The following is a 72,089-nucleotide window of genomic DNA, read 5'->3' on the forward strand; positions in this document are numbered from 1 at the left end:
CATAAAGCAGGGACCGTCAAGGACTGTTACACCTTGTTTTAGCAAATTCACCCATCCTTTTCTTGTGGGTCCTGCAAGTCCATTTTATACAGAATATTTTCAAGTAGCCCAGGCAACCGCAGTTTCTTAATCAAACGGTTAACCTTGCCACATTATACAAAATTTTGTCTCTTGTTTTCTCTCTCTCTCTCAAGCCTACATACATATGTAAACATACTGTGACCCAATTAGAGATTTCTGTTTGTCTGAATCTGTCTTCATTGTGTATCTGTAATTCTTTTCTGACCACTGATTTAAACTGCTAAGCAGGCATGGCTAGGACCAATGTGACAGCTTTGGCTGTTGGTTCCACCTAGTTAGGCTTTCCAACATGGTGGAGGTAGCAACGGGTATCATGCCTCCTTTCCAGAGACATCAGCTAAAAGGCTTTCTACAGAGACCCTTTTAGGAGTCTGCAGGAACTCACCATGCAATCTGAAGCTGCCCTCAAGTCCACAGGCAGTGACTGGCTGGGAGCAGCCTCTTTATACAATAGCGATGAGAGACCTCAGGAGTCTGCCATGCTGCAGACAAGGGATATGTTTCTCTACCATGGCCTGTAATGAGAGGCATGAACTATGATTCTGTTGTTGGCTCCAGGATGGAGGGACTAGAAACCCTTTTATTGCTACAAGCTACAGCATTATAAAGTAATTAATTTGTCTCATTTCACAAGGTCAACACAAAGCCAAGGACTTTGTATGGAGAATTAGGCCAAGTTACAAGATGTATTGGAATTATTGCCTTGTGAATAAAGTGACTGTTACTTGCTGTAAATGTCTCACTGTAGTTTGCTCCCATCTGTTAGAAATTTGGGATTTAGCTTCCATAGTTCAGCACTATTTGATCATTTGCTGGGCACAAGTTCATCTATACAAAAGAGTTCACCAACATTTCATCAAGAACTTTGGAGAAGACATGAATGATGAGCACCTCAAGGATCTCTTTGGCAAGTTTGGGACTGCCTTGAGTGTGAAAGGAATGGCTGATGAAAGTGAGTGTGGAGCCATGGATATGTGATGGGATTGCTGGTGACCTATGGGGCCAGAAAAGGAAGTCAGATCCCTTGGAGCGGGATCACAGGGATTTGTGAGCCACCCCAGGTGGATGATGTGAACTGAGCTTCTCTGTAAGATCAATGTGCACTATTCTTGACCCCTGAGGTATCTCTGAGCTGTCCACCTTTTATATTCTACTCTGTGATGACTCTTTAAATGCAATTCCTCTCTTACTTTGCAAATAAATAAACATAATAAAAACCACATGCATTAATTATGACGATAGCCAGTGGAAATATGTTTTTATATTGAGTTACATAAGATATATTCTTTACATTACTATTTAAAAGTCACAAGGGAGAAAAAACAGCATTAAGATGCAAATGTTATGCTTCCTAGCACTCAGGTTCTCATCTTAGTTGCCTTCGAAAAGCTTCTCCTATTTCAGGAAAGTGAAGTTTCACCATGTAATAGTGAATTTTAACTTACTATCACTTTTCTAAAATGTGAATATGTCATTTTACCCAGTATTCTTCAAGAAACCTATGGGACTGAGTAATAAGGAAATGCATGAGTCCCTTCAACTTCTGATTCCACCTTGTTCTCCATAGTGGGAGCCAAAATATGACATTTTACATTAATTTTCTGGAAGACATTTGATCTGTGCTCCTGTACATGTGCATGGAATACAACAATTTAAAAAATGAATTACACTGCTATGTGGAGTTTTCACTTTATTTAATAAGAAATCTTTATGATCAACTTACATTAGTATACAGGAAGCCTGTCTGACACTTGTTTCTTGACTATACAGCAATCAAGGATCAGGACATCTTACAATTTGTTACCAATCTTTCTCAATGATGCTTAAGTAGTTTCCAGATTTACCACCAATGATATCAATGCCTTTTCTTCTAGGTGACAAAACGGTTCAACAAAAGCAACTTAAGAAACACAGGGTTTATTCCGGTTCATGCTTTCAGATGGTACACTTAACATGGCAGGGAAGGCAAGCAGTAAGAAGCAGAGGCTGGCTGATCACATGACGTCCAGTCAGGAAGTAACAAGTGGTACATGTTAGTGTCCAGCTTGCTTTCACCTATTAACTGTGTCTGCAGGACACAGAAATGGTGGTGCCCACATTTGGGATGGGTTTCCTACCATAGTGACTAGAGATGAGTCCCCAAAAGCTAACCTAGTCAAGATGGGTGCAGAAGAGGGTGCAGAAGAGATTGTGTCCTGGGTGATTTTCTATCCAGTCAAGTTGACCAACAGTCATTGTAACAATGTACAATGAGTAATCACATAGCTTCTATAGGAATGGTTAAACATTTGTGCCCTGAAAGAAAGTATTTTCTGTGCAGACATGTATATGTTCTATCTAATGTGGGGCAGGCATCTATGTCCTCTAATTAGCACTTTTAATGCTGAAATTTGCTGAACGAAAATGAAAACATGAAGAGTATAAAACGGGAGAGTATATATTCATGGTCTATCACTTCATCAAAATAAGAGTGAACCCTATTTAAATGCTGAAATAATGCTTTTTATAGCCATCACGGGCAGTAAAAAAGGGGCAGCAAATGTTTTTAGAAGGTGATCTACAAAGGCACCACTGTTTTCTTTCATGTCATTGACAGTAGATCTCAGTCGCTGTATCTCTCCTTTCATTTTCTCAGATTCCTTCATAAATCCTTCTTCACACAAAGTCTTTTGATGCTAAAAATGGTGAACATGAGAGAAAAGAAAATATTGTAAAATCCCAACATTGTACAAGTTATAGTTTCAAACATTTGGCAAGTGGTCCTTTGTATAGCCCTAAATTATTTCCCTTTCCATGAAGAAGGTTCTCTGAGTTAATCCTACACATTGTGAGAAAAAATAGTGGAAACTCCATTGGGGTTGACCCACCATGTCTGTTTGATTGTAATGCTGGCAGAGGTATGAAGACATTCCCGCACTCATGCCCACTGAGATGCAATTGGTCAGATTGTTTGGAGCCTAATCCACTGAGACAGTTTGGAAACCACATCATACAGACAGTGGCAACCAATCAGTTGTTTTACAAACCTGTTACCATTTTGTTTGTAGTTGGACAATGAGAGAATCACTCTCCTGCCATGTTCTGCTTCAAGCAGGCTGTGCACTCTGCAGACAGCTACAGGACCTGCAGAAGAGGCCAATTATCTGCTCTTTGCAGCCCGGATATTTCTTTCAGTTTTTGTCAGCATAGGTCATTCTCAGAGTGGGAGCGTGGGTGTCAGGTGCTGATAATGTGGGCCTTTGTTGGTACCCAGGTCTTTTTCCCTTTTTTTTGTGGCGATTTGCAGGGCCGTTTTACCTTTGGCTCCCTGGCCTTTTTGCTCTTGCACTGGCTTGAGGGTTTAGCTTAGAAATAACTTGGCCCACTCTTGTTATGGTAATTCCACCTGTAAACAAGGTTCCAGCCAAGGGCCCTATACGCCAGCCACGCCTGCCTCCCCCGGCTGCTTATGGCCTGGGGCGCCAGGCACCTGTCATCCTCTTCCACTGCTCCTGATGGGAGGGGGCTTTGCCCTTTTGCCCCCTAAGTCCCTTAGTATTTATACCCGACTTGAGTTTAATAAAGTTGCCATTTACTCTTTGGTGAATGAGCAGGTCTCCTTGTGTCTTTGTGCTTCAACCCTTAGGATATTAATCCATTCTCATGAACTCGGTTCGGGAAAGCACGCACATAAATTCACAGGAAAGTACGGTGCCAACAGGCCTTGATAACCCAGACCCATTGCTGTCCTTATTAAGCTGCCTGGTTGGGAGCTATTCAGTGAGTACCCCTGAGTTTGTTTTTAAATATTCTGAATTTATGTATCGAAATATTGCAGTCATTAAAACCCTAAAAGAGCAACTGAAAACCTGAGGGGAAAACCTCCTTAGCAACAATACCTTTGGGAGGTGCTTCCACTCATGAGCAAGCTACATAATTTCTCCTGATGACCAGGATATGACAAGCACCAGGGGGAGGAGGAGTCCTACCTGCACTGCCTTCTCCAGCATTATTTTATTTTCCTTGATGAGCTGTTCATGCTCCTGGATCAGCTTCGTTCTCAGCTGCTCAAGGTTTTCCTTGTGACTTCTCTCTTGAGCCTTCATCACCTACTGCTGTTCCTCCTGCTTCTGTCTTAGCAGCTCCTGTTCCTTCTCAGCTGCCTCCTTCTGTGCCCGCTCCTCTGCCCCAGGGAGATTCAGGGAGGGAAGAAAGTAATGGGAGAATGAGAATGGATGGTGGGGGAGAGGAATGATGGGTTAAGTAAAATGTCTACATTCCAAAACCCAGAGAGCAATTCAGATCTGAAATGAAACCACAGACTCCACACTGACCCACTCAATGGACAGAGTGTTCCTGGAGGGGATGAGGAGACCCTGCCCATCTGGATGAAACACAGACTCCTGTTGCTTGCAGAGTGAGCTTCCACAGAAAGGTAGACAGCTGCTAATCTGGGAATGGGTTTACTGTGGCCTCTATCAGGAAGCCTTGTGGGAACCTAACCCCTGCTGAAAGCCAAGAGACATGTTCCTGTACCTGCAACGGCCTTCTCTCCAGCAGTTAGGGCTGTATCTGTCTGCAGGATGGAACTCTCAATGGTGGCTTGTGACTGCAGAAAGCTCTGGAAGACTTCACTTGCCTGCAAGACCAAGAAAAAGCAAAGATTTTGAGGCATCTTGGGTTAGAACCTGTGTGAGTTAACACAGTCTCCACTGTGCCTCACTGTCAAATGCTATGGTGAGGCCTGCAGACTGCCCTGCTCTTTGGTGGCACAAGAATATTTCTGGGTTCATGGCTCCCCTTGTCATCCCTGCTAGGGCCACCTGCCATCACCTGTTCCCAGATCACTCCTGTCTACATCATGTGCAGATTTGGGCACTGTAACTTATGATGTTTTCAAATATTTTATCCCCATGCACAATGCTACATAACTGGGGTGGGCTTCACTTTTTCTGTTCTTGTTGGCTCTATTCATGGTCAAGTACTTCTAACTGCCTGGACTTCAAGGTACACATGTGCGAACTCTCCCAGTAGTGGGGAGCATCACCCAAATCATTTTACTTAACTAAAGAAAGGACTGAGGAAAGAACACACCATGGTGGTGTCAATGGCAACAACTGAGTAATATGTTAGCTGTTCTTACATTTATTAGGAGCTCATAGGTAGACCATCCTGACAAACTTGAAACTCTGTTACTCAGAATTTTTATATGAATATTTCTCAGAATTAACAGTAAATAGCAGCCATTTCAGTCAAGCACAATTCAGGGGATGGGGCTTGAGGGTAAAGTACTTTCTTGCACTGCAACGCCCTGTTTTTGTCACCAACTACAACATGAAGCTAGACATGTCATGGTATCCATGTGTTCTTATTCCTCTTAGGAAGTGATGTATGCTTCTGTTTTATGACACCATCCTTCCTCTGCTATGAGCATCCATGTGCCCTGTACCTCATGTCTTCCCCATGTTCCCTTCTCCTCACTCCTTCCCCATGCTCCCTGCTCCTCACCTTCACCCCTTTCCAGGGCACCTGTAAATAGTCATGCTCAATCTTCTCCCTCATTTCCATGTAGAGCTTGTGTCCTCCAGGAACAGAAAATGTTGGAATATTTTCCATAAAAGCCTTTGAAAGCCGATTGAGTTCTTCTTGGCAGTATTGATCTGATGCTTCTTCATTCTTCAACATGAACATCCTTTTCTTCTCATCTATTAATTCCTACAAGGGAAATGGACAGAGATCTGACACGTTGAAGGAACAGAAGGGATAAAGTTCCAAGAACCTTTGTAGAAGAGTCAGCCTATTTCCCTCAAGAAAGTATTCTAGTGTAATAAGACCACAAGTGAACGTGAAACTCTTAAACCTGAATTAAGATTCTAAGAAATCTGTACAAGGCCACAGTAAATGTTCCCGATGTTCCTAGTCCTCAAGACCTTCTATAAAATGAGAGTTCTGCATGCTAAAATCTCTGGTTCCTATTGGGGTCCCATCCTGTATTTCTGTCTTCAATGACACGAAGATATGACAAGGAGCAATAGAAGAACAGTGGCCTGCAGTGGGCCTCTTGTGAGACAAAACTGTTTCGTAGGAACAGAAGAATGTAGCAAGTTCAGGGATGAGCTACAGGTGTTGTGGGCAGGATTGCAATCCACAGACATTAACTGTGTGAAGGATTTAGGAAACTATATACTCATTATTCCAGTCATTAGAGATTTCTATATAAGAAGCACCTGAAGTTTGGGAAGGGGACATGAGTCTTTCACAGTTGTGTTCATGATAACACACAGAGTGCTCATCTTTGAATGAGTCACATAACCAGGGTCAATGAAGGCACAGCAACACTACAGCCATGAATGGACACAGGTATGGCAGTTAATGACACTTACCAGCAGCTTCTTCTGGAATTGCTGGGTTTCGTCCTTGAAGGAGTGCTCCATGAAGACAGCAATGGCTTCCTTCTCACAGGCTGTGTGTACATCCAGCAGCTCCTGGAGCGTGTTTGTGGGGAGCCTCAGGCGCTGGGCCATCTGCTCACTGTAGTGGTCAGCTGCCTTCTGCACAGCTGCTGAGTTCTCACGCTGGGCCAGAGTTGTCACCGCATCATCCAGACAAGGCACAGCTCCACTGTTGATGGCATCCACGTAGGTCGTCACCAGAGTCCCCAGTCCTTCACGTACCAGGAGTTTTAGGGGAAAAGTATAAAGTTATAAGTGAATGTAATCCAGTTTTGAGATTATAGTTCTAATCTTTCATAGCTATATATGCACACTCATAAACAAAAACAAACAATTTCCTACAAGACATTATCTCTTTTTTGATTGTCCCTTTGTTTTATGGTTTTCTAGTTCTAGTTAAAATTAATATCAATCTTCATGCAATAAATTCAATTATCTATAAAAAATTTAATTTTGCACTTAAATCTTGAAATTCATTAAAATAGATAAACTAACATAAACTAACAAGGAAAATCTTAAAAGAATGGATTTACACAGTTTAAACACTAGTACTTATGTTGGAACTATTTCAATTTTCAAATTACATTTCACATTGCCATCCCAAAGAATAATTAGAATACAGATTACTCCCTCTGAAAATAAAATACATCAACTTTAGCAGTTTAAACACTCCATTTTATAGATGATCAAGTATATTTTCACTTGTGATTTTATTATCAGTTGAGAATTGTAACATGAGGGCCGGCTCGTTGGTGTATCTGTCCCTCCCGGTACCCCACAGCCGGCAAGTCCCAAAGAAAATCACACAAAGTCTACATTAGGTTATAAACTCATTGGCCCATTAGCTCAGGCTTCTTGTTAACTCTTATAACTTATATTAACCCATTATTCTTGTCTGTGTTAGCCATATGGCTTGGTACCTTTTTCGGCTGTAAGCTCACATGTTGCTTCTTCAGTGATCTGGGCAGGAATGACGGAGGGAGCTTCCTGCTTCCCAGAATTCTCCTGTTCTCATTGTATCACCTCTACTTCCTGTCTGGTATTCCCACCTATACTTCCTGCCTGGCCAATCATCATTTATTTAAAATATGATTAACAGATTACAGACAATTATCCCGCACCAGAGAATTTCATATACGTGTGCTAGAGCTATAGATACCAGTGATGAAGTCTGCATTTTTAAAGAAGGATATGTAATCTACAGTCAACTATAAAACATATAGGTTTTACATGTTGTGAGGATGGACACAAGCATATTATCATTGTATAGATAAATTTTAAAAATACACATACTAATTTCAACATATACTACTCTATGCAGAAGTGTGTTAAAAAAAATCACTCACGATTCCCAGTGACCTTAATTCCCTCTCTGAGAGTCTTGATCTTTCCATGGGTGAAGATGTGAGACACAAAAGCCCTCATTCATTCCAGGAACAAAGGATTCAGTTGTTCTTCTGAGATAGTATCAAGCTTGGCTAAGAGTGCTTTGTCATATGTTGGTTGGTCAAAGGCAAAACACTTCCGTTTAGGGAAGAAACATCTGATGCACTCCCTGAGCAGATTGGTTGCTTGGATTCCAGGAGTGTCACCTAGTGTTAAGGGAAACACAAAGCCATACGGGTAGTCTCAGAGCAGAGAGCAAATGACGGAGGCCCTTGTCTCTGTGAAGTGTTCTGGACTCACACGTCTCTACCATAAACATGCAACACTTCTTTGTATGTCAAAAGTATACCAAGAGTATACCAAGTTTGTACTTGGTAGACATCTGGTGAAATAGTTCGAGAGACATTTGACTCCACAGGAGAATCATATGGCTGATATCCACAGACCTGAGTATGCCATCAAGCACATTTTCCTTGTGTATCCTGAGCAACAAAAGACTAAGTGTGATTTTTAATCCAATCACCCCTTGTAGAGAAGGACCTGTGGGACTCAAAAAAGAGCCACAAAGGATTTTTTAAAACGTAGTAAAAATGGCAGCATTAGCAATTCTCAAAATGATGCCAAGGTTAGCAAAGGAAAACTACCTTGACTTTAAAAGACTTCATTTCTTGTCAGTGCTAAGTATACACTCATAGAAAATATGTGTTCTTCATAACTGAGGAAGGATGGAGGGTCTACGAAAATATGTAGGATACACAAGTCTAGAGATTTAACGAAAAACATCAAGACAGTATTTATGAAACTCCTGAACTGAGGATTTTCTCCCTTTTGCTCATGTGAACATTTGTGGTGTGTGTATCCATGTTTGCCCATGTCTGGTTATTTGTGAACGAAAGAAAAAAGGAAAGGAACAGAAAGGAAAGGGGAGGGAAGGAAATGGAAGGGAAGGAAATGGAAGGAAAAAAAAGAAAAGAAAATCTGAGTGGTGGCCTTCAAATGGGAGGAAAATACAAAAGAAATAGTGAATTTTAGGCCAGCCTGGTTTGGGATACACAATGAACACCAGGCCAACTAAGGGCCACATTTGATTCCTGGTTTAAAAAATAAACAGTAATAATACATTATAGCGAAGGGACTCTGGCCAGCTTGAGTGTGGTGAGCATGGTTCTGGCAGGCTTTGCCTTTCCCCCATTCCCTCTGCCTTGCTAAAGGTCTTTAGATTACATTTTCAAAACTACCTACCAAGGTCTATTTCCTTATTATGCCATTTCATCCTCCTGAGAGCAAATACCAAGGTCCAGCTTTGGAAGTATCGAAGTTCAACAACACAAAGGCCCCTTGGCTCACCTAATTAACATGCTCAATTAAAATAAAGACCTCATCGTTACATAAAATTTGCTCTTTTATTTTGTAAACTGCCCTTTGTCTAGGTGCCATGATTGTCTCCTCTCTATCCAGAGGCAGTCCTTAGTCCTCTGGAACAATATCTGTGCCCCTCTCCCTTCTCTTCCCCTTCTCATGCATCCTCTATCTCCCATGTTTGTCTCATCCCCTGCCCTTTGTCTCTTCTTTGTGCTGAGAGCTTGGTCTTGGGGTGTCCTGGGCTGGATACTTTCCTTTTCATATCCACTTTTATGACTGTGAGTACAGGTTTCACAGAGAGCTTTCCTAACTACCATGTTTTAATGTTCTGAGAAAGCAAAGGCAGAAAAATAAAAACTTTGAGCAGATCAGAATTGGTAGTCTTCACAAGGCTTCATGGGCTTCAACACTTTGTAAAGTCACGTTATTCATGCGAATAACACCCATGCAAATAGTTTATAGACCATGATATAACTGATCCTGACACTGCAGCATGTTGTGATGAATTATGATGGCATAGACTAAAAATTTACATCCGTCAATATACTTAGAATAGAGCTGATTTGTGGACAACATAACCAATTCAACATTGAAAACCTCTGTTCTTGCAAGAGTGAAACAATGTATAACTCTGTGAAATTGATTTAGAGATGGGCTATGCATGACACATTTATGAATAAGAATTATGTAGCCAGATATTTCTTAAAGGAAGACAGACCCAAAACAGACAAGACAAATGTCTGGACTTGATGAAGGTTAGATGTTTTAGACTCTAGATGCTAAAGTACAAACTGTAAAGACTTGGTTTGGAATAATTTGGCAGTGTTCTAGGTTCTACTTTTCTCAAAAGAAATCAAACTCCAGTTCCCAGGCATTACCAGCCAATGACCTTTCACTGTTTCTGCAGACCACCATCCCACGGCAAATACAGAAGGACCCCACAGTGGATGAGAGCAACTCAACAGATGCCAGCCCTTCCCAGACCCCCACCCCAGCCCTCCCTCTACCTGGGATCAGCTTCAGTGAGTTCTCCAGGTACTTGTCCTCCATGGCGCCCTCTCCATCTAACTTCAGCTCCAGGGTAAAATCCCGAACAGCCCAGACGAAGTCTGGGAAAAAAACTCACAAACTCTGTGGAATTCTCTATTCCATCAGGATTTGGGGAAGACTTTGCCCTGATCAGCTCAGTGAGTTCTGTGACGTAACTGGTACCGGGTTAAGGAAAGGTGAATTCACATGCACATTTTCATGATTCTCTTATTAAAAATAAATCACAATAAAGAGTTTTTGCTGCCCTGGGTCTCCTCTGCCCACCAAAGTGACACAGTGACAGGGCAGGTCAGTGCCTCCATATGCATTTCAGAACACTCAGTGAAACATGGTCACTCAGGTCCTGCAAGGATACTGCAGCTGCTGCAGGGTCAGGTTGTCGATGACCTTCATGCTGTTGTAGACAAAGGTGCTGCTCAGAAGCACAGCCAGGGCAAAGATCCATGAGTCATTCTTAGGGTCTCCCTGGAAGACACATGAAGACAGAATGAAGAACCATTAATAAAAATTCAGAGAGAGAAGTTGGGGTTCAACATGAAGAACTGAAATGCAAAACAGCCAGCCACTGGCTCTTACCTTAAACTCAGTATAAAAATAGTGATCCTGCATCAAGGGATCTCAGAAAGAGATTGTGTCAGAGAGCTGCCTCCCCCCACTTTAGAAGCCTCTCAAGGACTGGGATTAAATGTGTGCACCACTAGGATTAAAGATATGTACTTCCCAGGTTGTATGGAAAACAAGTGACACTACTGGGATTAAAAGTATCTGTTACTACTACTTGGTGTGTAGGACTGCCCAATGGGACTGTTTGACTCTCAGATCTTCAAGTTAGCTTTATTTATTAAAATACAAATAAAGTGTCACTACATTTCCCCTTTTTTGTCTAAAATAAAAAAGTATATAACTAATATATGAAAAATTATATACAATAACTAAAATATATACAGACAGTAAATACATCAACAATGTCTAGTTCATTTGCATTTGACAGTTTCAGAGAAAATATTTTATGTCTATCCTACCTTGAGGAATCCAAATTCTTTTACCTGATTTACTTTCTATCCTAATGTGCTTTCTGAATCTAGTGAACTATAAATATAGTTATCTAATCTTCAACTCCCTCAGAGACTCAAGAAGAAAATAATATTAACTGAGTAAGAAGGAAGTGCAAGCACGTGACTTCCAAAAATGTAGGTAATGACAGAAACATCGGCTGCCTAGACAGTCACACAAAGTTCCTCTGCAATGTTATATCATCCATCTTTGACCTACAGGCCTATTATATCTGATAGACTTTTCTGTGAAGCAGAATAATTTGTGTCCTGCTTGTCTAATTAGGACAGAATACTGTCAGTCGTTGAGGCAGGGACATTTTCTTGCCCAGGGGCTTACTTTTGTCACAAGGAAAGAAAAGTCATGTGGAGTTTCTTGGATGCCCATGATCCTCTATGAAGTAGATTAGTGCTGCCAGGAGGAGACATGTCTCATTGTCATTTAAAAAAAAAAAAGAACTGAGGTTATTAAAACATCTTAAATGACATATTCTATAGATCTCTGAAGTCTTTGATGATACAATCTGTCTATCTAAAATATATATTTTTGACCATGAAAACATATCTAATGTAATTACAAGTTTGATTATACTAAGTGATTAACTACTAACTTACACTTTCTTCTTATGCTAAATAGCTGGTAATAATAATTTTCAAGGACTAGAAATTTTCTTACATTGTTAAATGAGTTACATAGGTACAATACATTGAACAGTATTTGAAATGTATATACAGCATGCTTTAACAATATTAATTTCAAATTTGTATTTATATACAATATTTCTATACAATATGCAAAAGTTCAGTCGAATGTAAAACATTTAAAGCTAGTAGTTGCTTTTTGAAGTAGATTCAATAATCTACCTTTTTATCCAATCCTATCTATATTGCTATACTTTTCCTTCTCTCTATTTTTAAATTTTTATTTATTTATTTATTGGGGATTTGTGGGTTTTTTTTTTTTTTGAGACAGGGTTTCTCAATAGCTATGAAGTTGGTCCTGGGACTTGCTCTGTAGACCAGGATGATCTCAAACTCATAGAGATCTGCTGACTCTGCATCCCCTCCCAAGGGCTGGGATTAAAGGCATGCACCAAACCACATGGCTTTTTTTTTCTTTTCAAAACGAGATTAAATATATACCCTCTCTTTTTTTCTTTTCAATACAATAGTCTTGAATCTAATTTCCTTTGTTTAACTTTTTTCCTGATCATTATCCATAACAACTTGTAAAAAACACATTAAACAATGACAAATATCCATAATCCGTTTTTGGGAATGTAGAAATGTTTTCTGGACTACTTCCTGCAGACTGGGGGGACTGATAATCTCATGGGACAACTGCCCCTACTGAAGACATTTCAGAGAATGTTTTTTGATAAAACATTCTTTTTCTTAACCTAGAAAGAATCCACAATAAATTAAACCTTATTTTTCTTAACCGAAAATGAATCCATGGGCTATCATTTCCTGTGGAAACAAAAGCAAAACCTCTTCTCCAAAGTAGCATACCTTTTGACTTAAAATTTAAAATCAAGATGTTTAAAAATATATAAGTTGGATTAGTCCAGCAGCATTTATAATCAATTGTCTTTTAGCAGCTGTTTCTTCCTCAGCAATCATAAAATTCAAACACAACACAATGACATACAATATCCATATTTTCTGTGTGCTTTCCATCTTTCCATGGAAGCTAAGCAGGGATGATGGAAGCTAAGCAGGGATGATGGAAGCTAAGCAGGGATGATGGAAGCTAAGCAGGGATGATGGAAGCTAAGCAGGGATGATGGAAGCTAAGCAGGGATGATGGAAGCTAAGCAGGGATGATGGAAGCTAAGCAGGGATGATGGAAGCTAAGCAGGGATGATGGAAGCTAAGCAGGGATGATGGAAGCTAAGCAGGGATGATGGAAGCTAAGCAGGGATGATGGAAGCTAAGCAGGGATGATGGGAGCTAAGCAGGGATGATGGGAGCTAAGCAGGGATGATGGGAGCTGAGCAGGGATGATGGAAGCTGAGCAGGGATGATGGAAGCTAAGCAGGGATGATGGAAGCTGAGCAGGGATGATGGAAGCTAAGCAGGGATGATGGAAGCTAAGCAGGGATGATGGGAGCTAAGCAGGGATGATGGAAGCTGAGCAGGGATGATGGAAGCTGGGAGCCGTCGTATTTCTCCTGAAACCAGGTGGTTAGGTTTCGGTTCTCGCCTGTGCCAGTGGCAAAAGAGCCGCGGGAGAATGGCTTTTTCATAAATTCATGCCCCACATTGGGCATCAAATGAAGCATGACTGATAAAAACTCATAGAGAGAAACTGGGGTTCAATCTGAAGATCTGAAAAGCAAAGCAGCCAGCCACTGGCTCTTACCTTCGTCCCAGTCCAAAAATAGTGATCCTGCCAGGGATTCAGGAATCTCAGAATGAGACTGTGTCTGAGAGCTGTCTCCTCTTATCTTAACAATCCTCTCTAGGGCTGAGATTAAAGTTGTGCATCACTGAGATTAAGGGCATGCAGCACCTGGTTTCTATGGAAAACTCGTGTGACTACTGGGTTTAAGTACGTGCTACCACTATCTGTCTGTATGGAAAACAGGTGGGGCTGTTTTACTGTCTGACCTCAGGCAAGCTTTATCTATTAAAATACAAATGAAATGACATCACAGCAGAGGGCTGAGGAGAGCAGTCCTCAGGAGCCCATTGGTGCTGCCCCATGGCCTTGTTATTCCAGGAACTCTGGAGGCCAAGCAGGGGGAGCAAGAGTGCTTGATCTAGCTGGAGAAAAAAATCGAAACTCCGTCTGAGAAACCTAGTGGAATGTATATTGTTCCTCAAGGAACACAGCTCCAAGTGGAGCAAGGAGCTCAGATCAGACACCCTGAGCCACACAGAAGAGAGAGAGAGCAGAATAGGCTGGAACACATTTGTTCGGGGAAAAAAATTTCTGAACAGGACCCAGATCTCATAGACTCTACGAACAATTAATAAACAGGATCTCACACATTGGAAAAAAATCTGTAACAGTTATAATCTGATAGATGGTTAGTATTCAGAGTATATAAAGAACTAAAAACAAAACAAAGAAACAAGAATCTGAAAATCAAAATAAAAACAAATATCCCTACTTAAAATCTGTATATAGTACTAAAAAAGGGCTCTCAAACAATGAAACACAAAAGACTAAGAAACACATGAAACAGGTTCAACACTCCTTAGCCACCAGGGAGCTACAAATTCAAATTGCTTTGAAATTTCATCTCCTCATAGAATGGGCAAGAGCAATAAAACAAATGATAGCACATGTTTTTATGTACTGATACACGTATGATGTCACAGAGAGAGTGACATCACATGCAGTCTGCACAGTTTTAAAGGAGACTAAATCTCAGGACTTAGAAGGGAAGTAGACACAAAGTCCCAAACAAACTTAAATTTTAAAACTATGGTTGTTGCTTCACACATGGTTTCAAAGTACTTATGAATATGCCAATGACATTTTTCTAATTAAAATTCCTAAAATTCACATGAAATCACAAAATACACTCTCTAAAGAGATTAATATTGACCAAGAACAGCAGCACACATACTAATTTGAAGCAAATTCCTGACTATAGTAATCAGAACAGCATGATTTATTCACAAACATGTTCCAAAAGGCTGTTAACAGACACCACAAGAAAAGCAGAGGAGGAGACAATGGATGGTGTCTTTCTCAGAATACCATACTGAATGACATTAATTTGTATGATTAACCTGTGTTGATGAGTATCCTTGAAGTATGATAATAACAAGAAAAGGATGTATACCAATGGGACATAGGAAGAGGCTTAGAAATAAATCAATGAATTAACTATCTATCTGCCAAGGCTGTCAAAAACCCACAAACCAGGAAGACAGTGCTTTCCACAAATAATGCTGGAGAAACAGGGTACCCGCAGCAGAAAGGCAGAATTGGATCCCATGCACACTATACACAAAAGCCAGCGGAAATAGATACAGAGAAGTGCTAGGATGTGACCCTGGACATCACAGTCACCGAGTGCGTGTGTGAGGCAAGCAGAGCAGCATAGGGAAGGAACGGCTGCAATTTTCTCAGCCAAGGCAGGGACTCAACCTGGAGTGATGAATGGACAGAGAAAACACGCCACACATTTGCACTGGACTCAGATAAAGACACACAAAAAAACCCCTGTGATATAAACATGCAGATGAACATGGAAAGTGTCTAGGTGAGTGGCATTACCGGTTCTATGTGTAGAACTAAGGGAAGGAAGAAAAGGATGAATCAGCAAGCAAGATGACACAGGGTGGAAAGGCTCTTACTGTGCAACCCCAACAGCTTATTTCAATCTTTGGAACCCATATGAAGCGGAAAGGCGTTGTGACCTGTGCCAACACACACGCGTGCGCGCGTACACGCGTGTGCGCGCACACACACACACCAATCATCAACATACACACACATACATGCATCTACATGCACCACATAACATCTCACATGCAGCAAGAATTTTTTAAAATCACTCAATTCAGTTATTTAAACAGCCAAATTTATCCAATTTAGCTATTGTGGGGAAAACAGGCCTTCACTGAACCTGTAGAGTCAGTGTTCTCAAAAACTTCCAGATTGTCCTGAGTACGGTTGATGAGGTTCACCATAAAATATGTGAACCCAAGGGGTTGGACAGATGGCTCAATGATAAGAATACTTGCTGCTCTTCCAGAGGACCACAGTTTGGTTCCTGACATCCACATCAGATCACTTCTAACTTTCTGTAACTCTAGCTCCAGGGAATCCAAAGCCTCTGAATATCCAGGATGCCTGTACTCACACATGATTACCACAAGCAGACACACACACACTACACACAATAAAAATATAGCTCTCAAAAATGTAAACCCAATCCTTAACCCCATTTCCAAAATGTATCCTTGGTATCTCAGAAGACGAGTCAGCCATTGTTCACCAACTGAGAGGGGATGATGTCATCTACCTTCCTACGGGAGCATCCGTCCACCTAACTGCTTCTAGTGTTATGTCATTCACCTTCTCATGGAAGCATCTGTTCACCCAACTGCTCCTGCTGTGATGTCATCTACCTTCCTATGGGAGCATCTTTCCCCCTGACTGCTCTTGCTGTGATGTCATCCACCTTCTCATGTCACTGTTTCTAGTAGAAGCAGCATTGTGTCACCTGGTTCACCTTTCAGAAGGGAAGACCTTGTACATCTAGCTCTGAGAGAGCTGATGGGTAACAGCTCTCATATGTCAGCACTTAGAATGACAAAGGCCTCCAGGGAAGACTTCCAGTGATGGGTAGGCACTAGTGATGAATACCCCCACCCTTTACCCAACACAGGCTAGCTCTTAAGAACCCGCCCTAGTTCTCCTTCTAGAGTTCAGAGGTCAGAGGCTGCCCCCCCCCACCGTGACTGCTCTTCCTCTCTGCATCCTGCCTCTTTCCAGGTACTGGACTATATGAGAAACACACAGGTAGGATTCGCGACGAAACTAGGAAGGTTCTTCCCTAATATCTAACAACTATACTTATAACCCAGGAATTTAACTACTAAACAAATTTTTATTGGGTCGACTCAAATCATTCACTCAAGTGACAAGAAATAAAAGCATGTTTCACCTAATATAATACATCTTATCACTGGACAGTGGTGGTGCAGGTCTTTAATACAGCCCTTGGGAGCTATGAGCAGGAGAATCTGTCAGTTTATGACCAGCCTGGTCTAGAGAGCAAGTTCTAAAATAGGCTTCAAAGCTGCACAGAGAAACCCTGTCTTAAAAACAAAAGCAACAACAAAAATCTGACCTTGTCTAAATGTGAAATCTAAATAAATCAGTCTTTATCTCACCTACTGTAGTTCAGTCTGTAGAACTATTAGATGTATTCATGAATAGGTCAACCAGTTAGATAACAAGGGCTCATAAGGGTCATCCTACCTTTTCCACATCGCCCAGGCCCTCAGTGTCCAGGAGGACCAGGGTGTGCCCTGGCTTGGTGGGATGGGGCACACACCACATCCAGATACCCTTGGTTTCAGACTGCACAGTGGAGCCAAGAGGGAAGCCTGTGGGGAGAGGTGAGGGATAAGGGTCAGTTTATGAATGTTCTGCATAGGCAGCCTTGTGTGCTAAAAATATCAGTGCCCAGAAACCTCGTGTACTAAAGATTGAGTGCACGAAAGCCAGCAACATTTTGGATTCTGAAGGTTTGGGGAGTTGAAGCCTAGGTGGAGGATATGGAACTCTTAACTCTTCCCAACCCCTTCCTCAATCTCAGATACCAGTCTTCCATGCAGCTGCCTCTGTGATGTCACTATAGCCCCAGGATCAACGAACCCAACCACTGGGGAGTGAAATCTCTGAAACCATGTTGAGGCAAGTCCTTCCCCATTAAGTTGTTCTCCCCTGTGTTTCAGTCCCAGCCATGAAAAGCAAAGAACAGAACAATGCACACGAAAATCGGATGTATGCAGTAGAATTGGCAGTGTGGTGAATCTCAACAGTCAAAATGGTGCTTCATCTGTCCTCAAAAATATATTAGTTTATAAGTCATCTATTTCAAGCTATAGTGGGCATTTAACAAGAGAATGATGCCTCAGAGGACTCCAAATGGAAACAGAGGCATCCACGAATACAACATGGCGCCCTCTGGTGGCGGCAGTGAGGGTTTTGAGCCAGTCAGGGTTGTACTCACCTGTCATCCCTGAAGGCAGGAGACAGAGGCAAGGAATTGTCATTAGTTTGACAGCAGCTGGGATTACATAGCTAGAGCCAGGTCAAACAACAAGACAGTCAAAAAAAACAGGTATTTTTACAAATTGTGGGAAATGGTATGGGTTCCATGTCAGAGACACACAAGAAGAGCAGGAAAGTAGAAAAAAGAAATTGTTATAATAGTTTTTATATTCAAAATTATCAAAGAAAAGCAGGAGTTAAATAAACAGGAATGTGCAACAACAAACGTATATAAAGTCCTTTCAAATGTTTTTTAAAAATTTATTTACAAATGTACAGTTATTAAGATTTATTGATTTCATTTTATGACGATCAGAATTTTGACTACATGTATGTGAGTGCACCATGCACATGCCCCTAATGCATAAAGGCCAAATAAGGGCAGCCAATCCTCCAGAGCTGAAGTCATGGAGAATGTTGAGTCACCACATGGGTACTGGCACCAAATCCTATCCTCTTCATGAGCAGCCTACATCATCTCTCCAGCCATACACAAATTTTTAAAGTCTTAGGTATTCAAAGAAATATTCCCTGGTGGAAATATTTTATTGAGAAAGAAAACCTGCTGTATGAGACCAGAGACCAACACATAGGATCCCATTGCTTAGAGCATCAGAAAAGGCCCTTTCTTGAGCACTCCTGGGAGAGAGTTTCCCTGATGGAATGGAAGGAAAGAATTCAAGAACCAAGTATTAGCAAGCAGTAATTACTCATGCAAATTAGCATGAGAAGGTAGAGGTGTTGAAGGAGTTTGGCTTTCCTTTGTTTTAATTGGGAATCAAAATTAAGATAATGGCACAAAGACAGTCAGCTCTTTGGCTAGTTCCCAGCATGCCACTCACCGTGATTCTGTCCTGCCAGACGGTTCATCAGGTAGGACTTCCCTGTACGGTACAATCCAACAATAGCCACAACTACCACTGGCTGGGAAATGTTGTCCAGAATCTCTATGGCTGTTTGGTTCACAGACAGCTCGTCCTTGTGGTTCTCCACCAGACAAATGGGAGCCATCATTTGTGGTGTGGCCATAGCAACTGCCAAGCTAGAAGAATCTGAACGAAGAATTCAAAGTCATTTTCAGCCTGTGTTACTCAAACCCAAGGTGAGTTAGAACTGATGACATTTGTACATTTCCTAAGGCAGCAAGCAGATACAGAGGACATTCTCTATCATCCTTCCACAGTTCTAGAGAAGATTTGGTAAGACATGGGCTGCCAGCATGAAGAAAGATGGTCTTCAATGGAATAAAACCCAAACAACAGCCATCTTCATAATATGCTACAATATGCTAAGCCTTGTAATGAATGCCTTACCTTGTGAAACCCACAATCTGTAAGTGCCTACAGGTTACAGGTTACTGCATGCTGCCAATAAGGTAGGTGAGTTTCCAAAGCCTTAATGACCCAGCAAAATGGCAGAGCAGTGGGTTCTAAGCACTTATTCACTCTGTAAATTTAAAATGGCTGAAAATGTATGGGAGTGTTGGAACACACCCATGAACCACGCACACACTGAGATGTCCAAATGAATAAACAGTGTGAATTACATGTGTGTTCCCTTAACTTTTCACTGTTTACCACCACCCTCCTGACAGATTGTGTCTGCAGGAAGCAAAGGTGACTTTAATTGTAATAGGCTAGCCTAGGGCTAACCTGGTCTCTCTTTTACCTAACTTGGATTTCAAGAACAGATTATTTCTTGAATGTGATATCAAAATATCAACAGGGTTAATATAGATAAAACCCATGTTGCAAAATTAAGAATTTTTGTGTGCCAAAGGGTGAGTACTGTATATTAAATATGCGATACAAGATTAATATCTTAACCCTCTACAGTTACAACTCAGTTTTAAAATGGGCAGAACATTGGACTCTTATTTCTCCAAAGCAGGTTATGAATGGTCACGAGCACATGAGAAAACATTCAATATTGCTAATCACTCTGTACAAGACAACTCTAAAATTTTAAAGAATTTATTTGAAAAGATGCAGTGTACGAATTGGGAAGTGCCAGACTGAAAGGTAAAGTATCTATGTTCCCACAGCAACATGTAGGTCTGCTTTATTAGGAAAATGTGGGAGCAAAATTAAGAAACTTTAGCTACAAGATTTCTGTCTTGTGGATCTGGAGACTGGTGTAAACGTCTATAGTCACGTGATCTCGTGTGACTTAGTTTCTTAGGCTTTACTGAGGTTGAATCTTGCTTCTGGGAAACATACATACTTACTTGAAATCACTTGCTTGATTTTGCTTGTGTTTGCAGTTTAAGCAAGAATGAGGTCATCATAAGACCTACTTGGTTTAGTTGCTCAACAATCTTTCAAACCCAGTCTGCATTATAACAAGGCTTTAGGGAACATTGAGGAATTGCCACTCAAAACCAGAAGATGTCACCTTGTACCCACCAGGACAGCTACCACACAAAACAAAAACAAATAAATGTGAACCAGAATTCAGATTGAAAGACTCCCGCAGGGCATCTTCCCTCGGGAGAGGCCCCGTGCCCCAAAGATCAGTCGAAAACACGCAGCCAGATGCAAACAGCAGGAGGTTTATTGGTGGATACACAGGTACCTGGGCGACAAGTCTCTCGGATGACTTGCGTGTCGCAGGTTGGGGATGAGGGGTTCTTATAGGGGAGCAAAAGCGCGGGTACAGAAGCAGAAAAGCTTTCATTTCGTTGGTCAATTTAAATAAGGCTAAGCTGAGTGGCACACTCCTGACCTTTTACCTAAATACCAAGGAGGGGGTTGTCCAGACCCACCTGGGTACCAAAGAGGGGGTTGTCCTACCTGTTTTTCTTATCTCTTCCTGCCTTCCTAGCTTGGCTGGCGACTAGATGTCTGATTTGCACATCCCCTGACTCGTGAGAGGCCTGCTCTGTACGTGACTCAGGCCTCGCAATCCTCTCTTCCTCCCTTGAAGTCTTTGTTCCTACTCATGTCAGTTCATAAATCTCCTGTCCTGCTGCCAGATAAGGCTGTCCTCGCTCTAATCTCAGGTGTCTTTGCTTTAGCATTCTGGAGGTCCTGAATTAAGCCAGTTATTTGTTCAGCACTCTGGAGGCCCTGACTCCGGAGGTCTTAATGGAGCTTGCTATCTGAAAACCTTTGCAGAGCGTTATAACTGTGGTTAAAGTTAAAACCATAGTTTTAACTGTGACCCCAATGAAGTTGGGGTCCTTCAAAATCACTTAGATATTTGTGCACTGCAGCTAAGAACAGAGAATGATGCTACCTCATGGAGAACACAGGCTTGGCTTCTTATAAGATAAATAGTAACCTTTGATCCAAGAACTCTGTTTTAGCTACATACAACACACAGACATGGATTTGGACAGTCATTTGAACACCAATGATCACAGAAGCCAACGGCACAGTACCCAAAATGTGATTCTAACCCAATCTCTCAGCAACATATGATCCACAGATGTGTAGATTCACAGAGTGTCATAGCCCACATGATAGAATGTTATTAAGCCAGAGAAAAGAATAAAACTCTACTGCCACATAGAGGAGCCTGAGGACATTGTGCTGAGGAAGGAGAATGTACAGAATCACGAGCATTTGGATGACAGGTGACGTCACAGGTTCTCTTCAACTTGCTCTCATAAATGAGAATAAAATCAATAGCATGAATAAAAAGCATAGAGTCCTTGTCAGTGGCCTGAGCTGAAGTTGCCAGGGCAGGGTGAACTGGAGTCAGGCTGCCACTTTGATTCTGCCTCTTGTCTAAAGAAAGAAACCGAACTTCTTACACCTAAAGTCAGTCGCACCCCTGCAGACCAGAAAACACAAACCTGCCTTTCCAGGATGTCCTTCAGCTGCTTCTTAGAAATGGAAATTAACTTTAGCTTCCAGACTAAGATGCTTCTTAAAGAGAGAAAAAGTAAATATATCTGGTTCCCCTCCACAGGTGCAAGAACAATTCTCAGCTGCCTCAGTCTTCCTTTGCTTTCCTGCCTTTGGCTTCCTATGCTGCTCTTCTTATAAGTGAATAAACCACACACACACATACACACACAAAAAAAATCACATGGTGCAGCAGAAATGAAACTGAAAGTAAAGACCTCAAAGCCCTGTTAACTTAGTCAAGATGCTGGAGGGCAGGGGGGCCAGGAAGTGACTCTGCTGACTCAGGGAAAGCAGTCCTCTCACTGTGGGTAGTTTTTACATTTTGTTTCTCTTTAAACTCTCTTCAATGCTCTTGGCAATGAACAAGTCACAGCAAACCCGAGGCACCAACTAAGGGAAGTTACCTGGACAGCTGCAAACACATTTCTCTCAAAGGAAAGTCCCCAGGCTTCCTCAGTGAAAAGTTTGAATGTTTTTAATACGTCTTCTAAACTGGAAAGCCTTCATCTAAAAACAGTTTTGAAAAGAAGCAATCAGAAAACAATGGGTAGGGATAGTGAGACAGCTCAGGGGGGAGTGCTCTAAAGGCTCCAGCAGTGCCAGTCTGGTGGCCCAGCTCTGTCTCTGGAACCCATGCTAAGGTGGAGTGGAGAACTGATGTCATAATTTATCCCCTCAGCTCTACAAGGGTATCCCGGCATGTAAACACACAATACTAAACACATTTTTAAAAAAAACAAAAAAGAAAATAAGTGAAACTCTAGAAAGACGTAGATTTCAAAAGGACAATAATTAGGGACACCAAATCAGTAGCAAAACAGCTTAAGACTTCCAAGAAAAAACAATACAATGAAATTTGAATGTCTCATTTCACATGTTGTCAGTGTCTTCTTTAAAGTTAGACCTTTAGTGAACTGAGCATGTGAAAAAGTTTAAAATGCCATGGTCATCACAGCCAGATTTCCTTTCTAATAGCTGACATCTTGGGTGGGGAGCTCCTGCCTGTGAGGGACCAGCTGCTCAGGCAAGCCTCCTCCAGGAGCGTCCTTAAAACAGACAGGGTGGGAGCAGCTGTGTGAAGAGCTCTGATGACAACCAAAGCAGACAGAGTTGAGGGACAGCAGCACTGAAGCTGACCCAATGCCTTCCCAGCTCCCTCCTGCCATCAGCCATTAAACCTCCCAAGTACAAGGCCAACTCCAGAAAAGGCAGGAAAACAAAACCTGCTAAGCACATCTGTCTGAATCTGCGTTATTCTTGAGGAAAATCATTAGCATTCCAACACCAGACAAACCTGGATCCTCAGACCAATGGCATGCTCTAAACCCTGTGCCTTGAGATCCAGAAGCTTAGGCTTTGGGAATAAGGACAAATATATATGGGGCTAACCTTGGCCCCATCGATGTGCTGGAAGAATATGGAACCTCTCTTGTTCAAAAAATATTACCTGAAATTTCAAAAGAAAATTTCTAGGCATGTGAATAAACATGATCAAATATTCCTAAAGTGAGAACATAGAAGGAAGCTGACAAGTAATGTGAGGACCTAGAAAAATCTACTTAGCCTCACAGACTTTATCTTGAAAACAGGCCTCATTTTAAGACATCTGGTGACAAGTGTTTGAATTCCGTTCCTAATAAACAAAATCATAGAATGTGCTGTGGCAGCAAAATTTAAACAAACCCCTAGACATAGTCAATCAGAAGACATGGTAATAAATGTTACAAGGTCCAGATGTTCTGGCAGACATCCTGTAGGCAGTTTGTGGTTTTGCGTCAATAGCTTGACCAATGATTTTAAAAATCCACTTGCCCCATACCCCAATTCAATCCTGAAACACCAACACATGTAATGCCCTGCGTGTGTGTGTGTGTGTGTGTGTGTGTGTTTCCTTTAAAACTCACCCTCCATAGAGTTTGGGGCTGCATGCCCTCCGTCTGTTGTGTCTAAGTGTTGGGTTGTGGACCAGACTCGAGTATGTCAAAAAAGACCCTTGGGTGTTTGCATCAGACCACCCTTGGTGGTCTCATTGGGGAACTCAAGATGTGGGCACAACAGTAATCCAGACTGCAATTAGCAATCATTAATAATATGAAAATTTATTGTTACATTCAAAGATGGAAAGGAATTACAGATTTCTTATCTCAAGACAAAAAATATATTTTAAAAACAATCATAATTAAGATTTCAATCAATGCATTTAGCAACCACTTAAACACTGATTGAATAAGAAAGAGAACTAGAGAAACTCACGACTGATACTGAAATGAAATCCATTATGAATGAGAATTATATGAAAAAAGAAAACTACAAATTGGAAAGAGCTCTACACAGAAGCAGAAGGTATCTGCAGGAGTTGATGAACACGTCTGGAGTACCTTTACATGAACGTCTGTCATGGGAGAAAATGCAGAAGACAACAGCACATAGAGAAACACGGGCCTGGCGTTGAGAGCACAGGACAGTGCATCTTCATCACGTGTGAGGCCAGGGAAGCAACTCCAAGGTGAAGTGCGCTGCCCTGGTAACTGACAGCTGGCAAGAGGAACATATTGGTATCCTGAGACTCAAATCCAGCTCAGGTATTTAACCTGACACTGTCTCCTCCTACATGGTAGAGCAGTACTGGGAATAAACTCAGTGAAAATAACACTATTATGGGGATGCCATGTGAAAAACAAACATGGATACATTCATTTATGTCATCCACATGTCAGATTATTGAAGAACAATGCATTCATTAGCTGTATCAACTTTCTTGTGTTTTTTCTGAAGTTTGTGGCTTTGGGCAATTATAAACTTGTTCTTTACAATTCAAAAAACTGTAAAGACCTACTGAATACGGCATTTGTATTTTGCGATGTCCCTTTGGGAGCTTACTCAGGATGTCTGGAGGATATGGAACTCTCTTTGTTAGGTATAAATTGGAGAACATTAAAGCAGCCCTAAGGGAAAGTGATCAGGGGATGATTGAGCCCAGAACGTTCAGTCCTAAGGAGCTGACCTGCCCCACTTCCAAGAAACGTTAAATTCATTTTTACGGTACCTCTGATTCTTCATTTCAAGGGGCTGTGTGTACCCATATATCCACGCCAAGACATCTGCAACAAATTATAGTGAGTAATAATGTAACTCAGATCACAGACTGCATTGAGCACAATGATACACAGTGACACCTACAAAGGCTTACAGTAGTGCAAGGGTTGTGGAAAGCAGAGTTGTGGAAGAGAATAGCTGAAACACATGCAGCAGAGAGACCTGTTCTGGAACAGAGAAGCCAATACATATTAAGCTGGTTCAAGGTACAGTGTCATTCAAGATGGATGATTCACAAGGCAGATTGCTCCAAAGCACAGAGCTGACTCCAGCTCAACTGGGACACTTCAATTTGTGCTGCTCATGTGAACAGACAACTTGAGGACAGAGTTGAGAGTTTGTTGTATGTAGTGATGCATACATTGGGTCATGTAACATAAATTCTAGTTGGTCTTAATTATTTAAAAAAAACAGATATCTGGTGATTAAAACTGAAGGATCAGAGAAGCAGAGCAGTAAGTCACTAGAAAGTTCTCTTACCTCTACCAATGCTCAGACGAAAGGAGTGATCCTGTCCTCAGACTGCCTGTGTGTTCACCAAACTTCAGATGGCCATTGGCTTCTGTGTCCTCCCACCGTGTATCCCTCTCTCCACCTAGCCATATCACTTCTGTCTCCACTTCCCTACTCCTGCTGCTGAGATGAAAGGCATGTGATTCCAAGTTCTGGGATCACCTTTGCGATATGGGATTCCCCTCTGTATGCTGTGAATGCCATTGATTAATAAAGAAATTATCTTAGGCCTGGGTAAGGCAGAACACAGGTAAGCAGGGAAACCTAAAGTGAATGTTGGGAGAAAGAAGGCTGAGTCAGGGAGAAGCCATGTATCCCCGCTGGAGACAGATACCAGAACTTTACCTGTTAAGTCATAGCCTCATGGTGATACACAGATTAATAGGAATTGGTTAATTTAACATATAAGTTAGTCAGACATATGCTTAAGTTATTGGCCAAACAGTATAGCAAATAATATAGTTTCTGTGTGATTATTTCAAGTCTGAGTGGCTAGAACAAACAAGCAACCTCCTACTACAAATTGGTACAAACGTGGACAACTAAAATTCACTTAAAACCTGAGTTTGGGAATGAATTCTAGGTACAAAAACAAACAAACAAACAGAGTTTAACACAGCTTCTTGCTTTTCAGCATTCCACAGCTCCTTTAGGAGAGGTCTTCCTGACTCAGTGGTAGCAGGGAAAAAAACGTGCGGTGTCAAAACAGCTGCTTCCTTGGCCACGATGCCAGCATGAACTCTGGCTTTTTCAGGAGGGCAAGCACTTGAATGGGGTTTGAGAGTAGGGCACTACAACTTGCTTGGCAACATAGATGTACTGTGTGCCTGAAAAATGGGGCTGTGAGCATTGCTTGTGCTAAACAGACCTCCAACCAGACATGCTGGACTGGGCAGAGCCAAAAGACAAGGTAGCCTCATTTGCTGCTCAGCATTTTAGAAAGTGGTCCTGGATAGAAAAGGATTACAGATACACAATAGGACAAATTCAGACATAAAAAAAACCTCTAAATGAGACACAGTGTGTTTAAAAAAATGTATGTAGGCTTCAGAGAAAGAAGAAGAGTAAAGAAACAGTAAATATAGTATAAAAAAGTACAGTCATAGATTAAAGGAGTAAAGATAATTAAATATTAAACTTATAGAAAAAGTAATAGAGTAAGAAAAATAAGCATTATAAAGATGGAATATATACAGAGAATTTGGATTATGTATTTTATTGTACTTTCTTTGAATTTTTTGACTATGAAGGGGCTAAGTAGAGAGCAACATTACATTATATGTGCTAAGATAAACCAACATGAAGGTATCTTGACTTCCAAATTTGGGTCTAAGTATTTGTTACTTTGGAAAAGAGGTTCTTCTTTTGTTTTCACAGAAGATGAGAACCTGTGGATTTCTTCCCAACTAATGTGTTTTGTAGGACCAAGAGCCTCCCGAAAGGTCACTGTGAATACCCCCAAATTACTTTGCCCAACAAAAAGCAGGAAGCAGTTTGGAGATAACTATGCCCAAATTCCCAAATATTGTTTATAAGTGTTTGTTTACATTTTAAAAGGTAATATGCTATAGAGATTTACATTGGTATGGTTCTTAGTTTATTGATACAAATTTAAGGTCAATTTTGTTATACTGTGTATATGTATTTCTGGCCTTGATTAACGTATTGTTGGAAATCAGTGTGGTGGTTTCTCAGGAAATTAGGAATCACCCTACCTCAGGATCCAGCAATACCGCTCTTAGGAATATACACAAGAGATGCCCAATTATACTACAGAAGTATTTGTTCAACTATGTTCATAGCAGCATTATTTGTAATAGCCAGAACCTGAAAACAACCTAGATGCCCCTCAATGTAAGAATGAATAAAGAAAGAGTGGAATATATACACATTAGAATACTACTCAGAGGTAAAAAAAAAATGACATCTTGAATTTTGCATGCAAATGGATGGAAATAGAAAACACTATCTTGAGTGAGATAACCCAGACTCAAAAAGATGAATGTGGTATGTACTCACTCATTAGTGGACTCTAGCCATAAACAAAGTACATTGAACCTACAGTTAACAAGCCTAGAGAAGCCAAATAACAAGGTGATGCCAAAGAAAAACATATATAGATTCTCCTAGAAATTGGAAGCAAAAAAGATCGCCGGGCAAAAGTTGGGAGCATGGGGGTAGGGGTAGGGGTGGAGGGAGAAGGGGATGGGGAGAGGGGGAGAGAGAAGGGGGAAGGGAAAGACTCGGGAGAGCTTGGAGGAGTGGGAGGGTGGAGATGGAAGAAGGGCAGTTATAGGAGCAGGGAAGAAGATAACTATATTAAGGGAGTCATTTTAGGGTTGGCAAGAAACTTGGCTCTAGAGGGAATCCCAGGTGTCTACGGGGATGTCCTCAGCTAGGGCCTTGGACAGCAGAGGAGAGGGTACCTGAACTGGCCTTGTCCCACTTTCACACTGATGATTATCTCGAATATCACTATAGAATCTTCATCTGGGAATGGAAGGAGATAGAGACAGAGACCCTCATCAGAGCAACGGACTGAGCTCCCAGGGTCCAGTTGATGAGCAAAAGGAGGGAGAACATGAGCAAGGAAGTCAGGATCATGAGGGGTTGGTCCACCCACTGAGACAGTGTGCCTGTTCTAATGGGAGCTCACCAAATCCAGCTGGACAGGGACTGAATGAGCGTGTGATCAAACCAGACTCTCTGATTGTGGCTGACAATGGGGGCTGACTGAGAAGTCATTCATGATGGCACTGGGACCTGTTTCTACTACATTTACTGGCTTTTGGGGACCCTAGTCTATTTGGATTCCCACCTTTCTAGGCCTGGATGGAGAGGGGGAGGGCCTTGAACTTCCCACATGGCAGGGTTCCCTGTCCTCTCTTAAGAAGGGAAGGAGAAGGAGGAGGGTGAGTGGGGGAGTGGGAGGGGAATGGGAGAAGGGGAGGAAGTGTAAATTTTTTGAATGGAAAATGGAAAAAAATGAATAAAAAAGATATTGTTTGCCTTATTTAAAAAATGTAATGTATAATTAAGAAATATAGGTTAATAGATAGTTATCTATAGTAGTCAAACTTCTTTGTCATGTTAGTTAGGTTTTCCAGATATATAGAGATACATTTCAATTAGATAGACATTCTTCAAACCTGTCAAAGAATAACAGAATATGGCATTTAAAATGCTTTAATAATTTAGGACTTTTCATGACAATGAGAGACATCTGTTCTTGGAAGCACCAATTACTTCAAGAGGAAGCTTGGCATCAAAGAGGCTCCTTATGGAGTTTGCTAGCCATTTGGGTAAGAAACTGCTCTTTCCTGGACTGCTTGATGTTATGCTGTATGAACTGGACATGCAGGACCCACAGAAAAATGACTGCTGAACTTGCCTAAAGGTGAGATGGTCCTTTGGGGTTCCTGCTTCATGAAAGAGTCTGCTAGATATTCTGCAGGACAGAGCAGAAAGCAACTTATGGACTTTGCCATTACAAGGCAGAACAGATCTTCAGATTTCCTGCTTCATGGAAAAGACTGGCAGATACTATGGGCCTGTAGGCTGAAAATGGATGCCCCAATAGTATAAAACACCTTTGGTTGATTTTCCAGATACTGAGGTATCTCTGTCACTTCAAGAGTTTTAGAAGTTTCTTATAATGCACTTCCTGTTTACTTAGGTAATATGATATCCTTCTGGAGTCTTTGATGGAGTTAAAAAATATGTAGCTATGGTTATAGTTTTCTTCAGTTATTATAAAAGGTAAAGTAGATATAAATATTGTAACTATTCTTCATACTCGATGCCTGTTTTATTATATGTAATTTTACTATGTAATAGTTAAAACCTTCCTTTTTATTTAAACAGAAAAGGGGAGGTGATGTGGGATTCCCCTCTTTACAGTATGAATACCATTGTTTAATAAAGAAACTGTCTTAGTCCTGCACAGGGCAGAATATAGGTCAGTGGGAAAACAAAACTGAATGCTGGGAGAAAGAAGGTAGAGTCAGGGAGAAGCCACATAGCCCCACCAGAGACAGACAACAGAATTTTACCCAGTAAGCCACAGCCTCGTGGTAATACACAGATTAATAGAAATGGGTTAAGATATGAGTTAGCCAGAAATATTCTTAAGCTATTGGCCAAACAATATTGCAAATAATATAGTTTCTAAGTGATTATTTCGAATCTGAGTGTCTGGAATGAACAAGAAAGCTCCTACTACACTTTGTGTGAGCTTTCTTTCACTTTTTAGACAGGATTAATCTTACATTGTTGTCCCCAGAGACTGGACCCACATAGTCCACCAACAGTCTTATTAACTACAAGTTTTAGCCTAGTTCTTTTGTTCATCTGTTCTCTGGGGTTTCTATGTTGTTATACACCTTGGCTTCTAGAAGTCCAAAGACTTTCCTGCTAAACCATCTCATATCTACAGCTTTTTTTTCTAATGTCTGGACTGGCTTGATTTGCAAAGGCTAGAATCACATCTGGCTTGTTGTCACCGACTTCCACATCTATTGAAGAGTAGTCCCTTAATTCCCCCATAATTCTAAGAAGGCTGACAAGGACTCAGTTGGTCCACATTAAAAATTTTTGTCAAATTGGTGGGTCACCTGGCAGCAACCCTGAGTGCCCTCTCCCCCCCAGTTATAATCTGGTGATAGATTTTGAGGCTTTCCTTAACTCCAGGAAAATTAAAATCCTATTTGGGTCTAGTCAGTGAGAAACCAACATTGAAGAGGGCTGGTTAGTGGTGAGGTGGTCATTAAGACCTGAAAATTCCTCAGGTGCCCCAACTTTAGTTTATCCAACCCATCATGGCATCCACCGTTTCTGAATTCCTTAAAGCTAGTGGGGTGGGGTGATGAGAAATTGCCATTGTCTTGCTGTATCACAAGAAATGAACATCCCAGTTTCTCGTTAGCAAATGGTGCTTATGCTGTGACCTTAACTTTTAGCTTTTTATTTGAAGTTTGAATATTAACAATATAAAACATTTCATAGGCACAAGTGTCACACAGCCAGCTCCATTTCATTGTAGCTGGTGCTTCTGGTGTCAATCACCCAGCATTGACCTTTCTAAAACTGTTAAGGTCCATCCTTGCAACTGGACTCTCTCTGGGACTCAAGTCTCAGCTGTTTTTTATGGTCCTGTTAAGTCTATAAAACCATTATTACCTAGGTGACTCTTAAATTATAAAGTTTAGCTGCTGGATCAAGGTATAGTCTTGTGTATGAAAGCAATGAGGTGTAGCTTTATTACTAAATCCTATTATTTTAATAAACCTTGTTTTCAGGACACCATGTGAATTATTATATAAAAATCTATCCCAATCCAAACTATCTCAGAGAAAGGTTGTTGTCTGTTAGTTAAACTCACTCCATGTGGTCATCTTTAATCAGGATGGTGGTGAAATTATGAGGCATCCATTTTTTTAACTCTAGAAAATGGCAACCAGCCATGTGACTAAAAAATGGTGGCAATCCAAATTGGAATTGTGTCATATGGTTCCTTTAAATTACCCATTCATAGATTTCAAATTATCAGTTTCCAGTGTTACTAATTTTAACTGTTTAACTAGTTCTAATTTTAACAGATTTTAACCATATCAAACAAAATAAACTTATTAATTTTAGAGAATGTTCACAAGAACCAAGTCCAATTTTTTGGCTATTCTGTTTTGTTTTCTTCTCTTTTCACTGGGTCAGGGACTCACACTGACAGAGTAGCATAGAGAAAACTTTTAAATAATTATGCTTGGGTCTAGTGAAGGAAGAGCTATAAACTTGAATAGCCTGGAAGTTAGGGCAAGAAATGTTTGTGGGTATGGGAGCTTAGGAGATTGCATAGGGAATGTAGAGAACTAGGTGCTCTATATTACAGAGGTACTGTGGGACAATGGTCTTGTACCCTTTAAATATTTGTCACTTGGATTGGTTTAATAAAATGCTGATTGGTCAGGTACCAGGCAGGAACTATAGGCAGGGCAACCAGGATAGAAAAATTCTAGGAAGAAAGGCTCAATCTGCAGTTGTCACCCAGACACAGTGGAAGCAAGATGAGAGGGCCTCACCAATAAAAGGTACCAAGCCATGTAGCTAACACAGACAAAAACTGCGGGTTAATTTAAGATGTAAAAGTTAGTTAATAAGAAACCTGAGCTAATAGGCAACCACTTTATAATTAATGTAGACCTCTGTGTGTTTCTTTGGAACTGAACAGTTGTGGGACCAGGCAGGACATAAACCTTTGTCAACAATAAGGGATGTAATAGTTCTTTCAAAGAGAAACCCACTTCACAAATTTCGGAGGAATGTTGATTTTAGGCTTTTATCTGTTAGCAATTTTTCTGTTTACCCAGTTAGGGTCCAGTCTGAGCTAAGTTCAGACTGTCATTTACAACATTGTCAGTAGCACCACCATTTTGGAGGGCCAATTTGGACTAACACTTAAGTCATGGATATAGAATGCAAACCATTGTAAATAACAAATATTGTGTGGCAGTAGAGAGGGGAATGTGATACTCATGGATGAGTTACTGTGTCCCTACATAACCAGTTGTATTATGGGCTATATGGCAGTGGAATAAGGAATATAGTCAGGGTAGGGAAGTTTGCTCTCTATGTCTTCAGGCTCTAAATCTGAAGGTTCGATTGACTATAGATCAAAACTTTACAAAACTGAATAAGTGCAATTTTTACTCTCTTTTCATTGTTTCATAAGGCTACACATTACTTATAGTGTATTAGCTATCCTGAGCATTCTATAAATGATCTGAAATAGATGTGGTTTAGATTGTATTCAGAAAATGCTATTGTAGAACTAAGAGACACAAATTACCAGGTTTTGGTGTGTGTAGGGGTAGGGAATTGGAAGGTAGTCTTGATATCAATCTCCTATGCATACAGAGAAGAACTCTACTTTTAATCTTTCACTGCACATAGATAAAGTTTAGGATATAGTCTTGATAATTAAAATTTTCCAAGTAATATGACAGAGATGTGTGAGGAGTGGAAGAAACCATGAGTGAGTGAAATACTGAGTATGTGTTGACAGGGCCTTGAGTTCAGAGGGACAGCAAAGCCACCTTTGAGCATAAGTGTTGACAGTTGTGCAGAAAGAAAGTGTCAACTATAGCTTTCTCCTGCACTCCAGGTGTTTATAGACTGAAGACGGCTCCCCTCCAGGGACCTGTGCTGTGGGATGTCCTTCTGTCTTTTTGTCATTTATTGGCTAATGAATAAAGATATTTGCCCAATGGCTTAGCAAAGTAAAGCCAGGAGGGATATCTGAACAGATACAGTGTAAAAGAAGGCAGAGTCAGGTCAGACTCCAGCCAACCACAGAGAAAACAAGACATGCAGAAAATGAGTTAACACCACAGCCATGTGGCAATACATAGACTAATAAAAAATGGGTTAATTGAAGATGTAAGAGGTAGCTAAAAGAACACCAGCCAATCAGCATTGTAATTAATATAGTTTCTGTGGAATTATTCGTTCTAGGCATATGGAAACAAAAGTACAGTTTCCAGTTACAAAATGGCTTCCAATGTGGGGCAATTTATAGCCACATAAAGCCTAAAAAAGTTTTAAAAAGTGCTTCTGGACCTAAAATAGGTTTCATTAAAAAAAAATGAGAGGGGTGGGAAACTAGAATAGTTTATATTAACAGGAAATCTGAACAAAATATTGTTTAACACTTGTAACATATTGACTTTAGCAAGCTAGTCTTCTCCAAAAAAAAAAAAAAAATCCAATACAGAATAACTACTGTGCTTCTGACTCTAATAATTACAACTGTTGGTGAAAATATGAGAATGTTATTATCAATCAGCAATGTACGCTGAGCATCATTTATCACTTAAGTGCTACGGGTTACAAATTTGAGTTGAATGGGGAAGGAAAAGGGCTCTGGGGTCATCAATCCCCTTCATGGTCATCTGGTCCTAGGTCTCTATTGTCAGAGAAAGTAACTTTAGTTCTGTTGCTGAGAAAGAGTGTGAAGGTGCAACTTGGATATTTTTAAAGTAACAGAAATGACTGAGTCTAAGGCTATGTAATTGTGTTAATTCTCTGGATACGACATTTGAGTTTTACCTTGTTTTTACCTCCTTTGTTGCAGGCTTTGCAGTATGAATTTTTAGGACAAACTATTATCCGGGATTCAATACAGAAAAAAGCGGTGGCTGTCCCACCTATGTAATGTAAGCTTGCACTCAGGGTTCTCATGGATTTGCATGCTATTACTGTGCGACGTTAAAGGTTCCTGGGTGGAGAACTAACACATCCTCTCAAGGTCAACAGTCTATGTCTGCCACCTGCAAAGTGAAGCCATGTGCACTAATTCGTGAACTATGGATTTATTTTGTCTGTCACCTGCAAAGTGAACCACGTACACTAATGATGTAGGAGGATCATCTGTCTATGTGTTACTTTCATTGGTTAATAAAGAAACTGCCTTGGCTTTTGATAGGACAGCAGCTTAGATAGGCAGAGTAGACAGAACAGAATGCTGGGAGAAAGAAGCAGAGTCAGGCAGTGGCAGAGAGCAGCCCGCCATGAAGCTGCCAGGTCAGACATGCTGAATCTTTCCCGGTAAGCCACGACCTCATGGTGACATACAGATTATTAGAAATGGGTTGAGTCAAGATGTGAGAGTTAGCCAATAAGAGGCTAGAACTAATGGGCCAGGCAGTGTTTAAAAGAATACAATCTGTGTGTTGTTATTTCGGGGGTAAGCTAGCCGGGATCCAGGCGGGAACGCAGCCCACTGCTCCTTTTTGCAACATACTAATGTGTGTGAACTTACCTTCTGTCACCTGCAAGCTGAAACCATGTGCACTAACACGTGTGAACTACGGACTTACTGTGTTTGTTACCTGCAAAGTGAAACCATGTGCACTAACGTGTGTGAACTTATAGACCCCTCTGGCTACAGCTGGGCCTTTTGAGAGGCTGTTTTAATACTTTAACTTGAGTTCTAATATTTCAGAGCATTTGAGATTGAACTGTCGGGATAGTTTATCAAAGGCTCAGAGGTAATGTTGCTCTCTGGATGCTGTCACTTCTCATTTACACTTTCTGGAGTATTTTATGAAATGAAAAACTGAACGTTTTTGTCTGTCTTGGAAGGGGCCTACAGAAATTCTCATGAGAATGCATCCTCCAATGAGAGCAACACACACATTACTGAGTAGAAAAAGAGATTCCATTTCTGCATGTCATTAAAACAGAAGCATTTCCTATCCATCCTATCCATTCCTTTATACAATTTGTAGATTCTTACATTAAACTAATAAACTAATCAAACTAATTGGCTCTTTCCCCAATAGTTGGAAACTCAGGTCCATAAACAATAATGACCTCTTAATAATGTCATGTCCTTGAACTCATTTGTAGAGTTCATGCGTTCTTTTTCTGCACTGTTAGTCCTGTGCCGTATGTTTTAGAGAAGAACCCTTCTGACCCATGAAGGTCTTTCTAAAATCTCTCCCAAAACCTGTAAGGCAGATAGATGAACTAAAAAAATTAGAGAAGCATCAACAAAGTTACGAAGGAGAGCTAATTAGCAGAGTCCACAACTAATAAGTGATGTATATTGAAACCATACAATAATGAACCCACAAGGGCTTCAACCCAAAAGGAATGAATAATGAAGAAAAGCAATCTTGTTTCCCCTTAGATTGTAATATAAAAACTTCAAGGTTTGAGTAGTCAATTTACAGAGGGAAGCTCAAGTAACAACTGTATTCAAGTTTGCTGTGAGAAATGTAATTAATGCGAGTCAAGTAACAACTGTATTCAAGTTTGCTGTGAGAAATGTAATTAATGCGAGTCTCACTTTAAATCCATTCCATCAGGAAGATGGGTGACATCAAAGCCAGTGACTTCAGGTTATATGTAATCATTCTTGAGGACAACCTGACAGTTCTAGAAAGAGCATTTACACACTGGGATCTAGCAATCCCCTCTATATATTCAGAGAAGAATTCATGGAAAGCCAAAAGGGATTACATATGTGCAAAGATTTAGAAAATGAGGCATTGTAGGTAACATTGATCATAAGAATGGATTAATAATACATGATGGCTGGATGGCAGCAAATACTGCAGATATAGTATAAGCACGTCATATCCATGGTACAGGCCCAGCCTGGTGAGTTCATGCTTCTGACCCCACTCCATCTGCACCTTCCCCAATTCCTAGCCATGGCCCAAGTCCCTCACCCAGTGTCCCTTCCCAGTCTGAAGAGTCCAACTGCATCATCCCTAACCTCCAGACTTGGGTCAGGATACAGATCCGGTCACTACCCAGTCCCTACTATTCTCTAGACCATATCCCATCTCACCCTACTCCTTATCTATCCTCCAAGCCCAGGCAGGCCCATACTCTCTGTGCTCTACGCTAGCCTTACAAGTCACTCATTCGACTCTATCCTTTCTGCATACTCCATTCAACCCCACTAGTCCTCAGACTGAGCTGCTGGGTCCCACATTCAGTGCCTTAGCCAAGGCTGGGAGCCCTGCCCATGAAATCCTCAACCTCCAGGGTTGGGCCAGGACACACATAGTATGTTCAAGCACAGTTTGCAGTATGTACATCAGACATACAACTAAGGAAGGAAATTACCATGTTCAAGCTTCATTGCAAAAGCACAAACAATATAAAAAGTCAAGACAGTATGCTATCCCTCAAACCCACAAGTCCTATAAAAATGCTCAGCAATGAGATTTAGTTAGATGAACTCCAGGATACAGATTGTAAGAACAATCATGTCATCAAAGTATTCTAGTTTAAGGAGGACATAAACAGCTCAATTCATTTAAAGAGAATAAATGCCTGAGTAATGCTTTAAAAAACACAAAAATAAGGCTGAATGAAATTCAAGATTTGAAAACAAAATGCAATAAAGACAAAAGAAATATTAAAGAAAGGTCAAGCTGAAATGAAGATGAAAGTGAGAAGCTCAACAACCCAACTAGAAAACTAGGGAGAAAAGTCTTACAAGTAGAATGAACCAAGAAGACAGAAAATATCAGCCTTGAAGATTGAGTAATTAGACCACACAAGCGAAGAATATGGGAAGATTAAAACAAAGAAAAAAACATCCAAGAACTGTGGGGCAACCTGAAAAGACTCTAGCTTCAAATTATAGAAAGAAATGGAGAAGAAACCTAAGTCAATGTCATAGACCAGCTCTTCAACAAGACCACAGAAAACTCCAAATACAAAAGAAACATATAGAACACCAAATAGACAAGTAGAACTCTCCATGGCATATCGTAATTAAAATATTAAAGTACAGAACAAGGAATATTGAAAGCTGCACTAGAAAAACACAAACTGAAAATAAAGAAATGCAAATAGGAATAACAGCTGATTTCTCAAACGAAACTTTAAAAGTTAGAAGAGACTGGAGTTCTTAAAGACATGGATGGTAACCTACCTACTGGACCTAGCTAAACTATCAGCCATAGTTGAAACATTCCATGATACAAACAGACTAAAAGAATGCATGCCCACCAAATCAGCAATAACGAGAATGCTGGAAGCAATACTTTGGACCAAACACAGGAATAACCAGGAGACTCTAGGAAAAAAACAAACAAACAAATAAAAAAAGAAATGAAGCTTCTGAAACACAAAGTATGACTAAGAAAAACAGCAACAAACCAGTAAAAAATATGACTTCCATCAACATATACTTTCAGCAATCACTTTTAACTATTAATGGCCTCAACTCTAATCAAAATACATAGGCTAGCGGAATACACTAAGATACAAAATCCATCTTTCAGTTACTTACAAGAAACTCATCTTTAAAGTTTGGTACTACTTTAAAGTAAAAGGATTGAAAATACATCCCAAGGAAATGGGGCTAGAAGCAAGTGGGTGTCGCTATCACCACATTTGCAGAATAATCTTCAAACTAAAACTATCCAGAAGCAATAAAGAAGGGAAACTAAACTGAATGCAGGGGGTAAAAAAGGTGGAGTCAGGGAGATGCCATGTAGCCGCCTGAGAAGAAAGAGGTAACAAACCATGAGTCTTGTGGTAAAATCTAAAATAATAGAAATGGGTTAATTTAAGATGTAAGAGCTAGCTAGGAAATGTGCCTATTCCACCGGCCAAAGACTATTAATAGAGTTTTTTGTTTGTTTGTTTTTTGGTGTGTGTGTGTGTGTGTGTGTGTGTGTGTGTGTGTGTGTGTATGTGAGATTATTCAGATCTGGGTGGTTGAGAAATGAACAAACACACGATCTCCATTTACAACAGAGATCTTAAAGAGGAAATAGATAAAAACCTTAAGTAGATCCAGGAAAACACAAACAATTGGAGAAAATTACCAAATCCCTTAAAGAATGCCAAGAAAATAGAAACAGCTGAAAGAAATGAGTAAAACTGTTCAAGACTTGAAAATAAAAAATAGAAGGAATAGAGAAAACACAAATTGAAGGAATTCTGGAAATAAAAGTAGGAATTTAAGTAGGTTCTACAGAAACAAGCTTCACCAACAGGATTCAAGTGATGGAAGAGAGAATCTCAGGCACTGAAGACATAATAGAAGAAATGGATACATTGGTCAAAGAAAATATTAACTCTAAAAAATTCCTAACACAATATCAAGGAAATCTGGGACACTATGAAAAGACCAAACCTAAGAATAACAGGAATGAAGAAGAATCCCAGCTCAAAGGCCCAGAAAACATTTTCAACAAAATCATAGAAGAAAATTTTCCTAACATAAAGGAGATGCCCATCAAGGCATAAGACACATATAAAACACAAAATAGATTGGGCCAGAAAAGAAAGTCCCCTTGCCACATGATAGTAAAAACATCAAAAATATAGAACAAAGAAGGTTAAAAGCTACAAGGGATAAAGACCCAGTATCAAATAAAGACAGATCTATTAGTGTAGGAGGAGGGCCTGCATGTTCATCCCAGCCACCCGGCTAGCTTAGCTCTGAAATAACCACACAGAAACTATGTTAATTAAACTATTGCTTGGCCCATTGGCTCTAATTTCTTATTGGCTAACTCTTACATTAATTTAACCCATTTCTATTCATCTGTATATCACCATGTGGCAGTGGCTTACCAGCAAAGATTTCGAAGGTCTGTCTCTGGCAGCTCCATGGTGTCTCTCTTCCCGCTTTCTTCCTCCCAGTTTAGTTTTCTCTGCCTACTTGTTCCCCTACAGCTCTGCCATAGGATCAAAGCAGTTCCTCTGACCAATAAAAGCAACATATAGACAGAAGGACCTCATACACCATATTAGAATTACACCTGACCTCTCAATGGAGACTCTAAAAGTCAGAAAGGCCTGGACAGATGTGCTGCTGCAGATTTTAACAGACCACATAGGTTACCCTAGACTATTATACTCAGCAAAACTTTCAATCACCATAAATGGAGAAAATAAAACATTCCATGATAAAGTCCAATTTAAAATATCTACATATCTAAAGAAGGCACTAGAAGGAAAAGTCTAATCTAAAGAGGTTTAACTTCACCCATGAAAACAGAAAATAATCCTACACAGCAAAATCAAAAGAGGGGAAGAACACAACTACCACTACCAGTAGCATAACAGGAATCAACAAATTATTAGTCACTGATATCCCTCAACCTCAATCTCAATTCCCCAATAAAAAGACAGAGACTAACAGAATAGATATAAAAACAGGATTGTTGTGGGACAATGGTCTTGTACTCTGTAAACATTTGTTACTTGTATTAATTTAATAAAATGCTGATTGGCCAGTAGCCAGGCAGGAAGTATAGGCAGGGTGACCAGAATAGGAGAATTCTGGGAAGAGGAAAGGTTCAGTCTGCAGTTGTCCCTAAGGAAGCCAGACACAGAGGAAGCAAGATGAGACTGCCTCACTGATAATAAGTACCAAGTCATGTGGCTAATACAAACAAGAATTATGGGCCAATGTAAGTTATAGGAGTTAATAAGAAGCCTGAGCTAATAGGCCAACCAGTTTATAATTAATGTAGACCTCTGAGTGTTTCTTTGGGGCTGAATGGTTGCAGGATCGGCAGGACAGAAACCTCGGGCAACACAGGATCCATCCTTCTGCTGCAAAGAAGAAATACACTCTAAGATCAAAGACAGACATTACTTTAGGGTAAAAGGTTGGAAAAAATTACAAGCAAATGCACCTAAGATGCAAGCTGGGGTTGTTATTTTAATATCTATTTCTAGTGAACAAAAACATTAAAACCAAGTCTGGAGAATGAAAAAAGAAAAAAAAAAGAAAAGGAACCACGCTAATTGTTCAATACCAGGAATGAGGTTAACGTGTTTTATTTTTTGTAAATTATACATTCATAATTTATTATTAAAATGTGAACACAATCAGTCATATAATACAACTTATATACTTTGCATATTATATACTTTGTATAATATGCACAGTAACATATGGCACATTCAGGACATAACATGACTTAGAAGAGCCTTTAAAGCTTTTAATTATCACTGGACAATATCTGTCCCTTTAATTTACCTTTGAAAACTTAAAACTGCTCAGAAATCTTTCTTCTTGTTTATTCAACAGAGACCACTCTGTTAGTTCTGCAAGGCACTATGTTAAGAACCTATTACCTCCCTCTCTCTGCTGTGTAAAGCTTAGTTTGACCAAGGTATGGATTCATCTTCCGAACTTATAGATGACAAAGGAGGACTCATGTATGGCTAGTAAACACTGTCGGGGCAGAACCTCAGCACGGTGTTCTCACTATGCTTCCTTCCAGCTTCTCCGTGAGCTCTGCGTAGACTACAAAGCCAGGCAGTTCCAAGTGCACAGAACACTCCTGCGCTGTATTCCAGGAGGCTGAACTGTGAATGCTACACCTAAGGGATAACGTGGCACTGTCCAAATCATTTGTGCCACATACCCCAGTTTGTAGCTACCCATCTTCAGCTACAGATTTTTCTACTTTTTTTCCAGCCAGTCTCAGCCCAGGCTGCCCCTATACTGTTGATCCTTCTGCCTCTACCTCCCAGGTGCTGTGACTGCAGTCAGGTGCCATCACGTTCAGCTACAGCTCTGTTCTTGATCACAAGTCACCAAGGGCTGTTGTTTACTGCATGAAATGGCTACCATTCTCCCCAGAATAGCTTTGAAACTCACTTCCTCAAATGAGGTATGTCTGAATTGTGTGTTTTAGTGTTTTCCAGTGTAGCAAACAAAGGAACTACAGTTCTAATAGCCTGCAGTGCTAGCCAACCTGACAACACACCCTCTGTACACCTCCCTTTCCAGTCTTCCTCAGCCACACTATCATCCACTGTCCCGAAGGTACTTGCCCTTCAACTGTCCCAGGTTGCAGCTCTAAGGGATCTGAAGAGTAAGATACCCGAGTGACAGCCTCGAGCACTGCTACTGGTTGGTCACAAGCACTTGCTGTCATAAGCAAGCTTGTTTCATTGTGTGCCCCATCCTGCACATACAGACATTGTCATAGTCTAGGCTATTACTAATATTCTCCAATAAAAGGAAAACTTAATTGCTTTTAATTAGAAAATAGACAAATTTATTATATATGTAATCTTTATTAAGTCAAGTGACCAGTATCCCCTACTTCTGAAATTCTAATTGCAGAGATCTGAACAATCCACTTCCTATTTACACCAACAGAGGGCAAAGTAGAGAAAAGGGATTAAACTTTATTCTTCGACTCAAGAAGAAAGAAAAACCCAAATAAACCAAAAAACAAACAGATGGCACTCATGGGTAAAAGGAAAGAAGTTTGTACAATCTTATAATAAAACACAGTACATAATATATATCATACTCTCTAGGGACTGCAGTGACTATGTGGCGCATGATCAATAAACATGGATACCACATATGGCCGCACTTAAAGTTGAAAGTTGTTTTCATGTAACAGCAGGTATACATGATAAATAAATAAACTCAATATGCCTAGAAGACAAACTTTACCGCCTAGGAAGGAAGAACTTGTTCACCATACTCACAGAAGAGATGGAGATGAAACATGAAAATCCCGTTAAAATCAGATGTTTCATTCATTAACTGACTTGTTGGCTCCTGTTTTCATTGGAGACATGACTGACATAGTCTAGTAATTAAGTTAATACAAGAATGTAAGACAAGCACTAAAAATAGGGGTTCTCTACTGGTTCTAGAGCTGAGGGTAAATCACCCGCCCTCAACTGTATCCATCTTATCCCTTCAGATCACAGAAGCCATACGACACACAGTATGTTTGGAAAACTACCACCTCTAGTTGAGAACAGACTTTTACAGAGTTAGTGGAAGCCTCCCTCTTCTACTAATGCAAACTCTACCTGATGCTGTTTGAGAACAGATGGGACTTGCAGCAAAAAAAAAAAAAAAAAGCCTTTTAATTAAAACAAACTTTATTTGTATTATAAATTCTATCCTGACATACTGGACCAAGAATATGAGACCATGTCTCTGAAAAACTATGAAATGACTTTTTATGATTCATAATGAATTTCAAAACAAAGTCTCATTCTTACTTAAACAGTTGCTTAACCAAACATTTCACTGCACACTAAGTAACATTTAATAAGTTGGTTCTACTAGAGAGCTTTTAATATTGAGTTTCAAATAAACTGAGACATGAAAAAGACAGGAAAACATTCACACTAAACAGACTGTTCTAAATCAAATTTAGTGTGAATTTAAGGAACCATACAATTCTCCTTTGTTGTAGTAAGAGACACTATTTGGAGATTTTCTGGGGCCATTTTATAGAGCTAAATAATACAAAAAAACAAGAAATACAGCTAGTCCCACAGATATCAGTTATGAGAAAGTATGCAAGAAAAAAAGTGCAGTTTTAACATCTTAACTATTGATACAAACTCCAGCACAATGGGGACATGGCCACACTATGGTTTATCCATATGGTTTAAAGTTTACCAGTAGAGGGCGCCTGAAATGCACAACCACATAGTTCCGTCAGCATGGAAAGAAATGCCCTCCTTTCCTTCTACACACTGGCTAAAAATGGTAATGCTGACTTGTGGCTGGAAGTGTACTCAGGAGTCTTTACAGTTCCAGCTTTAAAAAGCTACTTCATTGTCTCCTGAACAGAATTAGGCAGGGCAGCAATTGGGCGTACTTCTCAACAAACTTTCCAGTTTTTGGGTTTTTTTTCCTTGGTTCAATATTTCAAAGTCTAGATCTGTCATGGGAGGAAGTCTTCCTTTCATCCATAGGTAAAGTTTATAGAAAATAAAATCAAGTGCAGAAGATTAATGATTAGTTATAAAGACCAGCATCATATGTTTATCAGGCATAAATAATGTACTTGTTATGGCAAATCCACTCAGAACCAGACAGTGGATTATCACATGTGGATCCTGACGCCCCCATTTCTGTCTCCGACTTCTAGGTCCACTGCAGACTGGAAGGAGGGGGAGGACTTCTGGGTCTCATTGTCGTCTGAAGATGCTGACCTGACGGGGCACTGCATCATCAGCTCCAACACTCCAACCGTTGGTGCACTGCATTAGTAGTTCATCTGTTCCCTGTGACCTCACTGTCACCACCTGTCTGCCATCATTAAAAAAGAAGAAAAATAACTGTTCCATTCAGGTGATGCATACACAGAAGTTGTCTAAGAAAATTTGGGACCAAACAGCGTTTCCAGTTAGAAAAGACTCGGAAGAAACAGCAGTCCCTAGCAATCTTTGTTGTCACTGGAGTCCCAGCATGACAGTCACAGTGTGGGGTATGGAGAGCCAGGCTTTCCCATCATCACTTGGTCCCTGACAATCAAAGGGTGGGGTATGAGGAGCCATACTTTCACATCATCCTTTGGTCTGCGCTCTCAGAGGCAGAAAATCTTTTCTTTGCAAAGGTTACAGAAGGTGACATTTCATAGAATTAAGGCTTTCTCTTTCAGAGATCAAAAAATGGGACAAAGTAAATGAAAATAACATTGTGACTGTCTTTAAAACATTTTAAAACTACTTTTTTTTATTGAAAACAGATTTTTCTTTATACAATATATTCTGATTACTATTTCCCCTTCCCAAATCTCCCATCGGAATCCACACCCTTTGTGACTCTCCTTAGAAAACAAGCATCTAAAGGATGGTAATAAAGAAAACAAAGACAAACAAACTGGAATAGGACAAAATAAATAGAAGAAAAAGAGCCAAAGAAAAAGCACAAGAAACAATACACACATCTGTACACACAGGAATCCCATAAAAACATACAACTGGAAGCTCAAATATAGCTGCAAAGAACCTATAAGATAAAGACAAATGGCCATCTATTGTTGTGAGGTATCCACCAAAGAAGACTACTCGGAGAGAGTCAAGCCACAGAAGTCTTTATTAGCCTGATACTGATTGTACTGGGTTTTCTGGACCAGAATGTAGTCCTGAGCCTTTCTCAGAGTGGGCTTTTAAGTACAAAAACCACATCTTGAGTTGACACACCCCAATTAGCCAGAAGCCAAGAACTACATCCCATCTAGGGATGTACTGTGGCCTTCAATGGTTTAGGTCTTTGCTCTAATTCTGTCAGGTGTCGTTGCCTACACACCAGGTTCCAAGGTCTGAATGGCATTTCCATCACGGCATCAGTTGTGCTAAGGTCTTGGGGCCTGTAACTTTACTTCTGGGAATAGGGCCTACCCTTAAGTCACTCTTCTTCAGTATTACCAAAGAAAACTGTCACTAGCAAATCTACATAGAACAAAACACCCTGGTCACCAACAGCATCAAGGAGTCTTCCACACCTCATGTCTCTTCCAGCTCCACGATCTCGTGCCTTATGATCAGCACCTGGGACTGGGACACCATACTGCAGTGGATGTTCCATTTCTCTGTTCATGCTCTTCCCAGGCTGCAGGAGACCACAATTCAGAGGACCACGCTACTCAGGGTTTGCTGCTATACTGTCTTTTGAAAAACAAACAAATAAACAGTAATGTTTTTCTGTTTAACATTATGATCTGAAACACTTTCTAAGTGGTTTCAGCATTTAGAGAAAACGTCATGGTCTGGTTGGAGAGAACTAAGAGCTACATCTTCACCAGTGAGCATGTTATCTGAAGTCTTCAAATGTACACACCCCTACAGTCAGACACTACATTAAAAAACATCACAAAGAACACTTTTTTATATGTGAAGAGTTTTGGCTACAAAGATATTCACTTGGAGTGCTAGTTTTTAAAGAACAATGACATGAAAAAAATCAATATATAGGAAACTGCTTAAATATATTGTTTATCCACACAAGTTTCTAAGATGATACCAGAAATTATACTGTAAGAATACACTTAAGGAAACAGATTATACTCACAATGTATATTAAGTAACAAAGCAGTATGAAAAAAATGTTCTCTAATCCCATTACTTTGTATAAAAAATTACATAAATCCCTTAAAATCATGAACTGAAGACTTTTTGAATAGAGCATGTCTGTTGTCTTCCCATTGAAACAACTATCCAAAGTTTTATTTTTAAAGAAGTAGTATGTGTGTGCAGTGTGCACATATGTGTATAAATATGCCAGATGAGACTGACTGCCTGTGCACATGCATGTGGAAGCCACAGGTCACTATGGCTGAGAAGAGATCTCTCCCTAACCCTGAGCTTGTTATCTGGCTGGCGAGTCCTGGCATATGCCCATTCCATCTCACTGCCTGGCTTTTATGTTGTTGCTGGGAATCTGAACTCGGGTGCTCAGGCCTGCCTATGCAGTAAGCACTATTTATCAAGTCATGTCTGCAGCCCTTAGAAGTGTTTTTAAAAATTTATTTAATTGTATTTCATGTACATTGATGTTTGGCTGCAAGTATGTCTGTGTGAAGGTGCCAGATCCCCTGAAACAGTTATGAACAGGTGTAAGCTGCCATGTGGGTGCTGGGATTAGAACCTGCGCCCTTTGCAAGAACAGCTTGTCCTCTTAACCACGCTGAGCCATCTCTCTAGGCCCATGTAGCTTTTAAGAACAATGCCCTAAAATTTTTCTTAAGGTCATATAGCAAAAGAAAAAAAATCATTAAAACAAAAATAACAAACCAAGCAAACAAAGGCAGGCAAACCCAGTTTAGCTCCCTCCTAGCATATAAGACCTTAGTCCCCACCCCCAACCCCCACTTCTAGGCCTTTGTGTCAGCTGCCTATTCCTAAAAACACTTTCATCAGGGACCCTCAGTGGCCACACCGGCCTGGGACTCAGGTAGGAGATTCTCACTATCCTTCCTGACCTTCATTACAGTCCTGCCTTAACTTATTCCTGTAGCAGTCTGCTTTCAGTAGCCCATCCTCCCACTTCTAGCCCTTTCCTGCTTTCAGAAGCCCACCATCCAACCAAAGGTCCACTCCCTGGGGACTCAGCCTCTTGGTGCAGAACCCATGCCCCTAGCTTTTGCCCTAACCTACTCTCATATGGCCTTGCTTCTAGCCCATCTCCATTCCCTCTGCCACCCACTGACCTACAGAAGCTCTCTCTACTAGGGACCCACAACCACCACACCCTGCCTAGGATCCAGATAGGACAACAGTAACCAAAGACTGGAACAGTCACCCAACAAAGACAAGACTAGATATCAACACCAAGAAAAATTTCAAACATCATAACTCCAGAAGTACAAAGGACACAAACATGAACAGACAAGACAATATGCCTCCACCAGAAGTAAGTAATTTGTTTTGCAGTTTCATAGCAGGTCCTGAGAAATACAATAACCTGAAGCACAAGGCAAAAAAAAAAAAAAAAAAAAAAGAGAAAAGAAAAAGAAAAAGAAAAAAAACCCTATTGTAATTGAAGTACCGACAATCTGACAATACAAACACTGCATGCAAGCTGAGACAGGAGATGGGAAGGATGGGAAGTGGATACCAGTCAGGGTGGGCATGACTCCATTCATCATCTGCTGAAGATCATACTCAGTGTCCGGTGTCAAGTCTGGCCATGCTCCATGATGACTGCCTCGGTCCCTCCTAAAGATGATTAAGACACAAACCAGCACATCCCTATCCCTGGTGGAAACCAAACAGTGACTTCACCATGCAGGGGCAAAGAAGAGCAGGCTAATGGAGCCCAGTTCTCCCTCACAGCATGTTTCAGAGAGACTTCTGCCTCCAAACTTGGGTCAGCAACACCCTTGTCACCAAGAATTCATCTTAGAACGAGGCACTCTGCAGAGCAGAAGAAAGGCCCCAGGTTGACAACAGCACTAAAAAGAAAAAAAAAAAAGACTTTTGTTTACAAAGCAGTCCAGGACTGACTGTACCAGTGACACTGAAGGCCTCAATTCTGCATACAGCATGTACTGAGTAATCAAGGTCTTTTAAATAAGATACTTGAAAGAAATACAATAACAACTATTCATTGCTTGCATGGAGCAAATGCTGCTTATCAGCCCTACTGAGGGATCTCTAATGCTTTGACAATTGGGAACTCCAGGGTGAATTACTAAAAATATCACTCAGTGCTTTGCAACAAAGGATCTCTCCAAATCTGCTGACTAAGGAAACAATGCTAATACTTATGATTTCTCACTAAACTAAGTCTTAAATGTCAGATTACACACACACACTATCTAAATTAAGTGAAAGAGCTTAATAAAAAAATCTTAGTTAATATAAAATAGTTAAGTGTTAGGCTGGGGACAGGCGGCACAGAGGCACACAACTTTAATTCCATCACTAGGGAGGCAGAAGCAGGTGGATCTCCGTGAGTTTGAGAGGAACCTGCTCTATGTAGCAAGTTTCAGGCCAGCCAGAAGTATGTAAGTGAGACTGTCTCAATCATGATGCCATTAAAAAGAAACAAGCAAGTGCCAAGATGGAACAAACCAAAGAGAATCAAAGCTTTTTGATTTTGAAAGTAATTTCCATTTATTATGAGATATAAAGTAGTTATATATATTGTTTGCAAGCTCTTGCTACATGTGAAATTTGAACTGACTAAGAATAAAGTACCTTACTTTTGACATGTAAATAATTCACTAAATACCACTCCTGGTACCCAGCTCTAGTCTGCCCTGTTAATTCAAAGCACAAACAGTGGAAGGGGAGAGGAAAAGCAGAACAAAGTCAGGCGAGCCAGTGACAAGGACAGCGTTATTAGCATTCCCTGTGCCCAGGCAAATCTTCATTTAAGGGACCTTTACAAATAGGCACCTGCAACTTTTTTTTTAAACAGAAACATTGACTAGGCATAGGTAGTAACTTGGATAAATGAAAAATCATAGGAAAGATACAGCATTAAGGCTCAAAACTGACTCAATGAAAAATAAATTCCATTTTCTGAAATAAACATGTCTTCCTACTTTCTTGATTTCTATTTGAAAGATGGAGTACTGTGCACAAGAGACAAAGACAGTGATTTGAACTTAGAGTTTCTCAGGATGAACAGCAAGCAGTGCACACGCCAAAAGAACAAGGCCAGAGGGAAAAAAAATAATGTTGGCCTGAAACTCAATTAACTTCCTTAACAAATGCAAAACTCAGTTCCCAAACATGTGGGACTATGTAGAAAACAAAGTATATTAAGCAACAAGGTAATATTTAAGGATGACTTCCCCACTGTACAAGGCAGCAAAACAGAAGGAAATTATTGACCTCGGAAATATTCTTGCTGTTTGTATCCATCAATGCCTTCTGCACTAGTAGAATGTTTTCAGATTACATGTAATTTTCACCTGGCATAAACACACAAAATGTTATTTAAGTGCTCCAGGTCGTGATCGGGTCTAGAATCAAATGTATACTCTGGACAAAACAGAGTACACAAATCTTCACAAGGTCTCCTTAGGATTGACGTTAAACATTTCTTATAAATGAAAGATTTCTAAAGGATGGCCAGAATTTTTGTATTCAAAGATCTAATATTCTCACATTCATTCAAAGTGAGGTCCAGGGGATGAGGTGTTGTCAAAGCCGGGTCTTAGTGAAATCACTTTCATTCCCACTTCAATCTGACACAGTATTAACCAAGGACTCTGTCCCCCTTTCCACCAAGGTCACTTAACCTAAAGCCATGAAATCAAATCTCCTTTCCTGGCTGCTAACTCTTTCTGAATGGCACTAAAAGTCTCACACCACTGCTGTTTTCTGTATATATGAAAACACTGGAAAAAGACTATAAGAAATTTCTGTACCACTCTATCCTTTTTTTAAAAAAAAATATTTATTTATTTATTATGTATACAATATTCTGTCTGCGTGTATGCCTGAAGGCCAGAAGAGGGCATCAGACCTCATTACAGATGGTTGTGAGCCACCATGTGGTTGCTGGGAATTGAACTCAGGGCCTTTGGAAGAGCACACAATGCTCTTAACCGCTGAGCCATCTCTCCAGCCCCCACTCTAACTTTAAATATTATAACTTCCTTTTTCTCATTACATTATCTGAAATTGAAACTCCATGGAAATAATAGTCAACAGGTACAAACATATAAACTACTGGTCTTTTGTGGTGACAGGATGACCCAGGACCAAGTATTAAAGAACTGAGCTTCCACAGCCCATACCTATAGTGCAGCAGGGTGGCTGGGGGTAAAATACTCACTGCCAGCACTGACAACATGCCCATAATGCCTGGTCCATGAGGACTGCTTTCCTGAGCATCAGTATCTCACATTTTCTTAACTTCTTTGATGGGGATGTGTTTGTGAAACAAGTCATCATTCTTATTATAAATAATCATTTTTAACACAAGGCGGCCAAATAACAAACAAAAATAGTTATTACTAAGTTATTAAATTTGTCTATATGACTTAATAAATACTTACAAGTATTCTTGGAACACACTTCAGTCATCCAATTAAGTGCCAAAGATGAGTTATGCCAACTGGGAGTGTGCCACAAACAGTGAAGAACATAACAGTAGAGCTACAGAGGTCTTCGGCACAGCATGACACGGCTGTGAGAGCTGGCTCATGGTCCTGTTAGAACATGAATTTGAAGAGCTGCAAAAGGGAGGGACAATATGATAAGATGAATGGACAATACAATATGGTCTAAACTCACACTTGAATATAATTCTACCTTAACAGAAATAGATGTGACTTTAAAACCATGTCAACTGACATACGTATCACAAAAAGCCAAGTGTTGTGTGGTTTTACATGATGCATTTAGAAGGAGCAGACATGTCTCATTGTCATGAAAAGCCCTAAGTTATTAAAACATTAAATGCCATATTCTGTAGTCTTTGAAAGATAAGAATGTCTATTTAACTGAAATATCTCTCTATATACCTAAAAATCTAACTAACATGACTACAAGCTTGACAATTATTGATGATTATTCATTAACAACCTATATTTCCTAATTATACATTACATTTTTAAATGAACTACACAATCACAATACCTTAATCAATATCAGAAATACATATACATATAACAAAATTGATCTTAAAATCCATACCAATGCAAATTATTCATATCTATATCATTTAGATACACTCAATTTACAGGAAACAAAATAGTGAGTAAAGAGGCTGCCACAAGGAGAGGATGAGAGGCTGTAGCTAACATATATAATAAAGAAACAGAAGAAAACCTCACAGGCTGCCAAGAAGAAATCAAAAGCTGTAGTGTAGCAGATCACCTTACACACTACCTGGCAATTCAACCAGCAATCTACATTACAATTAAATCATGGCAAAGGGGTTGGAGAGGTGGCTCAGCGGTTAAGCGCACTGCCTGCTCTTCCAAAGGTACTGAGTTTAATTCCCAGCAACCACATGGTGGCTCACAACCATCTGTAAAGAGATCTGGTGCCCTCTTCAGCCTGCAAGCACATATGGAGACAGAATACTGAAAATACTGTATACATAATAAATAAATCTTTATTTTGAAAAAAAATAAATAAATAAATCATGGCAATGATTAGATAGACTCAGCAAAGGCAATCCATCTATTGTCCTTCTATTACAAGGCTTAAAAAACAAACAACAACAACAACAACAAAAACACCCTGCCACCACAAGTTACATCAACCTGTTGAAATCATCATTAGCTCCATATAGGAGGATGGGCTATGAATGAAGTTAAGACTTCAAAAGGCTCTCTACCCCAAAGTATTATTTTTTTCATAGGATGTGTACAGACCCTAAGATCTACATACACACACACAAATATGTATGTATCTTAGGTTATAAAAATAAGTATGTATGTATATATTTAACTTATCCTTTGATTACTGAATAATTTTAAATAAAAAATTAATCAACAAATAAGCCTTTCTAGGAGCTGGGTGGCATTCTACAAACAAGAAAACATAAGTCTTGGACTCAAACATGTGACTGGATTGAAAACTAGCACATGCGGTATGAGGCTACCACTGTGGCATTTCTGAACAATTTGTCTTAGTAGATTCTCCTTCCCCTTTCATCTCTCTCGGTTCCCCGCTTCCCTCAACCCGGCTTAGTACCCTGCCCATGTCTCCCCATCTCAGCTGCAGGAGTCCTTTTGCAGCAATTCAATTCCTCACTTCTTTGTGTTTTTGATATACAAAGTGTGGACTGGATCACTCACCAATGAGTAACATCGTATCACAAAGTTTGCTCCAGGATAGTTTCCTCCCCTTCCCAGGGCTTCACAGTCCACAGCCCCCAAAGCCTGCATTGTCTGAAACACCGCTGACAGCCACAATGATGGCATTCATCTTCTGTGTTGTAATTTAACGGGAAGTTGTTCTTTAAAGGTTCGCACTGTAGAGATGGTCTACTGAGACAGTGAGATGAAGCACTCAATGGCACCATCTCACCACCAAATACAACACCCAGCTGCAGAATTTGGCAACATCTCACCATCAAAATAAAACACCCATTTGCAGAATTTGTCAGTTTCTAAATTTTTCCGTCAGTATTACCATTGCCTCCATTTCGGGACAAGTGGCTACACCTGGAAGCTGGCCTTCCAGAATCCGTGTAAGCGCTAACGGTAGCCATCAAGATAGCAGCTGTGGTAAATGAGAATTCCTCTCCTGCCAAATCTTCCATTCTTTACTAGTTAACTTGTAGAATGTATTTTCAACCATTACATGTGACAGCCTCAGAGTGAACTCAAAAGAGAAGAAAGTGACTTATGCACCCTAGGACACTTCTTTATGGCACATTGTGGCTCTGTATCTGTCAACTACATCCAGAAACCGACAAACTGTAAAGTCATGGATGACCTGCCCTATTATGTTCACCCTTAAAATCCTGTAAGTGAGAGACATACTCAAGACATTCTTTGACTTTGAGTTGTTACTTATCTGCCTATCATTCTCCTGTTCGGATCTTCACAGGAAATCACTGGAAAAAGCTTGACAGTAATTTCAATGCACTTTGATTCATCTTAGTAGTTCCAACTGGATATTAAAGCAGAGCTGTTTAATGTGAAAACTTCTGACAAAGTATACATAATTATGAGACTATATTGACTGATAATGTATGTATAGGTAATCCATGTGAGTGATGTTCAAGTATTACGACATGATAGATAACCTATGTTAACTGTGACTCTTCCTTGCTTTGCTTGACATTTTGCTCTCTTGTAGAAGCACTCTTTATCTAAGGTACAACAGTTTATTTTGTTTACTGTCCATCCACCATCCATCTTAAAGCTAGCTGTGTGGGGAAGGGTCTGTGTTTCCCACTGACATGTCCCAAGAGTCAAGAACAGTACCCACACAAACACTTTATATCTAAGAAGCATAGGACAAATGCATCGGCAAACAAGAGTTCCCAGAGAAGCTAGTAAAGTTTGTTTCCTCACCGTATCCCAAAGTGGTCATGGCAACATCATCAAAGTTTATGAAAGAACTTTGTGTTTTGGGAAATTCTTAAGCATAAACAAGCAACTGGGAATCTATCAAGTCCCTCAATTCTCTGACTGTGTCCTGAAAGTCTGGCTGTGAACTGTGAATGGAAAAAAGAGGGAAAGGAAACATGGATAAAGCAGAGAAATAAGGGTGAATGTACTGATCACCCAGCAATGGCTAAAGGCAGTTGCTAGGAGAAAAAGTGCTGTTTCTAGAACTGGATTAGGCTTTTTTGTTTTGAGCACTTGCATGTTCATGTGTATGGGCGCGTGTAGAACTCAGAGGTCTAGCATGGATGTCATTCCTCAGGAGTTATCCATCGTAATGTCTGAGACAGGGTCTCAGTAGAACCCGAGGCTAGCTAAACAGGCTAAGTGGCTGGCCAGTAAGCGCCAGAGCTTCTGTGTCTATCCCCAATCCTCCTTTCCCCTGATGTAGGAGGTCCTTCTGTACATGTGTTCATTTTATTGCTTAATGAATAAAGCTGTTTTGACCAATGGCTTAGCAGAGTAAAGCCAGGCAGAAAATCCAAACAGAGACAGACAGTAGGTAGAGTCAAGGAGATGCCATGTAGTTATTGAAGGAGAAAGACACAGGAACTTTACCAATAAGCCAAAGCCTCATGGTGATACATAGATTAATATGAATGAGTTAATTTAAGATATAAGAGTTAGTTAATAAAAAGCCTGAGCTAAGAGGCCAAAAAGTGTTGTAATTAACAAAGTTTCTTGATGGAGAACCTTCAGCCAATGACCTTTAAGAGCCGAGACAAAGTTGGGGTGTGACCTTTTGGGTACCCAGAGAAAACCACCGGTCAGCCCAGTTCTCTCTCTCTCTTGTTCCCACACTCCACACCTTGAGGTTAGATTTCCCATTCCTGTTCCATGAGTTTTTCCCTTACAATAAAGAATAATATTAAAATCTTTTGGAGTTAGCCTGGGATTATTTGACTCGCAGTCCACCCCCCCCCCAATACACATTTAGCTACAGTTTTTGTGTGATTATTCTGGTCTGGGTGGCTGGGAAACAAAACGCAGTCTCTGGTTACACTCCCCAGAGCTGGGATTACAAGCGGGTGCTACCATGCCTGAATATTTCTGTGGGTTCTGGGGCTTGAACCTGGACCAACAAGCTTCCTCAGTATGCACTTTACAGCCGGAACTACCTCTACAGCCTCGCCTCTACTTAAAATGTTATTTGTTTGTGTGGTTGTGACAGTGTTTCATGTTGACTGGGCTGGCCTTACCTATGCTAAGTAGCTGAGGACTAAGGTTTATGATCTCCTGCTTTCACTTCCCAGGGACAATATTACTGGTAGAGACCACCATGACCCATTTAAGTGGTCCTGGGGATCAAGACAGATTTGTGCGCGTTTTATACATGCTAAGCAAGCATTCTATCAACTGAGCTACATCCTCAGCACCCTGGATTTAAAGTCCTCTATAAATCACAATATTCTTCTATCTGTTTGCCAAATACTCTTATCCTATCAATCCAGCAGCTTCAACTCTCACCTTGCTGTTAGCCTGGATCCTTAACACTTTTTGACTATGTAGTGGAGGACAGGTATTTTTCCTTAGCCCGTATCCAGAATAGGAAATGTCTATAGACAGCCAGCTAGAGACAGGAAGGGCATAAGCCTGACCATACAGGACAGGTTGATGCTGGTGCTGTGCAGTGAAAACCACTAAAAGTTGACTAGGTGTTTCAGCCAGCTGTTTTTCTGAAGCTAGCAATGTGGGCATCTGTTTCCTCCCTGGTTCTTCTGACAAATCCAGGTAATTGCCTGCTCCACGTGACTATTCTCCAGTGGTAACTCTTGTTGTCTCCTTCCACTTGCTAAACAATGTCACTTGTGTAGATCAACTAATTAAAAAGGACACACAAACAAAAAACAAAAACAGGCAATAGAAACATGTAAAACCATCAGAACACTGTAAGTCTTGTATTAACTATAAATACTTACTTCCTGGTAAATTAAGGTTTTTAACATAAATTTTTTTCACTCTGGGTAAATACATATGATACGGTGATTTTTTTGTTTGTTTGTTTGCTTTTGTTTTTCAAGACAGGGTTTCTCTGTAGCTTTGGAGCCCGTCCTGGAACTAGCTCTTGTAGAACAGGCTGGCCTCACACTCAAGAGATCCACCAGTCTCTGCCTCCCGAGTGCTGGGATTAAAGGTGCTACCACTGCCCAGTGACATAGTGATTCTTACTGAATCCTCAAGAGTTACTGGCCTTCAGAAATGAAGGTCTTAAGATTTAGGAATGTCAATTTAGTCCTTAAAAGTATGAGGAACCCACATCAGGGATGTCTGTCCACAGAGCCTGTGTCATCAAATCCCAGTTTCCATGGCTACCTTCCCTGGTGTGTGACTCAGGGACTAGATGGCACAATGTAGAGGGAAAGGCGCCTCATTTTCAGTCTTTGTGTTCCATGTGAAATATAATGATCCTTACCTCAGAGGCATTCTGTGAGGGAAGAGGAGGTTATCTGTGAACAGGGTCTGGCACATAGTAGGAGCTGTACACATTTTTCTTAGCAATGATGTGCGATGAAGTAGTACATCAGAAAAGGCACCGCAGATTGAGGATGTGCTTATGCTATCTAGGAACTAGGAAAAGGTGTGTTAGAAGATCAACACTGTTATCAACACACACACAAAACAAAACAAAAACCCAGATTTTGAGATCATTTAATACCTTTTCTCTAAAATTGACTTTTACTAAATTTCTGTCTAAACAATGCTAAATAGAGTATATACTGGGTAGCTGACATAATCTGGTCAACAAAAAAATATATACCATAATGTAATTCAGATATAGTTCCATAAAATGATCTAGATATCCTCACGGAAACCAGGATTAAAACCAGGTTAAAAAAAAGACTTTGTCCACAACAATTGCTCAGGGCAGAGATAGAAGTAGATATCAGAAGGCCCACTCTGAAACAGCCTGAGTGTGCTAAATTTCTTTGGATTGTCTTCAATAACTCTAAGAAATAAGTACCTTCATCAATGTAAAAGGTATTGAAAGCAAGGGTTCAAAATGGACAAGCCTCCTTCAGATATGCCCTTGTACAATATAAACTTAGTATCATTAGCATAAACTAGAGAAGCATAGATTTTATATCAGACAAAAAGAATGAGTCCTCAGCAGCTCGGGAAGGTGGCAGATGAGAACTATCCAATGCATTCATGCAACTCCTAGAGAAAGGCTGAACCACAGGCAGATGGCTACGGGGACAGGAGGGTAGTGCAGAAAGAAAAGGGAGTACAAAATCAGACAGAATTTTGTAATAAAATACAGAAATACTACACTTTCTATTTGTAAAAGAAAAACCGATTTTGCACCTGGTGACAGGGTAGGTGGGGTAGAAGAATCTTGCTCAACAGGGTCTTAAGCAAAAAAGAGAAAGAAAACCCTGGCAAGGGGCAGACACAGAATCTGGTGCTGCAGAAACAATCTATGAGAAGTGTGAACTCCGCAGGGGTTCCCTGCACTTTCTAGCTTGGGCGCCAAAGTGGGGAACCACATCCAAAGGATTTTTACCTCATCAAACCCTATGGCTGGAGCAGGGGAATTGGTGGTCTCAGTAGCCTCTGCATTCAGCCAGACAAGTGACCACACTGAGAATCATACACCCAGGAACTTGGTTATGATTTAGACTGGACACAGGTCCATGGGATAGGACAGACGAATGAAAAGGTGGATCAAACTGAGAAATGTGGGCAGACCTCTGCGAAGAGGAACAAATCTATCTGGCCATGTGTGGATAACAGGGGAATCCTCAGTGTACATGAAGTGCATACTGCTCTGGTCGGATAACCTTGTCTACTGTCAGTGCCCTGGAAGGATCTGAAGGAAGAAGAGCACTGTTCAGCCACTCCTCATATTCACGTGTGTAAAAGCAGAGCACCTCTGGTGAGAGGGGACATTCCAATTGGTCTATGAATTCTGTTGCCAGAAGCAGCTTGGAGGCAGCTCATTCAATCACCGCATTGCAGATCTGCTGGAGATCGGTGCCAAACGTTCACCCAGAGCTCAGGCACTGGTAGATTAAGACAGAGCTGGATTAAGCCTTCATATGGTCCTGTATGGGTCTGAGAGAAAAAATGACCCAGATCCTCCATTACAATTATTAAAATTTCAAAATGAGAAGACTGTGAAGGGAAAATCCTAGCTTTTACCTAAATTTTTAAGGAAACCTTGGAAGTCAAGGGAATGAAGGATCAAGTTTGGATCCTAGCACGCAGCCTCTGAGAGAGTGGCAGACACATGGAGCTGCGAGAGTGTAGCTAGGCTTCAATTGAGTTCCAGAACTTGGACATGCCAAGAATACGGAACATAAGAAAACCTGTGGGCAATGAGCAGAGCCCACAGTGAGGCCAGATGGGCTTTAAAGGAAAATACTATGAAGGCATGCTATGACCTCTTCTGAGGGTCTACAATCTCACTACCAGTTTGCACCACACCCAGACATGGGGCTACAGTATTAATGTCTGTCTTCCTGGATTCTGGCCTTGCTCTGGTTCGGGTGTTTTTTGCTATTCTTCTACTATTCTCTTCTGTAATGCGATTTTAATCTGTGCTAGTCTATCATGAAAGAACACAACACATTTTTGAGTTTTACAGAGGTAAACCTTAGCTTTGAGTCCAAGGCTCTAGATTTTTGAACACTAGAGCTGGCACACTTGGAGATGACAATGTATTTTTGCATTATAAGATAGACATGGGTGTTTTGAGAGCCAGACGAGGAACACTGCAGTTGGGGTATCAATGATCTCCCCAAAGGGCTTACATACGCAAGACTTGGTCACACATTTTATGCAGTGTTCAGAGGAGCTTTAGGCATGTGATTTGGTCATGCCTTTATCAAGAGATTAATCTATTAGATGAAAAACTATATTCTAAGTACCCCAAGTAGCAAAACTAGTATCTGAGGAAGCAAACTTCAAGCCAGAATTATTGAGATGAGACTCAGGTTAGTAAACAGGAGTAAAGGTGTCAATCTTTCCTGGAAGATTGGGTGTACTATGCTGATCCTTTAATGACTAGGGAGAGTACTGAGGTGGATTTACAACTGCAGATTTTGAAAGATCTGCCAGGTACTCTTGGGAAATGAAGGTACACGTCACCATCTTATGAAAAACATGGAAAATGAATTAACAGAGAACAATCTGCCATTTTTCTGCTTTACCTCACGGAGAGTCTCAGTATCTGCTAAGTCATTAAACAGAGTGAGTAATAAAGTAGAACAGAGAAGGCCGCTCAGACACACACGATCCCGTTCCCTTGTTCCTTAGCTATGTGGTGATACATAGCTAAACATTATGTATCTAATTTGTGTCACTTATAAACAGAATTGGTACTGCTTACCTTGTAGTTTTCTATGGAGATTAAATAGGTAATGAATCTCTGAAGACCTAAATAGTTGCAAGGCACCTGCAAGATATTTTCTATAACTGGTACTAAGTCATTCTTTGAAGGCAGAACAGTAACTTCAACAATGCACCATGGCCTACTTATATATTGGCAAACGCACAGCAGGCCCTAAAGAAACAGAAATGATACCTAAATTATTCTTAATCTTGTACATTAATTTAAGACAGCAAATGAACAATTTCCAGGAAAAATGAATGCTTTCAGTCAGTTTCAAATACCTCCCAGAAGTCTTCCACTGAAGAAAAGAGAATTCCTTTTTCCTATAAAGATATAATTTCAAGTGATATTAAAATACAATATTTGCTGTATTATAAAAATTATTGTAAAACATGTTGACTCAATTATATATACACACACATATTTCTTTTACTTTACATGCTGTTTTTCTCAAATAATGAATAGTGACATAAATTTAAAACATGATCATTAATATATGATATATAATTTCTATTTGTCTAATGTCTCATTCAAATTTCAAATAGTTAAGCCATTAACTTTTATTAATAAAATACATTCACGTATTTCTTAAAACCAGAGCACTATAATCGCCCTTAGAAAAACATCATATATGAAATACTGATACTCTACATGCCATCCCCTCCCCTGCCCCCAACAGGGTTTCTCTGTGTAGCCCTGACTGTCCTAGAACTTGCTCTGCAGACCAGGCTGGCCTGGAACTCAAAAAGATCGGCCTGCCTCTGCCTCCCAACTGCTGTGATTAAAGGTGTGAACCGTCACACCTGGCTTAATTACATATCATTTCTACAGAGAATTCATACTAAGTATAATCCTGGTGTCATCCACTGTAACTGTGAATACACTAGTGTTTAAGTTACAATATTAATACTTAAAAATTATTATTCCTGTCCATCAATAGATGGATAAACAAAACATACAGCCATAAAAATGGATTGTAAGTACACATTAAACATGGAGGTATTAAAAAACCCCATACACAAAAGCCACACTATTTCATGATTCCATTTATGTTATGCCCCCAAATCAGCAAACCCACAGGCAGAAAATATATTAGCAGTTTCCAGAGGCTGGGGAAGAGCAGATTCGAAAGTGGAGGTTAATACACCTAGGGCTTCTTCTGCAGACAAGAGAAATCTTGTGAAACTAGACAGTGGTGGTGATTTCACAATGTGGTGAATGTGCTTAAGATCACCAAACTGTGTGCTCCAAAAGGGTGAATTAATCTCAATTTTAAATTTAAAAAGTAATGTTCCAATACAGATCACAGTTTCCATGACTGTGAGTAGGAGCATAAGAAACAAGTTCTCTAAGATGAAGACATCACATCAGGAGAATTTCTGGGCGAGGGAAACCACAGTATTTTAATTATATTTATTTAAGGTGTATGTAGGTGAGAACAATCTGTGTGAAACAGAGTTCTCTCCATCCATCACAGGGGTACCAGGGACCCAATCCAGTTCGGTCTTTGGGCTTGGTGGCAAGGACCTTAGCCCACTGAGCCATCGTGCAGGTTTGGTGAGGTATGTAAAAGGAGCGGCGGGCTGCGTTCCCGCCTGGCTCCCGGCTAGTTTACCCCCAAAATAATTACAGGGAAACTATATTCATTTAAACACTGCCTGGCCCATTATCTATAGCATCTTATTGGCTAACTCTCACATCTTGCTTAACCCACATTTAGTAATCTGTGCAGCACCACGAGGTGGTGGCTTACCAGGAAATATTCAGCATGTCTGACCTGGGGGCTAGCTGCATAGCGTCTGCCTCACTGCCTTCTTCCTCCCAGCATTCTGTTTTGTCTACTCCACCTATCTAAGCTGCTGTCCTATCAAAAGCCAAGGCAGTTTCTTTATTAACCAATGAAAGTAACACATAGACAGTTAGCCCTCCTCCATCAGAGGTAAACTGTGACAGCATATGTAAGAGCACACTGAAGGAAAACACTGCTGCTGTGCTTTACACATATAAGAAAGAGCTTTCCTACAAACTGAAATTAAAATTTTCACAAGAAGCCAAAATTGTTAGGTAACAATCATTCCAATGTTGTCAGTTACATTATATACGAATGAAGCCTACCCCATAAGAAGGTATTCAGCTTAGCAAACAATGAACTTACCTTTCCAAGGGTGATCCAAGAATCAGCTGGTGAAAATTTCATAAATGCTGTTTCTGGATGGTGTCATTTCAAGAAAAAAAAATGTACGCACAGGGATCTTGCTGCAAGAAACTGCCTGGAGGTAAAAATAATGTTCTGAAAACCATTGACTTTGCAATGTCTCAAAAGGATGGGGATGCATATTCATCTTCTGATGTAATGCAGATTCTCATAAGATGAACAGCACCAGGAGCTCGTAATTGAGTTTTGAGAGTGACCGAGAGCTCTGGCATCCTCTGCTGGGAGTCCTTCAGCTTGGAGGCCTGCCCACTCTTGGCTCAAAGTCTTCATTATCTGTGCTTGTCTGAGGACTTATGATGCTTCTTCTCATCCTTATCTCCACAACTGTCCCATTTCTCTTTCTTTTCTACCTTTTCTTTATCATGCCCAGACTCCTTTTTCCCACTAGATACTTTATCCACCTTATCAGGTTTAAAGAAATCACCTTTTTCTTTGCCTGAGGATTTTGACTTATTTTTTTCCTTGTCTTTCTCATTTGGATAAGGAGACTCACAGGGGCTTTCACTTTTGTGCTTTGAAGTCCCCAATATTCCATTTTCATCTTTCCGCCTTTTGACTAAGTCTAGAGGCACTTCCCGGTCATTGTTTGAATAATCCCTTTTCCTCTCTTTCCGGTCCTTTTCTTCTTTTTTTTCTCTCTCTCTGGATCTTTCCCTCGACTTGTCCAAATCTTTCTTGTCCATTTCTCTCTCCTTACTCTTGCACAACGGAGGTGGAGCATGGTTGATGTAGAGCTTTGCTGAAGACTCCTTGAGTTTGTTGAGACTGTCCTTTATTGTGGAAGAATGGGATGGAGAAGGATGGGAATCTACCTTGCGACGTTTTTCTCTTTCGGGCTCTGCATTATCTGTTCGGGAAACAGGTGATTTCAAGGACCCAGAAATTGGTGTTTTTTCTCCTCCTTTAATATTTTCTTTTGATTTCATTTCCTTTGCTAAATCTCTTTCTCTTGATGGCTCTTTCTCTTTTTCTCTTTCTTGAGTGGACTTTGAATCTATGTTAGGGACAGTGATCCTGAACTTCTCATCTTTAGCTTTTTCCTCCTTCTTTAATTTTTCCTTATCTTTGTCAGATTTAGGCATTCTTTCCTTGGTCTCTCTTATTTTCTCATCTTTATTTGGTTGCTCTTCCTTGGATTTTTCTTTATTGTCTTTACAAAGAACCCTAGCCTCTGGAATAACAGCTGAGGTCTTTTCTTTTTTCTCTTTTTCCTTCTCTTTCCCCTTTTCTTTATCATTTTCCTTAACAGCTTTGGTGTTGGAGCCGCTGTTTCCATTGTTTGAATTCCCTTTTGGTACGGCACTAGAGGCTTTAGTGACAGCTTTCAGGCCACACTGAGACCTTTCCCTTGACTTGTCAGTCTCCTCAGTACTGCTTTCATCTGACTTAGATGTGTTTCCTATAGAAGAAGGCAGCCCACTACAAGGTCCATTTGGTACACTTGAAACAGCATTTCTTGGAGGAGGATCTTTGTGATGAAATTCATTTTCAGGTATCATGTACGACTTTCTATTTTTCAGCTGCCCAGAGTAGACCATTGCTAGTACATACAGATCTGGCTTCTTTTCTTTCTCTTCTTGGCAGATTTTATGTACTCTTCTTTCCAAAGCCTGTCCCAGATTTAAAACTTTGGGGTACCATGGCAGTATTTTTGTGAGCACAATCAAGATATTTCTGATATGAGTATATTCACCTGTTTCAAGGCAATGTACCGACGCCTTGGTTAGTTTATAATGCCATTTATGTACAACATGCCGAAAATTCTCATAATCTAACTGATCCGCTTTATTTCCACCATCAAATCCAGTTGCTCGTAATATAGTAAGGAATCCTGGATAGTTTCCACATTCCTTCTCATAAGTAGATCTGTCACTATGCCACCTAGTCACCGTCTCTAACATGCAGCAAAGAAATCTACCATATCGACTAGCTTCATTTTCAGTAAAGCTAGCAACCATGTAAATTATATCAGAGAAAACTCGATCATAGCAGAGAAGTGTGGAGAAATTTGGAGTCTTCTGTTGATGGACCAACTCAACAAAATGCGCACAGTAAACAGAATCAATTGCTGAAAAAATACAACGAGGAAATATACACAGCTGGAGAAACTTTGTGATGGTCTCATTTTTAGTAGATTTTGCTAAGAGCCAGTTGTCCTTTTCCAATTTCAGTCTCTGTAGAACTCGCTGCACATGCTCCGTCTGTTTCTTTTCTTCTTCAAGAAGCTTGTCCTGAAGGGCAGTACAGCGCTCTTTCTCTTTTTTCTTTTTATTCAGAGGCATTTCTTGATTGTCATCAATTGCTTTCATCTGGATCTTAAGTTTATTGACTTCTCGTTCATAGCTAGTGTGTGGAACTGCAAGGTCATACATTGTCAGAGACCAGAACGTGGTATAAAATTGAGGGCTGATATCTTCCCAGACTTTGGAAATGTGTAAGGAGATCACTGCTTCATGGACAGGAGCCATCACCATCTCACATGATGTAATGTATTTATGAACTTTATGTTGCTGTTTACTACCCTTTTCTGATTTCTTAAGTTCATCATACTTTGATGAAATATGGTGCGCATACATTGGCCGAGATAGAAAAAATGCTGCATCATGGGGTGTATGAAATTCATTACACAGTACATCAATTGAAGGTACTCTCTTTATGTAATCATCTGTGCTTAAATTTGAAGCTAAAAACCCACCAAACTGTACCAAAGTATCATGACACTGGTCATACAGTTTTCCTACAAGCTTCAAATGTTTCTCTCCGCCTTCCTGAAAGATCACACCATTCCTCTGCTGGGCCATAAGCAAACAGAGAGGAAGGGCAAGGTCATGGTCCAGCAGTGCATCCTTCAATCTCTGAGAGGATTTTTTAGTGTTTCTTATCTGGCCAAAATATCCACCCTCAGCTTTCAGTTGCTCCCCACCAGTCATAGCCTCTAGCTGGTCCATTGTCATTTCCTCTGTAACTTCTATTCCTGCCATTTTTTGTACCACTTCTTTCAATATAAGCAGGTCAAAACTTTTGCCTGCCTTTAATTGATTGGCTACATACTGAAGAAGACCAGCAAGATCAATTGGGTATTTACGAAAAACTGCACCACAGAAACTAGCCAGGCTCTGAAGCCAGCTTGAGATGGTTGTGTCATCATGCTTCATTCTTTCTTTTTCTGGATTAGCTAATGCTTCAATGATACAATAGGCCAAAACATCATAATTCAACGCAGTGAGATATTTCAATGAGTCTACCACTGGTGTTATTAAGTTATCGTATTTCTGTATTTGTGACAAGACATAATCAAACAAAATGGTTGGATTGCTGTGGCTCAGTTTCCCAATCTGTCTTCCTGAAGGCTTCACATTTTCCTTGGTTAGACGCTTCATAATGTACTTGGCTCTGTCTACTGTGTGGGCTTTAATTTTTACTAAAAGTGGGTGACTATGGTAAGTCTCATTCTTCCACTGGCCATATAAGCGGTATCTATGCTGATAAGGAAATGTTTTAAACATTCCCCATAGTTCCTCGGACATACACGCATTGCAATCCATCAAAGAAAGAGATGGAAGTAGTACCTGGTCAGTTATGCTAAGCAAACAACTAAAAATGACTTCCATTTTCTCTTTATTTTCTTGCTTCCCATCAGACTGAAATTCCTTCATAAATGACTTGCCTATGCGCACAACCTTTGCAAATAAGATGGGATCATGAGAAAGGTGGGGACCGAGATAACAGAACATACTGAATACATCTCTCCTTAAGTCTTCAAAGCTCTCTGCTGGCTTTGGTGACTTCTTGTTTTGTAAAGCATTGACAGGTGAACCTTTAGCACCTTTAGGAACACCAACTCTTCGGTAAAGAGGTTCAATAGTTATGTGTATAAGATTGCAAATAGCAAGGGCTATTACTTTATGTGACGCTGCATAGTATGGAGGCATTCGATCCATAATACTCTGTGCATGCTGCCAATCACCAATAATTAACAAGGCTTCCAACAAACCAAGTTTTTGATTGTCAGGTGCCTTCTCTACTTTATCATCTTTTTTCTTTTCTTTCTCTCGTTCTTCACTTTTGTCAGAAGGCAATACAACCATTGTAAGTTTTCTGACAATGTGTTTAGCTTCCACAATTTCTCGTTTGTATTCATTCACAATGCAACTATCAGCTGGAAGAAGGTGTACATAAAGATCATCCAAATCGATAAGATTAAACTGCAGAAGTACTGCTGCAACTGTATATAAAGATGATGGAGTCTCACCATTTGGTTCCTGGTAAAACTTGAATTTGAACCCAAGAATATGACACAATGTTTGTGGTTCACACATATTCATATAAGCTTCTAATAAAGCTATGAAGAAATCATGGTGTTCTGGCCTACACTCAAACACCTCTAATATGATATCCAAAACTCTATTGGGGTCTAGATTAAAGCAACCTATTAAAGATTTGAGAATTTCTAAGATTAAATCACTAGTAATATTTCCAGATAAATCTTGCCCCAATTCAACAATAAGCTTGGCATAACCTTCATTTTCTTCTCTTAACAAATTGAACTTCTGTTGTTTGTAAAAGAGTTTCGTCTTGATTTTAACTGACTTCTGATTGAACTGCTGCGATTGTTTGATAAGGCCTAACGACTCCAATGTTTCTGGATCCAAGCGTTCCTTTAGAACTGTGTCTGAAACTAAATATAAACATGCTAATACCAACTGTGTAAAATGATCTCTCTTGCTCTTTTCTTCTAAACAATTCGTCTCAATATCTAATATGCAGAATATATCGGCAAGAATAAGTGGAATATCTTCACAAAATTCACTGATGTCACTGAGAACACTGGATGCTTGTTCCGGCTTTAAAGTTCCTTTAATGACATGGTATGATAACTCATAGAGAGCTTGTTGGAAATCTCTACAAGCCAAAGTGTCGCGGCTTTTACTTTCACTGAGAATCCGGCATAAACGCAAAAACTCGCTTCTCCCCGATTTCTCCCAGTTCTTGATCCACTCAGCAGGAACCACTACAGTTGTCGCGGTCATCGCCATCTTCTCTTTAGTAGTAACAGAGCCCCAGGTGTGCAGTATGAACTTGTGCGAGGTCAAAGGAGAACCCCATCCACAGCGAATGCTGGGAACTGAGTGTTCTGAAGAAAGGGTTTTAAGGTTGAGTTTTTTTCTGATTCAGGAACCGGAAGCTGCGAGTGCTGGATGCACAGTGCTGCAGTCTGCTGTCTGGGTGTCTCTGTGGCCTCAGCCACTCACACTGCAGGTCACTGCAACAAAGAAAGAGTAGAATAAGAGTCCAAAAGCAAAGCTCACAAGTTCCCTAAGCCAAATGCCTCCATGAGGGCAGCTGCTGTTGGTGAAGGACCAAGTACCCATCCAGGTCTTCTCTCAGCCTTAACATCTTTCCCCATCAATTTTCTAGGTATCATGATCTGAATTTGGTTTATTCATATTGGCTTATCAGAAACCAGCTGACTCCGACAGGCTAGTAAGCAGACCCTATAGCTGTCTTCAGAATCCCATATAAGCCTTGTTATCTATCTCAGGTTAGAACCTGTGCTTCATCTGATGATTCTTCTTACAGATACTAGGGGACCCTTTTGGGTTTCCCAGGTGGATTCTCCATTCCTCTTGGTTCTGATCTTTGAGAATGAATATTTGGTGACTTTGGGATCCTTTTGATTTCTGTAGGGGAGGGGAGGTTGAAGTTGAGTTTTCCCACTTCTACAGTTCATTCATCCATACTTCTAGTGTTGGCCATGGCTGCATAAAAATCTTTTCCCTTGCAGCTACACCATGACATTCTTCTCTGGTGCCCCAAACCTGGTGGTGGTAACTTCCTCGAGTGCCTCTCCTTCCTAGTTGGTTCCCTTAACTCTACGACATCTCTAACACAGTGTCTTCCTTCAATTTGCTTTAAACATCACTTTGGTTCATCATCTTTTCCCTTTTGGAAGTTGAGAAATACCCATCTGCCTGCGTCTGCTAATCAAATCCTGTGGGAAAATTTCTAACCTAACCCACAAATACTCTCAGTTCACACTGACAGAACCAAGGAGAAGGCAAGAAGATACAAAAGATAGCCTAGAGCTAATCTGTCCCTGCAGAAGAGCTCACAGTAGCCCCAGATATCTTGTTCACCAAACTATCAAAGAGGAATGGACACTGTGTAGGCACACAGCAGCAGTTACCAGCCTGTGGGTCACATAGCACATAATCTATCAGATACACACATCAGATTATGATTCAGAACAATAACCAAATTACAGCTATGAAGAAGCAACAAAATAATTTTATGGTTGTTGGGGGGGTCACACAACATGAAGAACTGTATTGAAGGGTTACAGTATTAGTAAGGTTGAGAACCACTGCTCTAGAGTCAATAGAAGGATGAAGAGAGCTTGAAGGAGTAAGACCCAATGAATCCAAGAACAACCAAATTAATTAAGTAATTAAGATTACTTTCAATTAATGTAATATTGTAATAAATGAACTACAAATCATACTGGGGTTTCCGGTGAGTTTATTGCTAAAAATACTGGCTGGTGTTGAACTTGCTATCTCTAGTGGTACTCTGCTCAGCTTCCCAAATATTTGTAACTTACAGTCATTTATATCTCACTAGGACTCTTCCCCAACCTCCAAGATTACAGTCCATATTTCACCAAATCCTAATAGGGAGACTGGTCAGAAGAATTTTATAGTTGCAACTCAAGTTCTCAAACAGCCAGCTCTATGAAGGTGAGGTTGCAAAGCTAGGCCTGATTTAATACATAAACTTCTTTAAAGGTGAGGTTGTAAAGTTAGGCCTGATTTGATACATAAACTCCTTTAAAGGTAAGGTTATAAAGATAGGCCTGATTTAATACATAAACTCCTTTAAAGACAGAAACTAGAAGTTAGAGAAATTCCATGTTTCAGAATAACTCAACTTGTTCTGAAAGGGAAGGGAAAATCATTTAGGAAAAAATGCTGGAAGCCTGGAGAAGCTGGAGGCAGCGGGCAGAGGTCATAGGGGCTTTAGTTCTGACATCAAATGGAACTTATTCCTCTTATAACTGGACTTTGGAAGCATATTCGGGTAAGATTCTTTAGTTGAGTTCAGATGGCTGACAGTTTTGTTAGTTTTCTGGTAAGTCTTGATCACAGCTGTTTTAATATACTTAGCAGTAATCTGTTATTTCATAATGAAAACAAATACACCTCTCCTTTCCACTTCTCTAATGGAACTCTTAAGTTCAGTGGGAGTCTGTCATTGTGCAGAACACCAGTGCTAAATATGTGTCCTACTCAGTGACTTCAAACTTCATGCCTCAGCGGTTTCAGCCTCCAAGAGATATTCCATTTGCCCCCTTGTGCTTGCAAATTCCTGGCTTCATTAGGATGATGAATTGCCTTCCCCACTCAACTCTCTTGCTCTATTCTTTGGTCTTAGCAGAACTATATTCTGGAGTTTATTCAAGCTCTCTACATTTATGGAGAGAGTCATACTTACTGTGGCTCTCATGTTACTGTATATAATCTAGTCTGAGAGATCCTAGAGAAGCTATTTAGTCCCTCCATATATCTCACTAACGTTGAAAACCTTTTTCTTACCCAACTTAGGTCTGGTGAGTAGCGATCTGAAACAAGCCTACAGCAGACAAAGACTGGCAAGAGTAGACACGTTAATCTTGCACACTTGCAGATGAAGAGGTGTTTTAAGAGTGTGTAAACTGGCTTAGCAAGTGAAAAGGAAGAGGCTGTTTCTAAAGTAAATTGGCCATGGAATTCCTGGGTGTACCTTGGGTGGCAGTTCCCAAAAGTATCTCAGTTTTCAGAAAAGGTTTTTCTTGCAAGTTTTAAAATCATTCAACTTATGTTGTTACAATAGGTTACCCTTTTTCTGATAAAATTCTCTTCTGCTTCCATCATCTAATTTAGTATTCTATTTGACCAGTATATTCAATCTAATTTTTTTTCTTGTGAACACCTCTAAGATATTAAACTACAGTTAGTACCGTTATCATGTAAAGAACTTTTATTTTTCTTCTGCTGACTCTGGTTATTAAGATAACTTTGTTATTTAAGGTCAACTGGAGTTTGCTATTTCAGAAAGACCCACGTAGAATGTAAATATTGAACGTGAGAACAAGAAAAAAGAGAAAGGGATGGGGGAACAAAGCAGGCCATTTAAAAACCAAGATGCTAAAGGAACTGCTCTATCTGAAAACAATAATAGAGATAAAATATTTAAGTCAGCTCTAAGATGAAATGCTGAAATATCAATGGCTAAATACATATTCAAGCACTCTTGGCTCCTCAATTTCCATGACAGGAAAATAATTATTTCTATTAATAAATGAGTTTTCATAGATTGTTGGTATGAGGAAAATCAGTTTTAAATAGCTTTCTTCATAGGTCCTTACTAAAATGTGACAGTTAGAAAATCTAATGAACATTCAATTTAATGGCAAAGACTATAAAAATAAAGTAGCTGCATTTCAATGAGAAACACAGCAAAAGATGTAAAGTCAATTATTTTAGTGACAAAAAATATAACTGTGTCTAAATTCACCAAATGTAAGCATTGCTTCAAAATGTAAATTAAAGACAGAACTGTTCTGCTGGCTCCTGCATGGTCCGAGAAGACCCATTCTTGTCTCTCTAAACACCTTTCACTCAGACAATCTCTGAACAAAGGAAAGCTCAGGTAAACATTCTTGGTGGCTAAGACAGCTTCATCCCCTGAAGTTGCCGGCCAGCCAAGTCCCTACCTAAAGTGTTCAGCTTTTGATCACACTTGGACACAACCCTAGCTTGTGACGAACATATCATCACCTGTCACCTACAACCTCTATCATTTCCCTGCTTTAGTTCTGACATGCAGCTTCTCCAGCCTCAGTCTCTGGGAGTGGAGAAACCTGTCTGGGAGTTGTTTTGTTTAAAAAATTCTGTTGTTATACCTTTTCAATTCAGCTTGATCTGGCTTGCTACATCAGCAGAGAAACCTATCATGGGGGGGGGGGGGGCAGAAAATCTATAAATAATTAAGAACTAAGGCTAAAAGAAAAATGCTTATAAACATACTCTACTTTTGGGTAAATAATGAAAAACAAGTTGAACATATCACAAAAGGATTGCACAAAATGAATGTATAAAAGTTTATCTATTTTATACACGAATGCTTTGTCTGCATTGTACAGACCAGATGAGGGAGGATCCCACTATAGACAACTGTGAGCCACTATGTTGAAAATTGAACTCAGGACCTCTACAAGAGCAGGAAAGCCAGTGCTCATAACTGCTAAGCCATCTCTTCAGTCCCCACAAAATATTTTACAGAAGGAAATAGATGTATAATTTAGTTGGCTATAATTAGAAATGTACTTAAGTTTTTCTAAAGAGATAAAATTTTGATGAACTAATATATGAGAATTTTATTCTCTACACTTAAAACTAGCTTTCTGAAAACAGATTTGCTCTTAATAGAATTTGCAAGAAATGACACAAGAAACAATGTTATGTTGTGTTTTCTGTTGACATAAGGTTGAGATTGATTAGAGAAAACTACACTTTAAAAGAGTTAAGATTTGTAAACATTTACTTTAATGTCTTTTAAGTGATCATAGCTCTGGTTAAATCTGACTTATAACTCTGGTCAAGCAAATGATTTGATAGTATGTTAATATAAATACCAAAAATTACATAAAATTTATTTTCAAAAAATTATTATTTTATGTGCATGGGTTTTGCCTTAATGTATACCATATGTGTGCCTGGAACCTAAAGGAGGCCAGAATAGGGTGTCAGATCCATCAAGACTGGAGTTACAGGTAGGTGTGATCCTGCTACATGGGTTCTGGGAAGAGGACCCCAGGTCCTCAGCAAGATGGAGTATTCTTAACTGTTAAGTCATCTCTCCCGTACCATGGTTATAGACAATTTATAAAAGCCTCCTGGTGATGGTAAACACTGTCAGCCAGAATTTTTATCTTACAACTCTATATACAATAAAACAGACAAGATCTCCTGAGTAAATTGGGAGTGTGATGGGCAGTGAGGGTGGAAGATGAAAGGGAAAGAGGGAAGGGGGGTGGAGAAAAAAATGTATAGTACATGCCTATCCAAACAATTAAAATGAGGATATAAAAAATAGAAAATATTAAACTGTCTTTGATGTGGGATAATGCTCTCGTACACTGTAAAGATTTGCCACTCATATTAGTTTAACAAAACACTGATTGATCAGTAGCCAAGCAGGAAGTATAGGCAGGGCGACCAGACAAGATTCTGAGAAGAGGAAAGGCAGAGAGACACAATCACCAGTCAGATGCAGAGGAAGCATGATGAGTATGCCTTACTGAGAAAATGTACAAAGCCATGTGGCTACACACAGATAAAAATTATGGGTTAATTAAAGTTGTAAGAGCTATTAAAAATAATCTTGAGATAATGGGCCAAACAGTTTATAACTAATATAAGCCTCTATGTGTTTCTTTGGGACTGAACAATTGCAGAACCGGGTGGCACAGAAATTTATGTCTACATATCTTAACCGAGGAACTCATTACAATTCTAATCATGGCTATTCTAAGCCTTCTCATCCACTTTTGTTTCTTCTCTAAAATATCAACAATTAGATTCATAAAAAAGATGGTAACAACTATGTTTAAATGAAGCTTTCTAATAAAACTTATTTTACAAATTAATTTTTCTTTAATTGTTTTTAATGACTATAAAAATAATTATTTCGTGGTTTAAATTTGCTTGGTACTTGTTGGGTCATTTTATATTTTTCCTTAGATGTTATTCAGTAGTATAACACCTACCAAAGTAATGCTGACCCAGTTTGTGATGGAGGAGGGTCATCTGTCTATTGTTACTTTCATTGATTAATAAAGAGACTGCTTTGGCCTTTTTGATAGGCCAGCCCTTAGGTGGGTGGAGTAGACAGAACAGAATTGTGGGAGAAAGAAAGCAGAGGCAGGCAGTCGCCATGACTCTCCTCTCCGAGGCGGACGCAGGTTGGGATCTTCCCGGTAAGCCACCATCTTGTGGTACTACATAGATTATTAGAAATGGGTGAATTAATATGTGAGAGTTAGCTAAAAAAGGGCTGAAGACAATGGGCCAGGCAATGTTTAAAAGAATACAGTTTCTGTGTAATCATTTTGGATAAAGCTAGCCGGGCGGGCAGTGGGAAGCGGCCCAACGTTTCTTTTACAGAGTGGCGCCCATATTGTTTATAAATGTTCTTTTACATTTAAAGGGGGATATGATATAGATATGAATAATTTGCAATGGTATGGATTTTAAGGTCAATTTTGTTATATGTATATATACATTTCTGCTCTTAATTAAGGTATTGTGATTGTGTAGTTCATTTAAAAATGTAATGTATAATTAAGAAATAAAGGTTGTTAATGGATAATCATCAATAATAGTCAAGCTTGTAGTCATGTTAGTTAGATTTTTTAGACATATAGAGATATATTTCAGTTAGATAGGCATTCTTCATATCTTTCAAAGACTACAGAATATGGCATTTAATGTTAATTTAGGGTTTTTCATGACAATAAGACACGTCTGCTCCTGGCAGCAACATCTACTTCAAGAGGATGGGCATCAAAGAGGTTCCTTATGGAGTTTGATAGCCATTTGGGCAAGAAACTGCTCTTGCCTGGACTGTTGCATAAACTGAACACAAAGAACCCGCAGAGAGAGGACTGCTGAACTTGTCTAAAGGTGAGACGGTCTTTTGGGGTTCCTGATTTATGAAAGAGTCTACAAGACATTCTGCAGGACACAGCAGATAGTGACTGAACTGTCTTTGAATTTTCCTGCTTCATGGAAAAGTCTGCTGGATACTATGGGCCTGTAGGCCAAAGACGGATGCCCCAACGGTACAGAGAAACTTTGGGTAACTGTCCAGGCAGCGAATGTCTCTGTCATTTCTAGAGATTGGAAGTTGTTTACTTCTTATTTGCTTAGGTAATATTATATCCTTCTGGAATCTCTGATGGAGTTGAAGAATGGTTGGTTATAGTTATAGTTTTCCTTAGTGATGATAAAAGATAAAATAGATATAAATATTATGACTGTAATTCTTGCTTTATAACTGTTTTGCTATATACAATTTTAC

At 40.0% G+C, this 72,089-nt stretch overlaps 1 long non-coding RNA gene and 2 pseudogenes across 10 annotated transcripts in view; 1 reads left to right on the plus strand and 2 right to left on the minus strand.

Moving 5' to 3' along the window:
• Positions 1-1,758: 1,758 nt before the first annotated feature.
• On the minus strand, positions 1,759-19,139 carry LOC125395868 (guanylate-binding protein 6-like; annotated as a pseudogene). Its single transcript, XR_015002613.2, has 10 exons — positions 18,953-19,139; positions 17,313-17,440; positions 10,666-10,775; positions 10,268-10,465; positions 7,859-8,104; positions 6,444-6,724; positions 5,569-5,775; positions 4,597-4,699; positions 4,050-4,243; positions 1,759-2,756 (listed from the first exon to the last, which is right to left on the minus strand). The product of XR_015002613.2 is annotated as a guanylate-binding protein 6-like (transcript).
• LOC125395874 (uncharacterized) lies at positions 19,076-19,657 on the plus strand. The gene is made up of 2 exons (XR_007230675.2): positions 19,076-19,212; positions 19,294-19,657. It is a non-coding gene; the product is annotated as an uncharacterized LOC125395874 (long non-coding RNA).
• Positions 19,658-39,876: 20,219 nt separating this feature from the next.
• The window catches only part of LOC125395801 (THO complex subunit 2 pseudogene), a 37,285-nt pseudogene continuing 5,072 nt past the window's right edge, over positions 39,877-72,089 (minus strand). Inside the window, exons 2-11 of one of the 8 annotated variants that reach the window (XR_015738521.1) lie at positions 59,910-65,232; positions 58,036-58,077; positions 57,752-57,925; positions 56,292-56,475; positions 54,833-54,987; positions 51,100-51,288; positions 49,348-49,524; positions 46,449-46,785; positions 44,338-44,500; positions 39,877-43,139 (exon numbers count right to left, since the gene is read on the minus strand). The product of XR_015738521.1 is annotated as a THO complex subunit 2 pseudogene, transcript variant X4 (transcript). Of the gene's footprint in view, positions 43,140-44,337; positions 44,501-46,448; positions 46,786-47,900; positions 48,256-49,347; positions 49,525-51,099; positions 51,292-54,832; positions 54,988-56,291; positions 56,476-57,751; positions 57,926-58,035; positions 58,078-59,909; positions 65,233-72,089 lie in introns of those variants that run through there. The other 7 variants (XR_015738520.1, XR_015738522.1, XR_015738523.1 and 4 more) reach the window with 7 other exon arrangements.

The sequence above is a fragment of the Myodes glareolus genome, chromosome 8 (genome assembly GCF_982192425.1).
Source record: "Myodes glareolus chromosome 8, mMyoGla1.1, whole genome shotgun sequence".
NCBI classification, from domain to species: domain Eukaryota; kingdom Metazoa; phylum Chordata; class Mammalia; order Rodentia; family Cricetidae; genus Myodes; species Myodes glareolus.